The 72089-nt window shown below is 35.0% G+C and overlaps 6 protein-coding genes and 1 non-coding gene across 9 annotated transcripts; 4 read left to right on the top strand and 3 right to left on the bottom strand.

The window, feature by feature from the left end:
• The first annotated feature begins 13565 nt into the window (after nt 1–13565).
• On the top strand, nt 13566–17147 carry LOC141673634 (cytochrome b5). The gene is made up of 3 exons (XM_074480382.1): nt 13566–13856; nt 16578–16644; nt 16741–17147. Exons 1-3 carry the CDS (start codon nt 13770–13772, stop codon nt 16989–16991), a joined length of 405 nt encoding a protein of 134 aa, XP_074336483.1. The 5' UTR covers nt 13566–13769; the 3' UTR covers nt 16992–17147.
• Nucleotides 17148–17302: 155 nt separating this feature from the next.
• On the bottom strand, nt 17303–19654 carry LOC141673612 (rop guanine nucleotide exchange factor 7-like). Its single transcript, XM_074480369.1, has 2 exons — nt 18437–19654; nt 17303–18359 (listed from the first exon to the last, which is right to left on the bottom strand). The coding sequence occupies exons 1-2, from the start codon at nt 19226–19228 to the stop codon at nt 17514–17516; spliced, it is 1638 nt and encodes a 545-aa protein (XP_074336470.1). The 5' UTR covers nt 19229–19654; the 3' UTR covers nt 17303–17513.
• Nucleotides 19655–20055: 401 nt separating this feature from the next.
• Nucleotides 20056–24295, top strand: LOC141673628 (uncharacterized). Its single transcript, XM_074480380.1, has 3 exons — nt 20056–21192; nt 23591–23654; nt 23742–24295. The coding sequence occupies exons 1-3, from the start codon at nt 21064–21066 to the stop codon at nt 24017–24019; spliced, it is 471 nt and encodes a 156-aa protein (XP_074336481.1). The 5' UTR covers nt 20056–21063; the 3' UTR covers nt 24020–24295.
• A 5124-nt stretch (nt 24296–29419) lies between these two features.
• On the top strand, nt 29420–32401 carry LOC141673619 (uncharacterized). The gene is made up of 3 exons (XM_074480376.1): nt 29420–29560; nt 29643–29906; nt 31955–32401. Exons 1-3 carry the CDS (start codon nt 29524–29526, stop codon nt 32161–32163), a joined length of 510 nt encoding a protein of 169 aa, XP_074336477.1. The 5' UTR covers nt 29420–29523; the 3' UTR covers nt 32164–32401.
• A 1324-nt stretch (nt 32402–33725) lies between these two features.
• On the bottom strand, nt 33726–41981 carry LOC141673598 (putative 6-phosphogluconolactonase 1). 3 transcript variants are annotated; one of them, XM_074480353.1, is made up of 4 exons: nt 41824–41981; nt 40932–41114; nt 40711–40846; nt 33726–34379 (listed from the first exon to the last, which is right to left on the bottom strand). In XM_074480353.1, the coding sequence occupies exons 1-4, from the start codon at nt 41955–41957 to the stop codon at nt 33885–33887; spliced, it is 948 nt and encodes a 315-aa protein (XP_074336454.1). In that variant the 5' UTR covers nt 41958–41981; the 3' UTR covers nt 33726–33884. The 3 variants fall into 3 exon arrangements, with proteins under 3 accessions (XP_074336454.1, XP_074336460.1, XP_074336463.1); XM_074480359.1 differs by having other exon boundaries at nt 41820–41943; XM_074480362.1 differs by lacking the exon at nt 41824–41981 and adding an exon at nt 41717–41774.
• Nucleotides 41982–45085: 3104 nt separating this feature from the next.
• Nucleotides 45086–50950, bottom strand: LOC141673592 (cell division control protein 48 homolog B). Its single transcript, XM_074480346.1, has 12 exons — nt 50751–50950; nt 50579–50623; nt 50194–50249; nt 49732–49881; nt 48963–49070; nt 48295–48394; nt 47885–48166; nt 47635–47804; nt 46994–47122; nt 46383–46470; nt 46207–46284; nt 45086–46072 (listed from the first exon to the last, which is right to left on the bottom strand). Exons 1-12 carry the CDS (start codon nt 50883–50885, stop codon nt 45611–45613), a joined length of 1803 nt encoding a protein of 600 aa, XP_074336447.1. The 5' UTR covers nt 50886–50950; the 3' UTR covers nt 45086–45610.
• Nucleotides 50951–51034: 84 nt separating this feature from the next.
• Nucleotides 51035–51106, top strand: TRNAT-CGU (transfer RNA threonine (anticodon CGU)). The gene has a single exon. It is a non-coding gene; the product is annotated as a tRNA-Thr (tRNA).
• The last annotated feature ends 20983 nt before the right edge of the window (nt 51107–72089 follow it).

The following is a 72089-nucleotide window of genomic DNA, read 5'->3' as shown; positions in this document are numbered from 1 at the left end:
GAACTTTTGACATCCATCTGATAGACCTTGAAATTGGCACGAGCTGCATAGGCTAAGAAGATTCTGATGGCTTCAAGTCTTGCAACAGGAGCAAATGTTTCATCAAAATCTATTCCTTCTTGCTGACAATAGCCCTTAGCAACCAATCTAGCTTTGTTCCTGACTACTATGCCATTTTCATCCATCTTGTTTCTGAATACCCATTTGGTATTTATTGGATTCTTTCCTTTAGGCTTGGGCACCAGCTTCAATATATTATTCCTTTCAAATTGGTTTAGCTCCTCCTGCATAGCTAAAATCCAATCAGGATCCAACAAAGCTTCTTCTACCTTCTTTGGTTCTTCCTTGGAAAGAAAGCTGCTGTATAGACATTCTTCCTGAGTTGCTCTTCTTGTTTGAACTCTAGAAGAAACATCACCAATGATAAGCTCAAAGGGGTGATCTTTTGTCCATTTCCTTTGTTGAGGTAGATTAGCTCTAGATGAAGAAACCTCACTGTTGTCTTGATGTGTGATTGAGTTTTGATTGTTAGAAACTCCCCCTGAGTTTGTGGATCTTTGATTTGAGAAAGGGTAACTTTCTATAGGTGATCTATCTTGACTTCCTGATCCTTTTGATAACCCGACGGATGGTGAATTTTGAGTACCGACGGATGAAGCTGGTTGTCTCCCGACGGGTAACACGGATTTCCTCCCGACGGATGAAGCATTATGCAACTCGACAGATGTTGAGTTTTGTGCTTCATTGGTAGTAGATTTATCTGCATTATCCTTAGATACTGTTTCTTGATCACTTTCATCATCACTATCATCACTAACCATCTCCACATTGTCAAATTTGAGGCTCTCATGGTAATCTCCATCTTTCAGTCCTTCAATCTTTTTATCATCAAACACAACATGTATTGATTCCATAATAATGTTGGTTCTTAGATTGTAGACTCTATATGCTTTACCAACAACATATCCAATAAAAATTCCTTCATCTGCTTTATCATCAAACTTTCCATTTTAATCAGTTTGATTTCTCAGAATATAGCACTTGCAGCCAAAGACATGAAGAAAATTTAGAGTTGGCTTCTTGTTCTTGAACAATTGATAGGGAGTCATGCATCTTGCTTAATTAACCAGAGAAATATTCTGAGTGTAGCATGCAGTATTTACATCTTCAGCCCAGAAATATGTTGGCAGTTTAGATTCTTCAAGCATTGTCCTTGCAGCTTCAATAAGTGATATGTTCTTTATTTCCACTACTCCATTCTGTTGTGGAGTCCTTGCTGCTGAAAACTCATGCAGAATCCCATTTTCCTCACAAAATTCTCTCATGACAGAATTCTTGAACTCAGTTCCATTGTCACTCCTGATTCTTCTAACCTTGAAATCAGGATGATTATTGACTTACCTTATGTGATTGATGATGATTTCACTAGCCTCATCTTTATACTTTAGGAAATATGTCCAAGAGAACTTTGAGAAATCATCTACAATTACTAGGAAAAATCTTTTCCTTGAGATGGACAATACATTGACTGGTCCAAACAAATTCATGTGAAACAGTTGCAAAGTCTCTTCAATTGTTGAATCAAGTTTCTTCCTGAATGATGCTTTAATCTGCTTCCCTTTTGGCAGGCATCACACAGTCCATCCTTAGAAAACTCCACTAGAGGAATGCCCCTAACCAGTTCTTTCTTTACTAGCTCATTCATGGTCTTGAAGTTTAAATGGGATAGCTTCTTGTGCCATAGCCAACTTTCATCCTGACTTGCTTTACTGAGAAGACAAGTTACAGATTCTGCATTAGATGAGTTGAAATCAGCTAGGTACACATTTCCTTTTCTCACACCAGTGAGAACCACTTTGTTGCTTCTTTTATTAGTCATAACACAGGCTTCTGAATTAAAGGTTACTGAGTTGCCTTTATCACAAAGTTGGCTGATACTCAACAAGTTGTGTTTGAGACCATCCACTAAGGCAACCTCCTCAATGATGATATTGTCCTTTGAAATCAAGCCATATCCCACAGTATAACCCTTGCTGTCATCTCCGAAAGTAATATTTGGTCCAGCTCTCTCCTTAAACTCTGTGAGCAGGGTAGAATCACCAGCCATGTGTCTTGAACAACCACTATCCAAGTACCAAAGATTCTTTATGTTTCCCTGCACACATCAAAATCAAATCAAGTTGATTTTGGTACCCAAGTTTCCTTGGGTCCTGCCTTGTTAGCTTTCTTTTTCTGTTTCTTAGGATTTATCTCATTTGACTTAGGGATATCAGATTCATCATTGGTTATTTAAGTTTGGCCTTTGAAACCATTCATTACAACAGAATTATCATGCATATTATTATTAACAGGGAATGGCATGCTATTAGTAAATATGTTATTCCAGTATGGCATGCTAAATGGCATTTGTGGCATACTAAATGCATCATAATAAGGATTAGGTGCAAATGGCATGTTAGCAAACTGAGCATTCATATTCTGTGCAGACATAGCATTCATAGGCATGGGAGGCATGGCATTCATGTTAGGAAATTGAGGTTGCACAGACATGGAAGTAGGCATGGCAGATTTGCAATTAACAAACAAATGATTTACACTACCACACTTGACACAGATTTTTCTAGGAGCATATTTATCAGGTGTGTAGTTATTGTGTTTGTTAATCCCTACTTTACCATTCTTATTGTTTTTCTTTTTAGTCTCTGTTTTTACCTCAATCTTTTCAAGTCTGTCACTTAACTGTTTGACAGTCATGTGACCAACATTAGCCTTTTTCCCTTTCTTAACCTGACTCGATTCTCCTGAAATAAAGTTCTTGGAAACAGACCCATACTTCTCATTCAGCTTAACAAGTTTGGATTTACTGATAGGCTTGCTTACAGCCGACGGATGAGGATTTTCATTATTCGACGGATAACACTTTTTGTTATCCGAAGGATGATCCTCATCATCCGTCGTGTCTACATTTGTAAGCACTCCATCTACCAAATTTGGTTCTAGTTTCTCTTTGTTCTTTTTCCAGGCTGCATCACAGAAAGACTCAATTCCTTGAACTTTGGTGATTTGAGCATGGACATCCCTGGATGTTTTTCATGCCTTAATCGCCTTTTGTTCACGTTCGAGCTGCTTCTTTAGAATTTTCTTTTTCTTCAAGGATTCAGTTAATTCCTCCTTGGTAATTTTACACTCAATTCTTAATTTTTCAAAATCAATAAACTGAGACTCAAGCACATTATTTCTCTCACTCAAAAACAAATTGTTTTCTTTGATTTTAGCATTTTCTTTAGTAAGAGACTTAAGTGTAACACGCAAATGATATAACTCTGTAGACATGTCATTTATGGCATCATTACATTCAGCTTTAGATAAATGTGCAAGGTTTGTAGTAATTACCTGATTACTTGAAGAACTTGTTTCTGTCTCATCAGACTTGGCCATTAGAGCTAGATTGACATAGCTGACATCTTCATCTTCATCCAGACCATCTGCTGCCTAGTCATTTTCTTATGTTATGAAAGCCCTTTCCTTTTGTTTGAGCAGCTCAAAGTATTTTTGCTTATAATCCACTGGCTCAAACTTTTTCTTACTGAAATCTGACTTCCTACACTCACTGGCAAAATGCCCTGCCAAGCCACATTTGAAACATTTGAATTTTGATTTATCCACCATGTTTCTATTTGGCTTGGCTGCTTCAAAGTTCTTTTTGAACTTGAGCTTGGCAAATCTCCTGGAAAGAAATGCTAGGTGTTCATCAATGTCTTCCATGTCATCTTGGCTCAAAGAATCTTCACTTTCTACTGCAAGCCCCTTGCCCTTGTTCTCACAGACCCTTGAAGTTGATTTAACAGCTTCCATCTTCACTTCCTTCTCCTTTTCCAACTCAGCAACTAGTGCAATGGATCCTCCTTTCTTCTTTCCTCTCTCCATCCTTTCATCCCGCTCTATTTCAAGCTCATAGGTTTTCAGGATGCCATACAGTCTTTCCAAAGTAAACTCCTTATACTCTTGTGAGTTTTTTAAAAAGACTGTCATTGGTTTCCATTCCTTTGGAAGAGATCTAACGAATTTCAGATTGGAGTCTTTTATCTGATAGACCCTTCCATGCAACTATAGCATTTAGTAGTTTTTGAAACCTACTAAAAATGTCAGTGAGAGACTCACTTTCTTCATTGTGAAAATGCTCACATTGCTAAATCAAGAGCTGCATCTTGTTTTCTCTAACTTGCTCAGTGCCATCACAGATTATCTATATTGTATCCCAAATATCCTTGGCAGTTTTGCAGTTGATAATGTTGTCAAACATATCTCCATCAACTCCATTAAACAGGATGTTCATGGCCTTTTTATCCTTCCTGACTTGTTCAATGTCAGGATCGGACCATTCATGCCTTGGCTTGGGGACTGATGGCTCGTTTCATGTTGCTGCTCTCATTGGAACATGAGGGCCTCTTTCTATGCAGTCAACATAGGCCTCATCTTGAGAAAGCAAATGAAGATGCATTTTTACCTTCCAATGATGGTAATTATCTTTATCCAAAAAAGGGATCTTGACTCCAACATCCTTCTTGTTCATCTTGCTGTATTATTTTGATCTTTAAACTCTTTGTAAATTAAGAGCTTGCTCTGATACCAATTGTTAGTCCCTTAACAATATGACAAGAATTACAGAACGGGGGTTGAATGGAATTCTTGAAACTTTTTCTTGAAATAAAAATGTTCTAACTCGAATATAAATATAAGTGTATTGATTAGCACAATGCGGAATAAAAACTTAAGTGAATCAAAACACAAGTAACTAAAAACAAGAGTCTTTAAAAACTTTCTGGTGGATTTGAATGATTCCACCAGATATATATATTATATATCGAGAGAACCCTGTGTGCAGAAATGCTCACAGCAGCTTACAACAATTGAACTTCTAAGACTACAGAGAAATGCTAAGAATCCTGCTTACAAATGTTTCTCTGCTTTCTTGCTTAGATCGATAGTGTCTTAGTTGCTACTTCTTGGTTTATATATCACCAAGATTACAAAGTAATAAGACAAGATAATAAAACAAAAACTATCTAGTCTATTACAATGCTACTTCATTACTCTATTCCAACATCTTTGAATATCTTCAAAATAGCATGGAAATGGCAATGCTTCTTTGTTCTCGAAAACCCAGTTGAATAGGCTACCACATTCCATTTGCATCTACTCAACGCATGTGACTGTGTTGTCACTGTCAACTGATATTTGAATTCTTTATCCGTCGGGTTCATGATCATCCGTCGGGTTGTCTATTTGATCATCCGTCGACTTCATTGTAGGTTATCCGTCGGGTAGCAAACTGGCACTTGACTTCATTTCATTTATGCAGATTTACAAGACATCATCTATGTACAATTAATCAACCTATTCTGTATATCTAGCTAAAGTCAACATGACTTGAATACTACTTACAGAATCTATATAATGGTGAATGCAGAAATGTGCTACAGACTTATTGTTTCATAAGCTACTCACTCGATGGATAATAAGTCATCATCCGTCGGGACTATAATGATTCATCCGTCGGGACTATAAATCTTATCCGTCGAGTGCTACATTATTTCACTAAGTAAAATCTACTAAGGTATTTTGTTCATGAAATCATTAAGTACAAAACATATACACAACAAAGAGCTAAAAGGAATTTAAGATTAGTATCTTCAAGATCATATTCCTTATCCACCAGTGACAAATCATTCAAGAGTTTGACAAATCTGTCATATAAACCAGTTAATAACTCATCAGGTTTTGAGTCAAAGTGCTCATACTCTTGAGTGAGTATAGTCCTCCTATTCTTCTTAATTGAATCAGTTCCCTAGCATCTTGTTTCCAATGCATCCCATATCTCCTTTGTAGTCTTGCAGTTAATTACCCTGCTTGACTTGACATTATCAATGGCACTATGTAGAAAATGTCTTACCTTTGCATCCTTTGCAATAGATGAGATATCTTCAGCTGTATATTCATTTTTCTCCTTTGGTACAGTCTGTGATGGCTGATCTGCAACTACAACAGAGAGCTTGGTTGGCTTATGTGGTCTTTCATTAATTCTGTCAAGGTATTCTGGATCTGTAGCTTCCAGAAACATAGACATCCTCACCTTCCATATGGGATACTCATAAGGTTTCAGTATGGGAACCCTAATAGTCTCATATCGATTATGGATTTGAGTCTTTGGAGTTTCTTCAGTTTTGGTGGGCTTGGTTGGAGTTTGTGCTTCTTCAGACATGATTGTTTTTGGATATTTACTGTATGTATGTTAACAGATTGCTCTGATACCACTTGTTAGGTCACACACACTGTAAAAGGGGGTTGAAGACAGTGTTTACTACAATCAAATCGAATATAAGAACTTAAGTAACAAAACACAAATTTTATTCAACACAATAAACTTTGTTACAAAGAACTGTTCTCTCTCAGTGATGAACAAATTATCACGAGAGCTGCTAGGGTTACAATAAATAATAAACTCGATTAAGATAACACATATAGTGTAAACCCTATGTCTGTGTTTATATACTACACAGTTACAAGATAATCTTCTAATTGATATCGAATATAATTTTGCTTCCTAATATATATCAACCAGTTATCTTTTCTTCCAAGTATTTTATTCCTTATAGAATTCTTCTCCATGCATATCTCTTCTTATGTTTGTCTTGATCTTCTTTCCTTTCAATCAGCCGCCTTCCTTATCTGAACGCCTCCTTAAGTCCTGATATTATCTCCTGATAAATATCTCCTGATAACTTAAGTTCTGATAACTTAAGTCCTGACTTCAGTATAAGTACTGATTTCCAGTTATGTACTGATTTGTCCTTTTAAGTAAGATCTGAAAACTAAACACAAATCATATTAGACATGACATCACAAATATATCTAACATAGTTCACAGCAAGAACATTGATGATTCTATAATGGAAGCCGAATATATTGATATTTTTGAAACATCCAAATAGACGGTTTAGGTATGTCCTTAGGCGATATCACTTTATTAACGAGATTAATGATCAAGGAGATATAAATGTAAAGTGCACAATAATGATAATGTTGCAGACCCACTGACTAAGGCTTTTTCGTAGCGGAAGCATGATGGTCATACTAGTTCCATGAGTATTAGATACATGGGTGATTGGCTCTAGTGCAAGTGAGAGATTGTTAGTATTTGTGCCCTAAAGACAACACTATGATGTTTTAGTTTAAGACATTTGGATTATTAATATTTATGTTCTATCGATTATTCTTTTTATAATTTATTAATTCTTAATTTACTGCGATATAAATGTTAGATTATAAATTTTCTTGGAATATAATATGAATTATATACCTCTAAGTACGTGACTTAGAAATGAGATTATGAGAATAGTATCAATATTCATAAAGGTCCCTGGTCAAGTATTATTATTAAGGGACAATAATAATGCATTAAGACTGGTGTGTTTGTTGACTGATGATCACATCTCATTGTTCATAGGTATAGTGATACTAAAGTCAAAAACACAAGCAGATGTATATGTACATGGTGCTGGACAGACCCAATGTGAGATTCTACAAGTATGTTGTGTCATAAGTATTTCTCACTGTGATAATGATGTAATGGTCCTTATACTTGAAATCATTATATTTTTATACGAGAATTAATGTACTTTGATTACATTAAAAGTTATCTTTGACCGGGTAATGATAAAAGTGTATTTTAGGTATATTATGAATCGTATGAGAAATATGAATGATCTAGAAAGGATTTAACCCTCCTAATTTTAGGAGTGATATTATTGGCCTCTTGTGTGAGCTAGACTATGAAATGTGTGGTCACGCTCAAATGTTGATTTGATATGATAGTCTACCCATTGATCAAGGAACCCTGGATTAAACATTGATGAGGATGACACATTACATGCCTCTAGTTTAATCTATAATATGTGGTTAAAGGGATTATATTACATTGTATATTTTTCATGAAAGGTTAAATCGATCACCGATTGAATTATTATTACTTGGGTAGCAATGATGTATTACTAGATGTCGCTCATTGTTTACGATTTTAAATTAGATTTAAAATTCGTTGCCAACGTAATAATAACCTATAGGGTCACACACAAAGAATGCTTGAAGGATTATTTAATTTAAACTGGATTTAAATTATATTAATGTAATTCAAATTATTTATAATATTAATTAAGTATGACTTAGTTAATTAGATAAATAATGATATTCGAATTTACTAATATTAATTATAAAATTCAGTTATTAAATAATTAAGTGTGACTTAATTATTATACAAATAGGAATTTTGAATTAATAATAACTCCTAATTAGTTAAGAGTTATAATTCATTTTTCTGCTCTCTATATAATATCTCTTGTGGCTGTTTTTTAAGATAAGACTTTTACCAAAAAACTCTAGCCACCAAGAGAGAAGATGGAGAGAGCAAGAAGAAACGAGTTTGTGCTAGTACACATCCAATCCTTGATTTCAAGCATTCGTGTGGATGCCGATAGAGCGTAGATCGCGAGAGCGGGATGCGTGGTAATTGAACAATCTTTGGATCTCCATTATTCAACCAATTTGTAAAGCTTCTTAAGGTAAATAATCTGATCTACGAATTAAATATATGTTTTTCGCATGGATCTTGCTATGGGTTTCGAAAATTCTAGTTTTTCACGTTTTTATACTATTTTCGTTGCATTTATGTGCTCGAAACCCTTCAATTACAACCCAAAATGATTAGTTAATAAGTTTACAAGTTCCTTGCCATTATCTTACACAAATCATAATTATAAATAAGTTTGATTTCAAAAAGCTGAATGTCTAGTCTACAGGTAGATCTACCTCTGCAGCAATGGCGGCTATGATCTCAGCGGCTAGTCGCGGGGTGTTTCCCACGATCTTGCGTGGGGTGCACTTGAGTCGTGCCATCTTGCTTAGATGTTGTTGTGTGACGAATAAATAAAGCAAGAGTGAGCAACACAACCCAAGAGATAATATATAATTGATCAACAATGCAAAATATCTTTTTCATATAATTTTTCTAAAAATCTTTATCATGCATAATATAAAAATTTCTCATTGTATTTAAAAGATGAAGTTACGAGGTACTTCAATATATATATTTTCGTAATCACTGAAAATCTCAGTTATGCAAGTATAAACAGAGTTTCAAAATATAAACTGTATAATATATGTTACAAAGTGATCTCATATATCTAACCTTGCCTTAATATTTTTCTGAAAATCTTTGTAGTATAAAGTACGAAATCTCAACATATGTAACATATAAATAAATGTTACAAGATAATCCAACTATATTCTTTTTCGTGAAAAACCATTGAGAACCTTTGTTATGCCAAAATATGATTTTGAACGTTCGATCCTGCCAACACTCACCGGTCACCCAGCCGTAGCTTTCTCTCATTGGGGTGCTCTCGATGATGTTACAGAAATATCCAATCTGGATGGTGAACTATTTTTGGAGTTTCACTCGAGCCAAGATGTGCAACTTACGATGATCAGTCGCAGTCGTACAACCCCACTTTATACTTACATGTAGAGGAGAATAATCGGATTTATTTGTCGACCGAACGCTGGACTCCTAAGGAATGAACCGCCTTTCCGGAACTTCCTGGACATTTAGGCCTAATAAATAATGTTGGACCGATGCTACTCGGCGTTTTATGTTAACTCCTAGTTCGATAAAAATCCATGACTCTAAAACGTAGAGTTCGCCTTTTTTTCCCAAGTAGAAACTTGTTAATAGGACTCCACCAAGAAGTCGTATCAGCTTGGAAAGGGGAAACTCACTAATATTTCCCAAACGATGTTTGTTAATGGATTAACTTGTTTCATAACTTACTTCCCAAATATTGGGTAAGTAATCAAAATTTTCTTTCTATATCTTTTTAGCAACTTCGTTGTGAATATAAAATCCATCGTTGAGCAGGATCCCCTATATTTTGAGCGAATATTTAAATCCCCTTCAAAAAGAAAGATTTAAATTTGAAAACGAGTTTTGAGATCCTCTATTTTCTTTTAAAATAATCTTGATAAAGTTCGGAAATATTCTTCAAAAATATTGAAGGTCAAAGATGATTTAACTAATATAAATCATTTTCGAACTCATTTAAAAATATAAAATAAAATTTTTAATATTATTACTTAAATAACTATCGTTTAAATAATATATTTAAATAAAATAATTTGAGTTAAACCCTTAAATTAATATTCATTTAATAAATAATATGCATATTTATAAGTAAAATATTTACTTGAATAATTAAAATAATATTCACCTAATTGTTCGTAAACAAAATCTTGAATGGATATTCAAAATAATATCCACTTATAATTTAAAACTATCGAATAAACTTTATTCGATTATCAGTTTTCGAAAACCATATGTAACATACTCGGGAATATCGTCTCCCGGTTCAAAGTACAATATTTAAATTGTATGTCATGTACTAAGGGTATTCTTAAAACATAGTTTTTCACTAGCATATGTATTATATAGCTCGTAAGCTCAACTTTAAACAATCGTATTTTAATATCGAAATTACATTATTTCAAAACATGCATGCATATATATATCACAAGATTTTAATTTTAAATCATAAATACATATATATCGCATTATACTGCATATACTAGTAATCATCATAACAACAGTAATTAGGATTCGAAATTTGCCTAATTATCCGGGGGTGGTAGTGGGTCTCGGGTTGGTCCGATAATCTATAAACAATAACATAACTCAGGATTAGTTATTGATCGCTTATGAAACTAAGAATTAACTCTCATATATATTAACATTCGTTTTCAAGTCATCGATTAACATTTTTCATTTGCACACTCTCGGCTCCATCATTCTTATAAAATTGAAAAATAATATTTATAACGCGAAACCTTTGTGAGGGCCTTACTAACTTCCTCTAACACTTTACATAAAAGTGTCATGATCCAAAAAGTCTTTTAGGGGTCTCAAAAATAGTTTCAAAGTTACATATAATGTAAGGGTGGTTTCGCGAAATATTGTTACTTAAAAAAATCGTTTCTCCTAAACCGCAAATTCGATTAATGCGACCTATATACCAAAACAAAGATTAAAACATGAACTAACTGATCATGGAAGTGGTGATGTTCAACACAGGGTTTTTCAACTCCAAAATTACACACAAACAGGGGTAGTATAAAATCAGGCATTACGACGGTTATAAAGTAAAGATTTCCAAATTTTTAACTACACCAAAACATCCTTAATCCAACCAACAAATAAAGAACTCATCATCAACAACTTTTATATGTCAAAACCTCTCAAGAATAACAACTTATAACTAGCACATATAATGGATCAACCAACAACAACCATCGTTACACTAACTTAGATAATCATAACCTTAAACATACATTATACTTTCATCCATTAACAATCCTCAAAACATATACTTAAAACTCATTCTACACAAATTGAATACTAAGAGTTTAAGAGTTTTATACCTTCTTGAAGCTTCTTTACACAATATAAGAGCTTGTATAGCCTCTAGGAACCTTGATTTATGCTTAATCAATCTTAAACTTTTATGAAAATCAAAGAAGCAAAAGTTAGTTACTATTCATCATCATTTTTGATGATTTATTTGGAATAGCTAGACGTGAATTTTGATGCTCTAACTTCTAGGATAACTAAGTTATAACATGAAGAAGTCATGATAATTATCTTAGGAATTATGAAGGAACCAAGCTTGAGTTTTGACTTTTCTTTCTTCCTTTTTTCTAAAAAAGCTGAAAACATGAAGAAGAAATGGGGGGGATGCTTTGCTTGGTTGGTGAAGTGATAAAGTGATCAATAATGTGATTACTTGGTAAATATCTCCTGGTTACTTTAATAAAGTGCTTAGGTCATCTTGCTTGCATCATCCTCTTTCCAAGTGTTTGTTAATCAAGTTGGTAATGATGTAATCAAGCTTGATCCTTTGATTTGGTTTCATATTGATGCTCCAAATGTTGCACTCCTTGCTTTTCTAATTGTCACGGGTATTTCTTCCTCATTTGGCTTCCCTTTGTTGCGTTATTCATTCGTCGTTTAATCTCGTTTGATCGTTCGAGGAAACATATATGTGATCTTATTGTTAGGGTTTCCCTAAAACCTTCTAAATATCTTTTATTTCTTTAATCATCCTCTTTTAGAATCCTTGAATTTAATTCCTTCGATCTTAACGCTTTATACTTGATTCCTTCGGTGTTTGGTGGATTTTTAGAAAAAATTAAAGTGCTCTTTCGAATTCTGTCGATGTTTACATATGCTCAATTTATTACTGAACACTAATATGTACTCAAAATTTTCATAAAAGAATTTCTATATATGGTCGCTTGATAATATTTCACAATTAGCAAAATATACTATCATCAGGGTTTCAAATAGTCACAAAAATTTAGGTTTATTACAATTAAAATTACATATGGATTTCAAATTTTTGAATAAAACACTAAACTTCTTGCAATTGTTTGATTTGCTATAAAATTATTTCATGTTCTAATAGAATTATTTCATTTTTTTAAAAAGTAGTTATTTTCATATTTGAAATTAATATATTTTAATAAGACTTTTGTACACACTAAAATATGTGATTTGATTCGATCTATTTATGTTTAAAATAAAAAAAATATTGATCATGTAGATTGTTGTATTATTTCCTTCATAATAAATTTAAATTATTAGAAATTTAAAACTAAAATTTATGAAAATTTTATAAATTTAGAAAGTTTTGGTATGGAAATATAATATTTGAATACCAAATTAATATATGAAAAAAGATTGAAATCATTCACAAAAAATGATAAAAATTAAAATAACGCTACATTAATCTCTATACTATAAAATAAAATATGATCTGATACTAATGCTACCACACATAATGATATATTCTAAATTACATATTTTATGCATAAATATTAGATATGCCTATATTTGTTAACTAAAAACTACCGCAAATAATTTAATAAAATTATACTAACAATTGAACAACACGAGAAATTTGTGATTGGGCAGAGACTTCTTCTATATCGTATGCAACAAGTTTTATAACATATTTAACTCATAAATGACGTACAATCAAAATATTTGTTATCGACATAATCATCGAGATTAAAAAAGGAAGAAGAAGAATTAATGTGAAACAATAAACATTCACTTAAAGTTCTAAATAATTATCGAGTATAAACTAATTCTAATACTACTTTTCGTACACTTTAAACAAATTATTAAAAATTATATATTTTATTTTATTTTCAAAAAATTTGAAATTTTAAAAACTTTTTACATCTCATCGTAATATATTATTTGAAAATAGCATAGAAAACAGCTCATTACCCGCACGGGCTATTAAGATGATTTTTAGAATAAAATAACTCCCTTCTTGCGGGTATTGCATTTTGATACAAATAATCAATGTGAAGTTTATACTTGTGTCAAAGAAAAAAATGATGAAATTAATTTAAATTGTTTCTAAAGGAATTTTGATTAAATTGCACGTCAAGTCTTCAATCGGGACCAAGCTCAATTTGCTTAAAAAGTTTTTGTAAAGTATATTTAGGGTTCAAAAGTTCGTCCTTTGCCTATAAATTCTTTATCCAAAAAATTCAATCAAATCAATTCTGTAATATTCTCAAATTCTTTTTACCCTTTTCTTCAAGAATCTTGGTTCTTGAAGTCTAATCACAAATATTCCCAAAAGCCCAAAATGCCAACTTTAACTAAGCTATATCCAATGCAAGAAGTCTCTCTACATAACTCTCAAGATGATTGTTGGGTCACCATTGATGGCAAGGTCTGTTTTTTTCTTGTATCTATATTGTTTTATATTTGTATTTATCTGTTTTGTGGCTGTATAGTGAATAATTTGACTTGGGTTTATGTTTAACTTGGTAAAAATTTGATCTTTATAGTTCAATCATGTCACCATTGAGACAAGGTCTGTTTTTTTGTGCATCTATACTGTTATAATTATGTATGTATAATTATCTATTTTGTATCTTTTTTAGTGATTTAGTTGACCTGGGTTTGTGTTAAATATGATAAAAATTTGATCTTTATAGCTCAAGTATGTTTTTACATGGTTATTACCTTGTTGAAAATCTTGGTATTGCTAAGATTAACTAAAGAAATTTATACTTAGATGTCGATGCAATTTTTTAAAATGTTTGATATAGTCTGCTATTAGGACGTTGTTAGTGATGTATAGCAGAGTTAGATAATAGATATGGTTGTGAAGTTTAGTTGAGTTTGGTAGAATCTGGCTACTAGAAGTATTTGGTTGCTAAGCTGTGATAATCTAGCTTTCATTTAAACTGAAGATCAGGTGTGTGCTGTTAAGGATTCAAAAAATTTACCTTTTATGAAGTTCTCGAAGAATTGGATGTGAGGACCTGACTAAGTTGCATATTCGATTTGGGTTTCAATTTGGGGATGTGTTTCATGCCTTCGACAGGATTGACTTGGTGATGTCCTTGAACTAGATTAAAATTTTATCAATTAGAATAAGTTAGATGGGTCTATAAATGTACCCGGGCTAAAAGATTAATACTATGTGTTGTGCTTTTACAAATTAGGTACGGGGAATCTAGATAGTTGGTCTTTCCACTGTATTTTAGGCAGACCTGTTGTTCAACTTTCTGGTATCATATCCTCCAACTATTTGGAATCCTTGAAGAATTTTGCATCGTGAAAAAATATGCTTTGGCTTTATTGTTACAGTTTTTTGTTAAACTGCCCGGGCAAGGTATCTTTATCACCCTACACGTGTATTATACAAGTCTTTAGATGCTCATATGTTAGATTAGGTGATAAGGAATTAGAATACGTGCTCTGCAAGGACAATTATCCTGCATGTTTTGTGTGATCCAATCTTTTCTACAAATGGAGTAATTTTATGAAGCAAAGTTACAGGTGAAAAGAAGGATGAGAGTGAGGGAGGAAAACATAGGAGTGTAAAATTCTAGCAAACTTTTGAAGAAAATTGGTGGATGAATAAAATACACAAACACATTTGGAAAGAGATAACCAGGAAATATCTTTTTGTTTTTGTGAGAATTGGAATAAAAAAAAAGAGTGTTCACAACGATTAAATATCAATAAGACGTTGCTTATAAATTCATTCTATGCTCTCCGAGTAGAGGATATGTTATGGAATGATAAGCTGGTATAAGGAAACTGGGGGAAAGGATGTGAAATATTTGCAGGAAGGTATTTCTGCAAGTTATTAATATGTACAAAGCAAGACCTTTCAGATATATAAGTAGCAAACTAGCAGGTTACAAACCGAGTATTCCAAACACACCATGAAGTGGCACTTATATCGTCACTTTAACATGCTCAGCTTCACTTTTCGTAGAATGTTAATATGCGAACTGTGAGGTATTTCTTACTTCTTTCTGAGCTTCATGGTAACACAAAAAATTTGCTCACGAATTTCCTCCATTATATTGTGGTTGTAATTATAGTTTCTTCTTTCCATAAAGTTTTATATCCTCATCACTGTCATCTTTTTTAACCAGTTTTTTGTTCTGCATAAATTATAAGTTAGTAGTGTTGTTATTGCATTGGAATAGTATTTAATATTAATCAGTCATGAAATGATATAGGTTCATAATTTTTTATAATTGTTAGAACCCTTTAAGGGTATTTGTCTAGTCACAGTTTTTGAATATATATGGAGTATATACTTTAATTAGTCATGGACTCATGGGTGAATTAGGTAGATGAATTAATTATTTAAATTGATAAGTAACTAAAAACTATAAATTATCAATGATGAAAAAACTTATAAAGAAACATATAATATAATGGATAAATGCTCTATAGGATTATATGACAATTTAACCTCCAACAACATCAATGCTCAGATCCAAGAGAGCAGCATATAGTGATATAGATAAATTTTATATAATATTATACTAATATCAATATATTATACTTATTTATATCCAGGGAGCGCCCAGACCTGCCCTCGCTTTAAAGTAGGTCCAATTCTGATGACTTTGCAGTACTTTATACAGCATATATGTCTAACTAATAAAACCTTTGTGTAAAACTATAAAAGTCAACAGTAAGCTTATTTTAGTTTGCTATGCGACATTAATCACAAGAATCATGCCTATTATAAACTTTATGTAAGCTGATCAGGATTCCAAAATTCTGTATGGTTCCAGACTGGTGAATGCATATGTTTACTCGGACGACAATAAACAGAGTCAAGTTGTTAAGGAAAACCGCCTACCTTTGTACAATGGAAAATATAGTGCAACTGCTTTACGCCCTCGTGTTCTTATTGGTACTGTTAGTGACTGCTTACGTGCTCGTGTTCCGTATTGTTAATGTTTAGCTTGCGCTGACTCTAAAATATGGTAGATATGTTATTTGTGCAACAATCAGATTTATCCTTGTGGTTAATAAATTTTGTGAAACTGAAATTATGACAGCCTTCTATATTTAATTCTTCAACATGCGCGTATGTCTTGTGTCTGTTTGATTATTGGATTCTGCATAACAGGTGTATGATGTGTCCTCTTATATGGATGAACACCCAGGTGGAGACGACGTCCTGCTCGCTGCAACTGGTAATATTTTGAAAACTTTACTACGATATCAATCTAAGGCATGAGATCAACAAATTATTAAACCCTGTTGTAATATTTTTTACTTTGCTGTTGAAGGGAAAGATGCAACTGACGAATTTGAAGATGCTGGGCACAGCAAGTCTGCAAGGGAGCTCATGGAGAGCTTCTGCATTGGTGAGCTTGAAGTGCCTACCCCACTTATCCCGGAACTTGAGATAGTCTCAAAGAAGCAGCAAAATGACATTGTCGAGAAGATAAGGGATATAAGTAAGCAATACTGGACCCTTCCAGTAGCTGTTGTTGGCATCACTGTTGTAGCGAGCTTCTTGTACTCACGTCGGAATTAATGAAACTCAATTTTCTACTATTTAATGGCAGCTTGGGAAAAACTATTGCCAGTTTGCCACATTCTGAACTATACAAGAGAACCAGAACCAAAGAAAATTGCCTTGTTCACTCGGATTACAAATTATATGATTTGAGACGGTTGTGGATTATATGTATTGAACTATCGCACATTTAAGGGACACTACACATTTAAGGGTCGTATCACATGTAATGTGCTTTCTGTGATCGCATATAGAGGAACAAGGTCAGACACAATACGATGGTTAAATTTGTACAGGATCTATAAGAACAAAACCTAAAATTTCAGAATTGCCATAAGATGTTGGACAAAATAATTTATTTTTTGAAACTCTATACTCGCATAACTAAGAACATTACAAGTTGCTCAGTTTACTAACATGAACAAGTGATAAGTGACTTGTAGCAGTTTCAAATGTACATCAATCTAATCTAGGGAAAAGCATGCGTTACTGTCCTAGCCCAGACTGACAAACTTCGGTTAACTGGATCAAAATTGATTCTCAGCTCTTCCGAGAGCTGACATCTTTCAGGCTCTTAAAGGATCCTACTAGTGTTTGAGATCCTGATGGTTCTCTAACTACATTTGAACACGAATTTGATCTTCTGAGTTGACCACCGTAATTTTCCCCTTCTGTTTCCATGCTAAGATAGTCTGTCAAAACCTTTTTCACCCCAAATCCCCGATGAGGAAGCATGCTCTTATCGAGTAACTGCGATCTATTACCCTTGACGGTGCTAATTGACTGTGTACGTGAAAATTTTGGTGTGTTGGCAGATTTTTTATACGGTGTGCTCGTAATGGACAGTGTGAATGGTAGTACCCCAACACTCTTTTGAGTCATTAAACCAACTTTAGGGATTGGCAATAACTGATCTGAATGCTTTGTCAAGTCATCGACATAGAGGAGGTCATCAATACGTGCTACAAGATTGAATGCGAGGCTCTCAAGAACTCTTGAGTAGCTTTCTAAGATGGATTTTCCAACATCCTTGTTGCATTGGATTTTACCGATGTCCAATGTGGTTTGAGGGAGACCTGGGAACCGTTGCTTTAAGCATAAAAGTAGGCTTTCAGCTCTGTCTGCAAGTAATTCCTTCTTGTCTGAATCAATAACAAGCTCCTTCATCATTGCCCATGATGATCTTGAGTGGGATCTGCTGATGCTGCTTAAAGACTTCGGGTTTGTTCTTCTACGCCAAACATAAACTGATGCCTCCACTCGGTTAGCAATCTCCAGTGCTTGATGTTCTGAAGACAAGCCAATGCACTCTAGCAGACTTTCAGGTGTAAATTGATCAGATGTAATGTATCGATGTATAAGATCGCCCAAGCAAGCTCTCGCATTCTGCAACAAAGTCAAAAGAAAACATATCAACAAGCACATCCAGATATCTAGTTATTAATTACATGTGCAATTTTTACCTTCGGGAGGCCTTCCAAGAAGGAATCCGGTATCTTCATATCAGCTAAAGTGACACTGTTGATAGCCACGGAAGCTTTCAGTATTTGGTTCGTGCAGTCACGTTTGTGCTGCAACTGTTTTCTTGCATTTTCGCTGAGACCATTGGTAGGAACTCTGGGAACTGGCAACCACCATTTCTCCTCTTGGCGTTGAGGTTTACTAAAAGAGGAAGATCCATTAGCTTCGGGAGCCAAAACACCTTGGTCCACATACCAGAACTCAGTAGTTTCAAAGCTGTCTAGTATTTCTAGAAGCATGTTGTCTAATTTGCAGAGAGCTGGCAGATTAATACAAAGATCTGATCTCGGTCTGCTAGTCATTACCTCAAGCTTGCTTCCATCCGCAAACGATTGCCATGAAGGTATCAACTCCACAATGTGGTCACTAACACAAAGAAGCCACTCCATTTCCCTTTTCCACATTGATCTCTTCTCAGGAGGTAGAGGTTCTAATTTCCAAATTTGACCAAAAAGGGTAGCACACAGATTAGTAATTGCATTGGATATCGCCAATGCTGTACAAACCCCATTCCCATAACCAGACATATCTTCCGCAAGCAGCAATTTGGAGAACCTCTCTTTCATCATCTCAATCTCTCTGAATGACGCAGGAGATGAAAACCCGTGAGAGCTACAATTTTTTTCATTCACTGATGCCAAACAATTAGAGCCTGAACTACTTTTTTCACATTCTTCCACAACTCCATCTTTGTTTTCATCAAAAACTTGGCTTTTTTCAGAACTCTCCTCCATAATATTATTATCTCCTCAAGAGAATGTGGGTGCAGAAGAGTTATTTACAGCCACATTTTGAATCTTTGGTTTTAGAGCCCAATTGTGTAAATGGATTGAAGCATCTCATATTTGAAATGAGGGTAATAAAGAAGATTTACAAATTTAAATTTGAGTTTGAAAATGATAAATGTTGGTGATAAATGATCAACACACTTGAAAAGCATGACATGCTGCAGACACACAAGGCCCGGCTTACAATAAATTCACAGAGAGAGAGCCAGTGTCTTTCAGGACCAGGTCTACTCTCTATTCTTAACTCTTTGTTGTTAAATGTGTGTAAACTTAACTTCTATGTATAATGTATCTTAAATTATTCAGAGAGCCAGAACCACAGAAAACTGGATGCTTGTTAAATCCTTAAATTACAAATACATGATTTTAGACAGTCGCAGATTAGATATATTTATGAACTATCGTTGGAAGACAACATTTTTGAATTTGTTGAGATTTGAGCATTGACAATGATAAGTTATATTTGTAGGCTTAGTATGTTCTATTAAGAACATAATCAAGAAATGTTAAGTTACAAAGTGAACTTATGACGATGATAGTAACAAGTAACTATGATTTGATTATCAACATACCCTTAATTTTTCGAAAATTCAGTTTAGTTCAAATGATCAAACCTGCATGACGGATTATCTCAGTGGTAAGAATTTCAATGTGTGCAGACCAGTTTTGGTCTTCCTGAGATGAGTTTATGTGAGCTATGAGACTTCATGCTATGGGGACTGTTGTTAGTACTACTCCAACTCCACCCTTGGTGATGCTAATGTGCTTGCATATTCCTGCACTCACTAAATTAACATCACCAAGGGTGTTGGCTAAGTTCAGCTAAAATGCTACACAATAATAATGATGTAAAACTTGATGACTAGTAAAGTGACATGCTTAGTAAATATATGTTTAAAATTTTGTTAGACCTCCTAATACAAGAAAGTTGGCTATAATTTTAGTTAATAATTTTGTCTGATTGGAATTTCACTATTTATACAAATTATAGTCTCCCACCATCATGAATGCTCTAAGGATGACCTTAACCACACCGGGGACCTATCTTCTTGTTACATTTTAAAAATAAATAAACATGTTTACTTTACTTGCATATCCCTACCCCTATTATGAGTCCCGCGGATATATATAATTCAGAAGAATACGTGAGGGATTCGTACATTCCACATATAATTGAAATTCAAATTTTTGATCAGTATCTTCAATTTTTGGAAACTTATAAAGTTCTTCCGTCAAATTTTACGCATTTGAAAGCGCATAGAACCTTCGATAAATTCTTGTCGGATCATAACCACCCTTACATTCCACGAAATTGTGCACCACAAAATATTTCTAGATTCCAATACAATTTTAATTCCATAATTTATTTAATTGTTATTATCATTTTTCAAAATCACCCCCTTTAAAAGATTTAAAAGCACAAATTTTATCCGAATTTTCTGAGGTGAGAAGTTCGACTGTATATATATATACGTACATAATTAATTAACAAAAAAGAAAATTAAAATGAAAACATCTCATTGCCCAACACCGTTTTCAAATGCAACATGCCTGAGCAATGTTGTTACAAAACAAAAGCAAAAAATAAGCACGTGAGTTTCCCATCAGCTGACACCTGGCGCACATCCGTGCTTCTTGGCTCATTGTGCTTCTTTTGTACTCATATCATTTTGTATTAATTTTCCCATTTTATCTTACATATCAATTGATCATCAATCATCATATTCTCTTTCTTGTTTTAATTTGTGTGTTTTATTTATTACAGTGAAAAGGGTAAGAAGATGGCAGCTAAATTAGAGACATTTCAACAAAAGTTCATAAAAGGGAAAATGCCCATTACTAATATACTTTTAACTCAACGAGGTTTAAGCTCTACCTCTTCAACTGCCAGTCTTGTCTTTCATGGCCAGGTCTGCTCCTCTATTCTTAACTGACTCTATGTTATACAATGTGTATTGTTTAATGTATACTTATCCGTGTTTTGTTTAGTAAATTTTTAAAGCATACTTTGATGTGGACCCAGAATGTTTTTTTCCTAGTTAATTACACACGCACAAAGTCGAAGTTTTGACCTCCCCGATAAGGTAAGAGTTCAATCACCGTATCAGCTCTTTGTTGTTAAGAAAGTTAATTTTCAACATAAGTGGGTTTTGGCCGTTAGTATCACAATTTGGGAGGAAAATGCTCAAAATCTCGCACGCTCTGAAAATGGCCATTTTTATCACACAGAAACGCAAGTAAAAATTGTGTTCTTTTTTTTAACAGACAACGCATGTTTTCTTTGCGTTTTTCTCTGAAATTTAAGATTGGAAACGCATTTAAAATATTCGTTAGACTTAAAACGCATTTAAAGAAAGCGTTACACTGAAAACTTATTATGCAAATTAATTTTATTATTTTAATTCAAAAATCAATTTAGAGGGGTAAACGCAGCAAAAACGCATTTCTAATATACGTTAGGATAAAAAAGCTGATTTTAATTTAGTTTATCCGTGATAGTTTGGGCCATATAACCAACATGTGATATTTTGGGCCATTGCTCGGGCCTTTTTTTACATAAGTTGATGATTGATAATTTATATAAAAAACAAGACAAAATATTATCTGTACTTTTTTTCATTTTTTTAAGTCGGAGTTAACTATCTTTGTTGTTATACATGTATTCCTTGAGTCATAGAATGTTTGTTTGTTATCCCTAACATTGTAGTCTGGCAAATTTTTCTGTTTTTGTTAACAAGAGGATGAGTATAGCGGGGCTGAGTGTGTGAGTTCTATATACCTAAAAATTAGGTAGAATTTTGTTTGCTGACGTCCTGGTTGATCTGGATATAATATGGAACTTGATTTAAGTTTTGTAATTAAAAGAATCCAGGATCGTGGCTGTGTTAATTAACCTGTCATTTAAGGCTCGAACAAGATTGGTGGTGTTGAGAACACGTTTTCGTTGAGTTGTTAGTCTCATATATTGGTCTCAGATGTTTTAACTAGATTGACTTGCTGGAATACTTAAGTTATGAAACTCGAACTTTATTTAAGTCTGAGGTTTACGATATGCAGTTCGTTACTTGGATTTGAAATATACTTGCAGTTAGCACTGGCAGTTGAACTTCTTTTAACTCTCCCCTATTATGGTTTTAGTAAATCGTTTGTTCAGAATTTCTAATATCATATATTCCCTGTCGTGCATTTTTGTTCTTTAGGAGTTGGGAATACATGTCTTGAGGAGAATTATAATCAACTGTTTCTACCATAAAATTTTGTTATTAACTTTTACCATGTGTTACTATGTCACCCAGTTTATGTGTACATGCAATTATAATTTCAGTTCTTGATGGTTATCCTATTAAAACTTGTGAATTGTGATCAAGCGAATAACAAGGCACTTGTAGTTGGTTAGATTCCATTCTTTGCTTGTGAAAGAGGTTGTAAAAGGGAAACTGGTAGAGAAAGAGAACGATGAATGAAACGAGACCTAAAGAATGTTTTAGAAATTTGTCGAATCCATATAAGGGAATCGTGGGAAGATATGCAATCTAAGTTATAAAAAATATATACCACCTATGAGATGTAGTTCATACACAAAGAAAACAAGCATCAACCACATAATTCATGATGAGAAAACCATGTAGTAGTTCTGAAAATGCTGTCACTTAAAATACTCACCTGCACTTCTATTAGAGCGTTAACATGTGAAGGCATTTGAATGAGTCGCTTTGATTTCCTTCCAAGCATTTTAACAATAATAAAAGTTTTCTTGTGTATTATGAAAATATCTTTGTGGTTTAGCATTATTTACAAATTTTATCTGCTTGTATTTATTCTGCCAGTTGTTGCCAGATCCTGGAAACACTGTTATTTGTATAATTGGAAATGTGTCAAATTCCAATAAGTGATATGTAAATAAAATATAGGGATTATATCAGATTGATGCTTAAAATGTTGTGTCATATTTTGTTCTTATTTATCTTCCATTCAATTTCCACAACTTCGAACTAAAGCTCAACCCCACCAATCACAAAATGTACCCTCTCTGAATTCTTCAGTTCTGCTCTCGTTCTTTTCTTACCTCTTTTTTTTGTTTAATTCATATTTTTCATTTCGTCCTCTTCTTCATTCCATTCCTTTCAAGTTCCAACCCAACATAGATGAAGTATAGCTTCTTGATCCACATAATCGTAAATGGGAGAAATTTTGTGCTCAATGCAGTCGAATATATCAGTGTACTACTTAGGTAATATTGATCAATATACATGCATCTACAATTCTACGTATGTTAGATATTAAGTCATTGACCTGTGCATTTGCCAGGACTATGATCTGTCTGCTTACATGAATCAGCAAGGTGGAGGAGACATTAACATTAACATATCAGGTAATAGTTCTTAAGATGAGAAATCACTCCAAGTCCTTGACTACATATTAATCAGTGATTCTCTATTATGCCATTTTTTGTGTGAAGATAAAGGAGTGAGGATAGTCAGCAAGAAGAAGAGGCAATATTTCCACACTGCCTCACTAGCCAAGATGCAGCAGCAGCAGTGTGTTCAGACTGTTCCGGTAGCAGAGGCCGAGGTTGAGCAGCAGCCTTTCCAGACTGATCAGCCAGCTGAGGCCGAGCAGCAGCAGAATCATTTCCAGAATAAGCAAGTGACCAAGAAGCAGCAGCGCTTGTGGACTGTTCCAGTAGCCATTGCAGGCGTGGCCATAGCAAGTTTCTTGTATTTGCGCTGGAAATAACAAAGTTTATCTAGAAGACGACTTGTCAGTTTTTGCAGCATATTTTGGGCTATCAGTAAGTTGCATATGTTTAAACTATGAACCAGAACAATGCACTGTTAGACACTTAGCTTGGAAAAACCAGTGTGCCACATATTTTGAGTAATTAGAAAGTGATACAGCTATGAGCTATGGATTAGAAGTATAATTATGGTTGTAGATTTGGGGAGTTGGATATTAATGAACTACTATGCAGCATGGCAAGAAAGTAGTAGTACTTTTGAATTTGGTGAATCTTGTTAGTGGCATTTCACTTTGTTAGATAGTTGCAAAAAAAAATGTTTAGAAACGCAGTTGCTGTAGCATTTAGCAACTCTCAAATCTGATAATCAACTATAAATTAATTCAACACAAGCATTCGTGTCCTTCATGTATATATATACAAGGGAATGACCAAATACAAACCAAATTTAAAATAAAAACTTAGAACTAATCTCAACCATTAGATTAACCCAATCTAATGGCCCCTTAAAAGCACCCCACTCAACACTCTGCACCATCCCATACCCAATTTCAGTTTTTCCCCTCCGTTTTTAATTTAATTTTTCCCGTCAAACCGTAACTTTTTTTAAAATCTGATTTCACTTTATTTTTCTACATTTCTCAACGATCGATATATATATATGGTAATTGGTAAAGGTAAACCCACTAAAAATTGAGATCGATATATATATATATATATATATATATATATATATATATATATATATGGTAATTGGTAAAGGTAAACCCACTAAAAATTATTTTTTTGTCGCAATTTTTTTTATTTTTAGTATATTTGTTTTATTTAGAATATAAACATTATGCAATTGACAAAGGAAATAAAGTAACTGCTGGTCTAGGTTTCTTTTCCCTAAAAGATTACAGTCAAAATTATTATAAAATAATAATGATTGTCAAAATTTAATTAAGAAAACTCATAAAACTTATCGAGGAAATCTGTCAGAACTAATCGAGGAAGACTTGCACACCTTCTTAGATAAGAAACTTAGTAAGAAAGAATTGCAAAGCTTATTAAGGAAAATTTACGAAACTTACCAGTGAAAAACTACAATACTTATCAAAAAAGATTTAGATAGCTTCCTTAGTAAGACTTGTCAACCAATCTTTATAAATAGGACCTTCAGTTATTGAAATCAGATATACTGAAATATATTAAAATACAATTCCCTCTTTAACTATTATTCTCTCTATACATGCAATTATTAAGTTATTCATAATCAAGTAATTCAAGATTTACTACATGTTATCAGCACGAGTCTTTGTCAGTCAAGCCTAGTCGAGCCTTGTTTTTACAAAAGAGGTACAACTTAATTTTACTCACGAAATCGTGTCAACTCAAGCTTACTCCACAAAAGACGTATGACTTAATTTTACTCATATTTGTACTAAGATATTAATTTTATCGTCTTTACATATTCATTTATATTATTGCTTAAATATTTTAAAGATGGCTATGTCGTCAAGTAACACATTTATAGAGATGGCTCTGTCGTCAAGTAGTACTCAAAAGTTTTATGGCTGACTATGCCGTCGTAAATTTTGTACTAAATTATTATGTATATTATTTAAACTTACTTGCTTAATTATGTGACATATTATACCATATTTTAAATGTTTGTTTTAAACTCAGAATGACAAACCTTGCAAAATTAGAGTTTGTTGCGTTGGATGTGTCTAGGGATAATTATTTGTCTTGGGTGCTCGATGAGTAATTACATTTTAGTGTTAACGGGCTAAAAGACACCATAGAATCTGGAAAGACCTCAACTGTTGAACAAAATACCAAAACTATCATTTTTCTTAGACACCACATCCATGAAAATTTGAAATCTGAATATCTAACTGTGAAAAATCCACTCACCCTTCGGTCCAATCTCAAAGATAGGTTTGATCACCAAAAATTTGTCCTTTTATTTCATGCCTGTTATGATTGAATAAATATAAGGTTGCAAGATTTTAAATCTGTCGCTGAATATAATTCTGCATTGTTCAAAATAAGCTCAAAACTAATTTTTTGTGGTGAAAATATTACTGATGTTGACATGATAGAAAAGACCCTTTCAACCTTTCACCCCAACACTGTGATTCTGGCACAACGGTATAGGGAGCGCAATTTTCGGAAGTATATCGAGCTGATATCTCTTTTTCTTGTCGTTGAAAAGAATAATGAGTTGTTACTGAAAAATTATCAGATACGTCCCTCAGTCTCTGCCCAGTTACCTGAAGTACATAACACGTCATTCCAGAAGAATAAGCGTGGGAAAGGGCATAGAGGAGGATGAGGTTACGGATGAAACCGTGGGCATGAAAACTTTCAAGGTCGGTTTCGAAATCATTATAACTCTAGCTGCCACTTCTGGTCACCCTTGGCATGAAAGACTTGGTCATCCAGGAGTATCCATGATGCGTCGAATTATAGAAAATTCTACGGAAAATCCCCTTAAGAATCAAAAGGTCATGCCACGTGATGAACTTCCTTGCTCAGCATGTTCCTTGGAAAAATTAATTGTTCGACCATCTCTAGTTAAACTTCAAAACAAGTCTCCAGATTTCTTAGAAACAATTCAAGGTGATATATGTGGTCCTATTCATCCATCATCTGAACCATTTAGATATTTCATGGTCCTAATCGATGCTTCAACTAGATGGTCTCATGTTTGTCTACTCTCGACCAGAAATACAGCCTTTGCCAAGCTTCTTGCTCAAATAATCAAATTACGAGCCCAATTTCCTGGTGCAAAAGATATTTTACCACGAAAATGGAAATTGACATGCCCCTGAAGTGGCAAGTGTTCCAGAAAATACCCTAGAAGCGGTATTACCTCCTGAAGAGGTTCGAGCCCCTGAAGTGTCTATATTAAATACCCCAGAAGCAGTATCACCTCCCGAAGAGGTTAAAACCCCTGAAGTGGCTGTGACAAAACCCCCAAAAATTGTATGCCTCCAGAAGAGGATATTGCCCCAGAAGTGGCACATGTTTCAATAGAAGTAAAGGTACCTGAAATTTATGAAATCTCACTGAGTTATGTACATAACAGGAATTATTGGGTCGTGGGAGAATTGAGGTTGATGATGTATATGCTTTTTTTGACATGTGATATTATTATTAACTCTGATCCTGAACCACAAAGTGTGAAAGAATGTCGACAAATAGATGATTGGCCAACATGAAAAATTGCAATACATGAAGAATTGCAATCCTTGCGCAAGAGAAATGTATTTGGACCTGCAATCCAAACCCCAGCTGGAGTGATCCCCATCGGGAATAAATGGGTGTTTGTACGAAAACGAAATGAGAGAAATGAAATTGTGAGATATAAGGCCTGACTGGTATCCAGGGGATTTTCTCAAAGGCCTGGATTTGATTACCAGGAAACTTACTCTCCTGTGGTGGATGGAGTCACTTTTCTTTTTCTGATAGGTATGACTTATATGGAAATATTGGAAACACGTCTCATGGACGTTGTTACAGCACTTGATATTGATATTTATATGAAAATCCCCTGAAGGATTAAAGATAGATGAAACTAAGCCTCGAAATTAATACTCTGTTAAATTACAACGATCATTATATGGTTAAAACAATCTGGTTGTATGTGGTACAACAACCTTAGTGAATATTTATTAAATGATGGGTATGTTAATAATCAAGTGTGTCATCAAGTGTGTCCATGTGTGTTTATCAAAAGGTCATCAATTGATTTTATTATTATTGTTGTGTATGTGGATGATTTGAATATTGTAGGTACTTCCAAAGATATTACTAACATTGCTGCTTATTTGAAAATTGAGTTTGAAATGAAATATCTTTGAAATATAAGATTTTATTTAGGCATACATGTGGAACACTTATCTTTAGGTATACTTGTTCATCAGTCCACTTATACAGAAAAGATTCTTAGTCGGTTCTACATGGACAAAACTCATCCTTTAACGGCACCGACGGTTGTTCGATCACTCGAAATTGAAAAGGATTCATTCTGACCCATAAAAGAAGATAAAAATGCACTTGAACCTGAAATTCCATATCTTAGTGCTATTTGAGCTCTTATGTATCTTACAAATAACACAAGACCCGATATTGCTTTTTCAGTGAACCTGTTGGCAAGATTCAGTTCTAATCTAACTAAAAGGCATTGGGATGGGATCAAACACATATTCAGATATCTTCGTAGGACAATTGATCTCGGGTTATTTTTTCCACATAGTTCAAAGTCACAACTGACTGGATATGCAGATGTTGGACACATGTTGGATCCTCATTTTGGACGATCACAAACATGTTATCTATTCACATATTGTTGCACTACTATCTCTTGGAAGTCTACAAAACAGACTATGACAGCAACTTCATCAAATCACGCAGAGTTGCTTGCAATTCATGAAGAAAGTAGGGAATGCATTTGGCTAAGGTCTGTAATTCAACATATTCGAGAATCGTGTGGATTATCAAGTATTTCAGACAATCCTACAATTTTGTTCGAAGATAATACAACTTGTATAAGACAGTTAAAGGAAGGATATATCAAAGGGGATCGAACCAAACATATTTTACCAAAATTTTTCTATACGCATGAACTACAGGAAAATGGTGATATTGATGTACAACAAGTGCGCTCATGTGATAATCTTGCTGATTTACTTACAAAGTCACTACCAACATCAATATTTAAAAGTTACGGAATAATATCGACATGCGGAGATTGAGAAACTTGCTACAACAAGATGTCAAAGTGTGAGATGTTAATTCAGGGGAGACTGTACTCTTTTTCCTTCGTCAAGGTTTTTATCACACTGGATTTTTCCTTGCAAAGTTTTATCGAGGCAGTTAATCTCTGTAGTAAACTCGCATTTGAAAATCAAGAGGGAGTGTTATAATATAATAATGATTGTCAAAATTTAATCAAGAAGACTCATACAACTTATCGAAAAAGTCTCTCAAAACTTATCGAGTAAGATTTGCATAGCTTCGTAGAGAATAAACTTAATAAGGAAAAATTGTAAAGCTTATTAAGGAAGATTTACGAAACTTACTAGTGAAGAATTACGATACTTATAAAAAAGATGTAGATAGCTTTGTCAACCAAACTCTATTATAAATAGGACCTTCATTTATTAAAATCAGATATACTGAAATATAGTCAAATAATTCTCTCTTCAACTTTTATTCTCTCTATACGTGCAATTATTAAGTCATTCATAATCAAGTAATTCAAGATTTACAACAAAAATATAATTTTCAAATATCATTAAATTATTTTGATTGAATAAAATACTCATACTTAAACCTGAAAATTTTATTCTTGTCACCAGGAAAATATATATATTTTACCCTGTAAAAAGGAAAATACTTTATTTTATTTTTCAAAAAACACTATTTATAGGCCATATAAAGCAGCAGCCAGCTATTTTAATTCTTGAATTCAAAACCACCTTGATTATTCAATCCCCAAAACTGAAGAATGAATCAACAAGTGCAAAAGAACACTCTTTATGTTGGTAAGCAAAAACCCCATTGTATGTATATCTTTAAAGATTGATTCTTGATTAATTAGGTGTTTTAAAACATGATTTTTGACAGGGGGTTTAGCAGAAGAAGTAAATGAGACAATCTTGCACGCAGCATTTATACCCTTTGGAGATATAAAGGATGTGAAAACACCCTTAGATCAAGCAACACAAAAGCACAGGTCTTTTGGGTTTGTAACATTCTTGGAAAGAGAAGATGCTGCTGCTGCTATGGATAATATGGATGGTGCTGAGCTTTATGGCAGAGTTCTTACTGTTAATTATGCTCTTCCTGAGAAGATTAAAGGGGGTGAACAAGGATGGGCTGCTCAACCTAGTATGTTCTTGGTTTTGTCAATCTTGAATGTGTGTGTTTTTGTGGGTATGGCCTAATTTGGGGTTTTTTTGGGATTGGTTGATGATGGTATACATGTTTTGTGTTTATGGTTAATGGGTTAGTGTTAATTGGCTGTTATAGTGAGTTAATTCTTGATCTGGGGTTTAGGGTTTTGGAAATGTATCAAGTTTAGAGCTTTTGTCATTATTTTGCAATACCCTTTGTTTTTCTTGAGCTAGTATGTGGTTGCTGATAGATACATATTTTGTGTTTATGGGCTAATGGGTCGGTGTAATTAGGTTGTTTTGTGTTGATTGGTTGTTATAGTGAGTTAATTCTTGATTTGGGGTTTTGGCTAAATGTATCAAGTTCAGGGCTTTTGTCATTAATTTGGAAAACCCGTATTTTTCTTGGGCTAATATGTGGTTTGGTGATAGATAAAGATTTTGTATGTGTGGGTAAGTTAGTGTGATGAAGTGTGTTTAACTGTTGATTCTTGTTTTGGGGTTTAGGGTCTTGATTTTAGGTACAAAATCTGTATGTATGGGTTAGTATGATTATGTTGGGTTGATTGATTGTTCTAGTGAGTTAACTCTTTCTTCTTCTTTCTTCGGGTTGACTAATTATATTGATTATGACTTTGGGGGTTTAGGGTTGTTGCCTGATTATTTCAGTTTCGGGGCTTTAATATATTTCTTGAATGCCTTTTTTATTTTCCTTAGCTCTGGTATCTTCATTTGTGTTAAAAATTATATATGAAAAGCTTGCTTTACACGCTTTAATTGATGATAGATGCAAATTATGTCTGGGTTAATGTGGTTGTGTTAGTAGATTAAGAATTAATTTTTGTTGAGGTGTTTAGGGTTTTTGACAAAGTATATCAAGTTCAGCATTCTTTTTAAGAACCTTTTTTCAGCTCTGGATGTTTTCCCTGTATTGCTTTGCTGAGTGCATACGCTTCTTTTAATTGGTTTACTTAGATGAATCTTTAGTGTTTTGTTTTTGCTTTGGAGTTCAGTCTACTGTGTAATTTCAGATGATGTTCTTGGTCAAATGGTTATTGAACCTTTCGATAATTTGGAGTTGAACTTTACTATGCTTTTTTTTGGTATCTTGTGGTTAGATGTTTTGGTGCTTCTTGCTTATGCGACATTTTACTTCCAAAATCAGAACTGTAAAAGAAACACCTAAATCTGATTATGGTCCAAAGTGGTGTTGTGACATTTATGAAGACTTGCAAGGTTGAGTTGAAATAACTAGAACTTTTTTAATTTTAGGAGATCAAATATATTAGGATTAGGATGTAACTTTGGTGCTTCTGAATAGCTTTCTCTTCAGCATTTCAAGAGTACACATGTACATTCTTACTTTTAACATACAGTTTACTCTATAGCAAGTCCAAGAGACTAACTACCTCACCTCCCAAGTCCTAAGTTGAAATTTTAAGGAATTTGACATAAAATTGAACTCCAAACAGTCTCCTAAATGGTACCTTAAAAGTTAGGACGCAAATATTATTTTTGAAGAAGCACTAAACATTCCTTATTTTGTTTTCACCGATAAAATATTCATATTCCTCCTTTTCTACATTCTTTTCTACAACTTTTTGTTGGTGGAATTGGAACTTAATATTAATATATTTATTAGGAGCAAATATAAGGAGTAATGTTGAAGTTGACATACAATATAATATCCTAAGTTACTAAAGGTCATATTATTTATAATATTTTTAAGGAACGTACTAGGAGACTGTCGGACTTGCTCTTGGGCAGATAAAATTTTAGTTTATTTGCTTCAATGCAAATTTTTTATTGAACTAGTGAATTGACTGTTCACTTTACCTGAATCCTTAAACCATCTGTTAAAAGTTGTATATATAGAGATCTTCAGTGTAGCTGACTGATCATTTCACTGAATATACGTGATTTAAATATTTTTTGTCATGATGTGATATAGATATTTAAGTTGGTGTGTAGCTGATCTTTTCTTCAGATATTTTGTTATTAATAAAATTGGATGCTGACATATTTGATCCCCCCAATTTTCAGTATGGGCGGATGCCGATACCTGGTTTGAAAGGCAGCAACAGGAAGAGGAAATGCAGCGGATACAGGCTGAAAACAAGGTGGCTATGGAGGCTGCGGAGGAGTTGCACAGGAAGAAAATTGCCGAGGACCGAGACGGGGAAAAAGATGAGGAGACCAAGGATGATCCCATGGCTATGGCTGAAGCTGAGGTGTTGAAACAGACTGCATAATTTGCATTTTCAACTTCATAAGAAAACTGACCGGTGCAAGTTAAAGGATTTTTCTTTATTGCTAGTTCCAAGATACATTGTGTTTATACTGGTGGTAGTGGAGCTGTTGCTAAAAGTTTTTGTAGACTTGTATCGACAAATTTCTCTCAATCTTTACTTGTCCTGTTCGAGCATTCATGTTATGTGAATTTAGATTCAAATTATTTTTTGTGGCTAATATATAAACTGGGTATCAATAGCTTTCTTCTTTCTTAATTTTGACAACCGTATACAGTAATCTGGATTTGGTCATCAGTGAGGCCTTGTTACCCAAGTCTACCAGCTGCTTGTGCTTCATCAAGGTTTTGCCTTTGACAGTCTCCGACTCATGAGTGATATTTTTTAATCTTTGCTATGAAATTGTCCTGCTTGGCCTTTATTTACTGTAAGAAACCTTTTGATGCATGCTTCTTGTTCCCATATTCAATTGATTCATCATGAAGACGCACTCAAGGTTACATCAGGACACTAGTTTTTGGGTTGCATCTGTTTTACTCCGAAGATTCCTAGATTTTGCTAGAAAAACCCTGCTTCATTCCCAAAGCTGGAACCGGAATAGAGATGCCCAAAAGGCCAACCGGGCCGGGCCTTAAAAAGCCCGGGCTTTGACCGGGCCGGACTTTTCGGGCTTTGATTTTGATCGGGCCGGACCGGGCTTTCCGGAAATTTCAAAGCCCGTTTGGGGCCTCGAGGCGGGCCTAACCGGGCTTTTTTTCGGGCCGGACTTTTTTCTAATTTAAATCGGATCTAGTATTATTAGAGATTCCGAAGAATACATGTGTTAGCAACTAGATCATCGTAAAAATGTATTAGTTTACATGGAATATTTTAGGAAAACATTACTTCGTTGAAAACATATAAGTTCGACAAAAAATAAACATGTTTATATGATATATTTTATCATTGTTATGATAACAATGATATCTAAATATTCATGACAATGATATCCAAATATGATATCCAAATATATATAGTATACTTATTATATCTTCTTTCATTATTTATGCAACGAAGTATATAAATAATATTATTAATCACAAATATGTAAATATATATGTGTTTAAAGTATTATTTATATGTATAGTAAATGTGAATTTATAAATATATAAGAAAATATATTAGAATAATCAAATTATAACCGGGTTTTTTCGGGCTTTTAATCGGACCGGGCCGGGCCGGGCCGAAGCCCAGACTTTTAACCGGACCGGACCGGGCCGAGCTTTGCCTAAAAATATAGGGCCCGTCGAGGCCCGAAGCCCGGGCCGGGACTGGGCCGGGCTTAACCGGACTTTGACCGGATCGGGCCGGGCCAGATTTTCGGGCCCGGACTTTTTGTGCATCTCTAAACCGGAATAAGCAAGATAAACCCTGCTTCATTTTAAAAGCTGGAACCGGAATAAGCAGGTTTTGTATAGAAGACTTAAAATTCCTGACTAGGAAAAACAAAATGTCCCTGCTACAACTTCCATGGCTTCTAAGCAACAAATAATTTTTTTTTAAAAATATTAATAAAAGAAAAAGCATAAGCAAGATACAAGACGAAGATTAATCCAACACCAAGAGCAAAGTAAGACTCAAATGAAAGATATATTACAGAAAGGTAAAATTTAGAGATCTCGAAATGGCAGACCTTGGATACTTTCCCTGGCCGAACTGCTTAATTCACTGTCAAGGAAACTGATCTAGACAGAAATTTGTGCAGCCCCACCAAGCTTTGAAGCAGCCGACTTGTCCAAAAACCATAACAACTTCCCGTTAATTGGCTGAATCATCTTCGCAGGCACTGATGGACATTCAGTTCCAACATTGTCGATTGCCAAATGCACCATATCTGCTTTGTTGCTCCCTGTCACAACCACAGCTACATTGGCAGACGACTTGATTACAGGCAGTGTAAATGTGATTCTCTCAGGTGGGGGTTCGGGTGAATCGATAATATAAGTCACCCACTCATTTTCCTCATCAAGCACGGAGTGGTTAGGGAATAGTGATGCAACATGACCATCACTGCCCATTCCAAGAAGGATCAAGTCAAACCTAGGGCAGTCACTGATTTCAGACACTCCAACCAAGCGGGTTCTTACTAGCTGTCTGATGACGAACTCATACTCATTAGCAGCTTCCTCAGCAGTCAATGAGTCATTGATAGAATGCAAATGGCTTGGAAGAAAAGGAATCTTGTAGGATATTAAAAAAAGTTATAGACTAGTGTATAAGAGAAAACATGATCATGAAATGCTTGAATAATTTTATTGATAAAGATAGGCTTATTTATACTGCATAACAGCAGCATTATTGCAGAAAATTATGCTCAACTAATACATTAAAAACAGCAAACAATCAGCAGAATATTCATGGTCCTTAATTATAGCATAATTGATTTTGACTCCTGATTTTCAGCTTCAAGAGTCATATCAATTAACACTCCTCCTTGACTCTGGAGCTGCAAACACCAAGCTTATGCCTCAAGAATTCATATCTACTTTTTGAAAGAGCCTTTGTGAGAATGTCAGCAGTCTGATTTTCTGAACTGCAGTGAATCAGTTGCACTTCCCCTTCACTCTGGACTTCTCTTAAGAAATAAAACTTAATTTTGAAATGTTTTGTCTTGTCATGAAATACTGGCTTATCAGCAATTGAAATTGCAGATTGGTTGTCCACAAATATAATTGTGCCTTCTTGTTGATTCATGTGTAAGTCCATCATGAGTTTCCTTAACCATAAGGCCTGATTTGCAGCAGCAACAGCGGCTATAAACTCTGCTTCAGCTGTGGATTGAGCAGTTATTTCTTGCTTTTTTGAACTCCAAGAGAACATTCCAGAACCAAAGCTAAAACAATAACCTAATGTGCTTTTCATATCATCTTCACATCCAGCTAAGTCGCTATCAGCATAACCATGGAGTCTAAAATTCTCAACTTTGCTAAACTTTACTCCATAATCAATTGTACCTTTAACATATCGTAAAATTCTTTTTCCTGCTTGAAAATGAATTTCACTAGCACAATGCATATATCTTGAGAGGATACTTACAGCATTCATAATATCTGGTCTAGTTATCGTCAGATACATCAAGCATCCAATTAAACTTCTGTAAAGTCCTTCATCAGTTTTAGGAGCACCATCTTTTTCACAAAACTTTTCTTTGTTATTCATTGGGGTTGTAGTAGGCTTGCATTCATCCATGTTAAACTTTTTGAGAATTTCCTTGGCGTATTTCTTTTGACATATGAAAATCTCATTAGTATTTTGCTGCACTTCCATGCCAAGAAAAAAAGTCATTTTTCCGAGATCTGTCATCTCGAACGCAGCCTTCATTTCTTCTTTAAAGTTGTCAATCTGCTTCAAATTGCTGCCTGTTACAAGTAAATCATCAACGTATAACGATACAACAAGAATTTCAAAATCTGATTTCTTGACATAAAGTGTGGCTTCACTTAGACTCTTAACAAAGCCCAAGCTTAACAAATGAGTGTCAATTCTGCTGTACCATGTCCTTGGTGCTTGTCTACAGCCGTATAAAGCTTTTATCAGTCGATATACCTTGTCCTCTTGTCCTTTACAAACAAACCCTTCTGGTTGCTCGACGAAAATTTCTTCCTCTAACACACCATTCAAAAACGCTGATTTGACGTCCATTTGGTGTACTGTCCAACCCTTTTGTGCAGCGAGAGCTAACAACATTCTTATAGTTTCCATCCTCGCAACCGGAGCAAATGTTTCTGAAAAATCCACCCCATAAATCTGAGCATACCCCTTAACAACAAGTCTTGCCTTGTACTTGTTTATAGAACCATCAGGATTAAACTTGGTTCTATAAACCCACTTGACGCCTATAGCTTTCTTGTGTTTAGGCCTATCCACCAATTCCCATGTCTGATTTTTTTCAATCATTTTCAGCTCCTCCTTCATTGCATCTATCCACTTCTGATCAGTTGCAGCTGCTTCGTACCCTGCAGGTTCCATCAAGGCAACATTGCATTTTTGATAAATTTCTGAAAGTAGCCTGGTACCTTTAACAGGTTCATCATCCACATTTTCGTTTTCTTCTTGAATCTCAACCTGCTTTTCATTTTCCCACTTCCAGCTTTCTGACTCAAGAAAATAAACATCTCTGCTGGTGACAATTTTGTTGCTTTGTGGTTGGTAGATCCTGTAGGCATTTGAGGTGTAACCCACAAATATTCCAACATCTGATTTCTTGTCCAATTTGTCTCTTTTAACTTGAGGAATATGAGAGAAACATAAGCAACCAAATGTTTTCAAATTAAGCAACTTGGGTTTGAATTTATACCATACTTCAAACGGAGTCATCTTACTCAAAGCTTTTGTTGGCAGTCTGTTTAGTAAAAAAAACCGCTGTATTCGCAGCCTCAGCCCAAAATTTCTTTGGCAATCCTTTGTCGTGAAGTAAACACCTTGCCATCTCCATAATTGTCCGATTTTTTCTTTCCACGACTCCGTTCTGTTGAGGAGTGTAAGGTGCTGTCAACTGATGCTCAATGCCTGCATCTCTACAAAACTTGTTAAATTTTTCAGAGGTATATTCAGTACCATTATCGGATCTAATCATTATAATTTTGCTGCTAGTTTGAGTCTCAACCCAAGCTTTGAAAGTAGCAAAGATATCGGCAACTTCAGATTTTTGTTTCATGAAATAAATCCAACACATTCTCGAGTAATCATCTATAAATGCAATATAGTACTTACTACCATTTAATGATGGTGTACTCATTGGTCCTGCCACATCTGTGTGTATCAATTGCAGCTTCTCTGTGGCCCTCCAAGCACTATTTTGCTGAAAAGGAAGTCTGCTTTGCTTTCCATACTGACATGCAACACATTTAGGTGGTTCCTCTCCTAGTGCAGGCAATCCTCTCGCCATATTGTTCTTTTCCATAAAGAGTATAGCTGCATGATGAAAGTGCCCCAATCTTTTGTGCCATAACATTGTGTTATCCTCTTTGTGTACAAAAGCCTCCTCTTCATGTACATCAGTCTGTTCTAGTTTTGTCAAATCCAAGGCGAAAGTTTTCCCTTTCATTTGAGCTTTGAATATATCTACACCTTTTGCATCTTTAATAACGCATTGATTGTCATCAAATAACACCTTGTAACCTTTTTCTGTATTACATTGAATTTCAACAGTTCCTTTGCCTTTTACTGCAATATATGCTCCATTCCCAACTCTGACCTTAGAAACAATAGCCTCGTTAAGATCTTTAAAGAGTTCCCGATCATATGTCATGTGGTTTGTACAACCACTATCTATAAGCCATCTTTTTGTGGAATTATGAGCAGAAAAACATGATGCTACAAACAACTGCTCTTCATCCTGATATTGATTTTCAGCAGTCTTAGCTTCCACTTGCTGTGACTTACAAATCTTTTCCATGTGTCCCAGCTGACCGCATTTGTGGCATTTTACATCTGGTCTCCACCAACATCTGTTTGGAGGATGATTAGTTTTTTTGCAGTAAGAGCAAGGTGGAAAAACTTGAGCGTTGTTATTTTGATTGCTTTCAATGCTTGCAAAACCACCAGGTTTGTTCTTATTCTGCCAGTTTCTGTTTTTACCACCATCTTTGCTGAATGATTTGGCTTGATAAGCACCTTCCACAGTTCCTTCTTGCCTCATGAGTCTCCTTTGTTCTTGTGCTTTTAATGCATTCAGCAACTCAGCCAACGTAATGGTTGATAGATCTTTAGAGTTTTCCAATGCTGAAATCGTAACCTCAAACTTCTCGGGAAGTGTGACAAGTATCTTTTGAACAATTCTAGAGTCTGAAAAATCAGTACCAAGGAGTTTAACTTTGTTAGCAATTCCAAGAAGTCTATCAGAATATACCTTGATTGTTTCTGATTCTCTCATTCTTTGCATCTCAAATTCTCTGACCAGATTCAGCACTTGCATTCCTTTAATTCTTTCATCTCCTTCGTATTCGCTTTTGAGAAAATTCCAGATTTCAAATGAGGTCTTCATTGTCATAATCCTTGTGAATATATCTGATGAGACAGCAGAAAACAAAACAGCCCTTGCCTTTGATTTTTTTGTCTTCCTTTCCTTATGATGCTTCATCTGAGCCATGGTTGGATTATTAGCTAAAGCAGGAAGTTCATAATCCTCTTCAACCGGTTCCCATAGATCATTTGCCTCCAGATATGCTTCCATTCTAGCTGCCCAAATATGATAGTTTTCACCATCAAACGTAGGTGGTGTAATGCTGTTAAAGTGCTCAGAATCCATCAGGTTTATTTTTGTGTGTATGTGTTTGAGGGCTGGTCTTTAATCTCACAGGTCCCTTGAGATTAAAGCTCTGATACCACAATGTAGGATATTAAAAAAAGTTATAGACTAGTGTATAAGAGAAAACATGATCATGAAATGCTTGAATAATTTTATTGATAAAGATAGGCTTATTTATACTGCATAACAGCAGCATTATTGCAGAAAATTATGCTCAACTAATACATTAAAAACAGCAAACAATCAGCAGAATATTCATGGTCCTTAATTATAGCATAATTGATTTTGACTCCTGATTTTCAGCTTCAAGAGTCATATCAATTAACAAATCTGATGTCATAAGCATACATTATAATCAGAAATTATAATTACTCTTTTCAGATAATAAATATTGAAAATTCTTTAAATTAGTATAAAGGAAATAACTCACAAATGGAAACAGTTATGGCATCAACTTGCAAAACTAAATATACGTAGAATGCATTGTTATAAGGTACATAAAGAACGAGTATAATATGTCTGCTGTCAAGGAGGTTTATGTCATCTGAAACACCAGGTACTTAGAGGCAAGTTTCCCAGGAAGGAAAAATGTTACACACAGAGCAGGTTATGAGGGTTAGACTAAGAGGAAAGCCTGCGAAGAACATGTATAGGATTCCAAGAAGTGTTGTGAGGGTCATTGTCCTTTTTGGCCTTCTACCATACGTGAGTTTAGATTGTCAGTTACCAACAGGAATCCGAGAACTATATCAATCTGAATATAAGATAAGATGCCACCCACTGACTTTGAGGCAGGCTGTTGATCTCCAAACCCAAGACAATGTGAGTGATAGTGCAGGAACAAAAGGCGAACTATATCCTAGCAAGCTATAATAAAACACTAGATTTTATACCAGAGAACACTTTTAAGGAGTGAAAAGGGAAGCCACTAGCAGTAATAATTATTTTTTGTTTTTGCCAAGTCATTAGCAGCAGTTGATTAAAATATCCTCTCCATGTAATAGTACTATTTTTCTTCCAAATACATAATATAAGCTTTTTGTTTGGCATGGCCTCGAACATTTTTAGAATCTGGTTATGGCCAACCTGGTTAGTCAGCTTTGTTCTTGGATGGTTTTTTGTACAGCTAGCCCAGTACACATACTACTTGCCAGTTCTTTATATGGTGCTGCCAACATATGGAGACCTCAAGAAGGTGAAATTAGTTTATTAATAGGGGGATTGTGATAACAAAAAAGGTAGTAATCAGATATCTGCATTACTGGGGTCTGGAGAAACCCACTATATTCAGTGTTACCCTCATTTTTCATAAAATGTTCCGGGGTCTGAATTTATGACTTGCAGACTTGGTGAATAACAAGTACAGACTTGACTAATGCACAAGAATCTGGCCAAAATGCTATTAAATATAATGAGCAAAGTTGTAATCATGTTGACTATAACACTTAATAATCAGCGTCATTTACCAACTACCAAATACAATAGGGAAAACTTATTTGTGGCTATGGTCCATGTACGTCGCACAGAGATACAAAAAAAAAAGAACAAAGAATCTATTTTATCATTTTACAATACCTAGAAACATGACTTTAACTAAACAATGACAAATTTGTCCGAGGTTAAGCTGCGGTCCTGATTCTTTTGGAGATTTTTTTCTTGTGAACAAATTCTTAGGATGACCAGGATGTGGCCACTGGAACGGCTTTACCATTCTCGATAACAAATTTAAGATTATAACGTATACAGGCCGGTAATGTTGCTTTTGGTGCAACTTATGCAGATGTACATGTTGTAGCTGAGGAATTTGAATAGGCACAATCCACTGAAAACAGTATATGACCCAATTAAGGCCTCCTACAAACACCTTAAGGGTTTGGGAGTGTTGATTAATTAATTAAAGTGAGAGAAGGGTTGAAAGTAATATATAATTCAATTTAGACCACCTAACACCAATACACCATGAGATTTTGAAATATAGTGGCCAAATTATTCCGAAATAATGCAAACCTCCCAATTAGGCAGAAGATTACAAGTCTACAAGGCTGTTACAGTGTTACAAAATACAGAACCACTAATGAGGATGACATCACTTGCGTACGTAGAACTTGTAGACGATTTAAGAAGAGGTTCAAGAATGAATCTATTGATCACATCCAAGACTGACTACTATTGTTAAAAATCAAATGTAACTATTTGATCATTACAAAAATCTAATATATAAACGTTAGTTGATTCAAACGTATGGAAGCATATGTAGATACCTTGGACAAGAAATTATCCTTTGCCAGCTTGTAGTTGCTATCGGGGTGATTTTTAGCCACCACACGTTCATCAGCCCAGAATATATGCCATTTGGCCCAATCAATGGTCTTGATGTACGGTGCTTGACTTAATGTTCTGCTTTCGACCAATATACATTCTCTTCAAGCAACTACTGATGAACAAAAGATAGACAACAGACAGGGAATGATAGGGTATATACCTCATCAAGCTTACCAGAGAACCACCAGATATAGCTATGCAAAAAGAACCCCGTTCTTTAATAGTTTCCTCCGACAAATCTGATATATAATCTGCCAAATCAGTGCTAAGCTCTTCTAAACTTTCATGAATCCTCAACTCCATTCCATCTCTGCAAGCGCCAGAAAGAGCCATTTTGCTTCTACTGTACATACATCAACACAGCAACAATGTCAAGTCTTGCTCAAGTAACAATGCAAGATGTGAAATCAAGATTCCCATTGCCTCTACATACTGAATGAGACTGTAAGTGTACATATATCAACAGCACAACTGTGTCAAGTTAACCGCAACTCACAAATGCAAGACATAAAAATCGAGTCTCATACCCTCAACTTACTTAAAAGAGACTGCAAGAACTAATTCATTGGCATAAGGAAATTTATATCAGATGGACCATATGGTAAATAACTTCATTTTCGAAAAAAACTTTGTTTTAAGTTATAACAATCTAAAAATCTAAATTAAACAAACTTTAAAATTCAACGTCATTTACACAAAACCATATGAGAGGACAATATATATAAACCACTATTTAGTTAAAAATTTAACACAATCCAACTAAAGTAAGTGACTAAGATTATCGAAAATTACCCACATCCGCCCACATGCATCAAGCAAAATATATCATACTGAACATACAAATCCCAGATCAACAACACAAAACAAAAACAAGAAAACCAAAGCCCATTACAGAAAAAATCCCACACAAGTCTAGAACACAAATGCATAAATTAAAAATAATACATTGTTGAAGCAGCAAACTGTAACAAGCAGTAGTAATACACAGGAACACAAATATAATAATACTGCAGTGGAGAGAGAGAGAGAGAGAGAGAGATATGCTTACTTACACAACAACACTAGGAAGAATTAGAAGAGAGATATAGGTGGCAGAAAGGCAGAAATTGACCAAGTTAGAAAGATGGGTATGAACAAATTCTATTTGTGAAATATATAGCATAGATAAAAACAAGAAAACATACATATAAGATATACATGTTCACACACATTAGACATAGATTATCTGAAACAGGGAAGTTAATCTTGTGGGCTTCCACGTGGAACTATTGATTGTGACAAAGCACACACACTCGTACACACGCTCACATACTTGTTCACACACACGACAGGTAAGTCATAAGTGTATGCAAATATCGTTGCAATGCTTATCTGGAACTAGATAAAATTTGTCCAATTCATTAAATTTTCACAATTACTAGTATGTTATTCAGATTGCATGGTTTTTATAATCAATTTATTTGTTATAATTGATATGATCCGACATGAAGATCATATCTGTTTCTTTTTTGTAGTTTTATCTTTAAGTTTATCAGCAATACTTTCATGTTCTTTAGTAGTGACATTGTGGTATTGGCCAACATTGTTCGTATAAAAAATAGGATAAGATAGAAAAATGATAAAAAGTAACTGGTTTTTAAAAAAATTAACAAAAATAAACATTTAAAAGAAATGATAAATTTTAGTTGATCCAATATTCCACAGTAGTATCAGCTGGTGGTTGGGTGTTTTTATATGTGAGATATTTCAATTCCATCAGCAAAAGTTGGTAAACTTTTTAGAAATTGATCATTTTTGTTAATTTTATATAAAAATAAATTAAAATTATTTTCTACCCGATAAAATATGTGTTTTTGAACTTGGATATATTAATATTTTTGGGACCGAATTTTTTTATTCATTGAGATTAAATGTATATTAATTTTATAGAATCAGGATTTATTATGTTAAAATCGGGAAAAAAATTGTTTTGGCATGATTATTTATTTTGTATTATAATGTCTCTTTCCCATTGATATCTATACATTACTTTTCGATACGTTTTTCAATACTCCTTTAAAATATAATTCCATAATTTTTTTTAATTTTTTTTTCTGAATAAAAATTTTATATTTAAAGTTTTATTTAAAAAAATATTATGAAACTATATTTTACAGAAAACTCGAAATATGGAAATAGTAATGTAGAAAACCAGGGTAGACGGAGGTAGTAGCAACTAGCGTAAGCCATTGACAACTCTAGTTGATCAAATAGGTTGTGGTGTTAAATAATATTGATGACCCACCAAAATGATCATTGCATGTAGACTATGCTATAGACTATGTAGGAATAGTACAAAAATTAATAATAATGACCAATGACTATTGGAAGGGACGGATGCTTAGATAAGGGGTTGATTTAGGATGTGATTTGATGCATTATAAATTGTTTTAGCAAACTTAGTGAGGAGATTAGGTGTGCATAATTGATTGGTTTTCTACTTATTGTACTGCCCACCAAATGCTATAATTGACACACTGATATGGCTTGTCATTTTGATCAAATAAGTAATGCTATTCATTTTACATGCTTTGAGTGGTAATCTCCAACTCAAATTTATATACTAAAACACCAACTCTATGGGCATGTTTCCCAATGCTGATCCATGTTCAACGATGATACAAATTTTGTTATGAATAATAAAAAATCTAACATTAAAATGAAGTGCCGATAGAATGACATTAACTCTGAATTCATGTCAAGTTAATTCGTTATAACCCTCAGTTATCAAGACCCGACCCAATTTACGTCATCAGGTTTTGGCTGTTTAAAAAAGTAGAAATGAGGCCATCATTTCTTGAGTTTGTACAACTGACGCCAGCAGAGGGGCTGGAGGAATCTTTGGCCATCAATATCATGAAAAAACAGCACACATCATAATTCCAAGCCTATGAATGAGAGAGAATTGTTCTACTCCACAAGACTCGACCAAAATAAATTTACCATGTCAAGTGATCATTTCATTTATATTCTTTAATTCGTACGCTAGTCACAAATATTACATTTTTTAAATTGATGGCCATAATATAAAATTTGATAAATGCGGTCAAAAATATCGATAAAATATACTTTCGTCGATATAGATAAAATATACTTTCGTCGATTGACTATTTGAAATACGACATTTTAGATTGGGTATTTAACATAAATTTTTATTTTTTTTTAAGTTGAAATACGCTTTCTGAATATATGAAATACGCTTTCTCAGATTAAGTAAATGCCCGAATACCCATTTTCAGACCGGGTATTTCAACCAAATTTTTTTTTTTTGAATATTATTGAAAAAATACATTTTTATTGAAGAAAATACGAAAATAAAATTTTTTGAGATACCCAATCTGAGAATGGGTATTTGATTGGTTAAAATGAGCAAAATATTAAAAATAAATATTTATCAACTAGTCCTAAGAAGGTATTATTTTTATCATTTTTTTCATATTGTGATCGATTTGTGTGTCTACCAACAAACACTTGAAATAATTGAAAAAATGCAGCATTTGCCCTAATGATATAGAGTAAGTTATAGGAGTAAATTTTTTGGCGCTTATTATTCGCAAGACAAAGATGCATAGGCCAGCCCATATATTAGAAATGTGCATATAATTGGTTCACAAGGTGTGGGGACTGGGGGAGAATTACTTTTGATGAGAAATCCGAGTTGAGAAATCACTGCTTGCTAATGCTTAACATCACAATCAAGGCGGTTTCACATGATTATTATATCATTATTCACGTCTTTTGGGGCCACGCATTAGCTCATCCCACCGTCTTATTCACTTCATCATTTGCTTATTCACTTTGTTATCGGTTAAATCTCCATAAATTAATATTTGATAACAAAATAATCATGTTAAATGAATAATTTTTTCTCATCACAGTATAATAAAAACAATACATTTTTAAATTTAATAAATAAATAATCTTATTAAATTAATAAAATTATCAAGTCCCGAGCATATTCATTTATCTAAGGTATAACATTATTACCAACACACCGGAGTTACTTCATACATATTTTATAGGTGTAGTTCGTACACACCGAGTGAAGAAAAAAGATGGGAGATGATAATAATGTACCCCATGGACTATCATCAGGTCCAGGGCCTTAATCTTTTTTATGGCAAGGAATTGGGCCCAAGTCTAAAATAGGTTTATTGCTCATTATTAATCTTCACATCTCAAACAAAGCAAACAAGGACATTGACACCAAAACTCAGCTCACTAAACAAGTTGAGATTAAATATGTAATTTCAAAATTTATTTTTTAAACGACTAGTATCTGATCATAGTAGAGTTTGATTACAATAATTATGAACAGTATTTAATGAACCGGTAATAACTATGTTTCAGCAATATAAATGTTGCTTGGTACTTGATTTACAGTAACAGCATATAGAAAAAACTACAAGACTACAAGCAGAAAGTCATCCACTATACAACATCGTAAAGGGAGGAAAAGGTACAAGGCAAGAAAGTCGAAATAACAATTATACATACTTCTTTCCATGTAGATCCCAAAGTAGTTCCAAGTATATCAGAAAGGTTTTGTGTGGTTTGCAATTTGATGTCTTGTTTTGATTGCAGATCCTGATCAGTGGAATCTCTTCATTGCACCTGCATTATAAATTTACGGGTGTGGATTTTTAAATACCCGAAGTCATATCATATTGGCACTTTAACATCATCCCACCATTTCAGGAAACATCAACGCTTGATATCTTTTGTAGCAATCAGACGAAATGGAAATCACAGAAGGAAGCTGATTTCACCATTCATTTCTCCTGTCTCTCCCCGGCATCTTCAGGTAGTTGCAACTTCAGTAGGTATTATATCAGCATGCTTGAAAATATATTTGAAACCAGCAAATATAACTGAAAGTACGAAGACAACTGTAACAGGAACCGTTGAACCCCTGAAATTCTTGATCTGCTTGGAATTGGATGTAATGGTGCCAGATAAGATAGGAGATGGATTCTTTTTGAAACAAGAATAAGAAATAATATCCTCCCTACTTAGGCTTGGCTTTAGTGAGTTCCTGGCAGTTTTAAAGTGGCGATTACACACGATTTTTGCAGAGATACTTTCTCTTAAAGCTAAAAATCCAGCTTCTCTGCATAGTCCCTCCAACTCAGCTCCATTGAAGAGCTCTGTATCTTTTGCTAATTGTCTTAAATCAACATCAGAAGCTACATTTATATGACGTGTATGTACTCGAAGTATCTCATATCTCGCTTCTAAATCTGGTGGTGGAACATAAAGAACCTACATATTCATCCAAACAGAGTTGTAACCAACTTGTAACTATGAACACTACAATTGTAATGCGTACTTGTCAGTTACCAAGCGAATTAATTAACTCAAAATGTTATAAGACAGGAAAAACATCTCTCTCTTACTAAATCAAAGCGTCCAGGTCGCATAAGTGCAGAATCAATTGCATAAGGACGATTTGTAGCAGCCAAAACAAGAATTCCCTATTAAAGTAACAAAATCATTAAAACGCCTCTATATGTATAATCAGTTTGCTGGGAGAATCGTAGAGGAGATGGGTTAAAGGGTTTTTACTACTCACTTTGGCCTGCTCTAAACCATCCATTTCAGTCAGCAAAGTAGATAGTAGCCTCTCTCCAACTGTGCTGCTGCCACTTGATTTCCCTCCTCTGCATGTAGATATAGATATATACACAAGAAACGGACTAGTTCAGCACATAAATAATAAAAGAAAAAAAAGCTAAGACATAAAAAAAAAAAAATTAAGAAATTAGGATGCCTCTGCTTGCATGTGTATACATTAAAGATTCGGACACTCGCGTGGCGCTTATCCAAACTTATATCAAAATAAGTAGATGTACATGCATTTTTACCAGAATCTTTAGGCACGTATCACTTTTGGAATTAAAAGTATAACCATGAACCACCATACGGAGAATGATACATGAGCCGATATTGCGGCAGAATAAATTTAAGGAAGATACAGAAAAAGAATGCCTACAGACATTTCTCTTTTGCTAAATGACCTATACACAATCTTATATAGCAACATCCTTGCATATAGATGCAGATTTAAAATAGATATACATGATTAAGATAACAAAAACCAAAATAATCATCACATAAATTGGAAATATATTAAGTAGTCAGCCATTCAAACAGAGGCTTCACAGAAAAGTACATCGCAATTACCTCTTTGCAGCAACTATATCAGCCTCGTCAAAGAAAATTATACTTGGTGCTGCAAGGCGAGCTCTTCTAAATGTATTGCGCAACAAAGCTTCACCTTCCCCAACATACATAGAAAATAATTCTGCACCACTGGTTAATATAATTAAACTGTCAAGACCATAGAAGCTGAAAAAGTTGCTAAACTATGATACGAAATGAACAAAAATCTAAGTTAAAATGAAAGTTCACTAAAATTCTACAGATATGAAGGTGATAATATTTTGACAAAAAACTAACTATGTAAGAAACTGATATCAGAAGTTATCATTTTTTGACAAATCAGATATATAAATCATGAAACTTATGAAGCACTAAAGCACCCTAGCCAATAATGTTGAACATTAAGAGCATAATGTATTAGCCTAGTGCAAATAGATCAGAGAATAGTGACACTCTAATCATTTCCAAATTGTATTCTGATTAAACTTGGCAACCCAATTTATGTAAGCTTTCTCTTATTTTTAATGAGTTTAACAAGCTCTGAAGATAACCAAGAACCCATGCGCATAATACCACACAACAACATGTTTCCATGAGAATTGTTGATCTTGAAACATAAAGTGCACAAACTATCCTTGTGAAAGATGGTACAAGATTCTAACCTCAAGGAAAAAAATGAAGCCTGGGCGGCATGAGCCGCAGCTTTGGCAAGGGTAGTTTTTGAGCATCCCGGAGGTCCATGAAGAAGGATCCCACGGACAGGTGATACTCCCAATCTTGAAAAGGCAGAAGAATGTTTTAATGGCCACTCAACAGATTGCTTGAGCTTAACCTGTTCATGTAATTATTAGGTTATAGTCAGTGATCCATTATAGTTTGGTTATGAATGCCTCTTTATAAGTCACTACTAACCTTCAATTCTTTTAACCCCCCAATATCATCCCAAGAGACTTTTGGAATTTCCACTGTAACACCTCTTGTTATGCTTGGACGTACTTTAGACTTAGCATGGATCCAGTCATCCATTGTCAAGTTAAACGCGCCTCCTTGATTTCTATCTGGATGTTCTTTAGCTGCAAACATGGCGGCCTCACGACATAAGGCTTCTAAATCAGCCCCGACATAACCGTTGCAAGATGAAGCTATAAATTGCAAGTCAACACTAGGATCCAAAGGAAGCCTTCTCGTGTAAAGCTGAAATAGTTCAAAACAAACAGTAATGCAAGTTAAACACCTTCATCCATACCTACTAGAAGTATCCAATAGGTAACATTGGTCTTTTGATGTGAATGCTACAAAAGTACATGATATAAACAGCAAACCTTGAGAATATGCAAGCGTTCTTCTTCATTTGGTGTTGTAACATCAATCTCAGAATCAAAACGCCCTGACCTTCTTAATGCAGGATCAATTGCATCCACTCTATAAAAATGAACAGATCTTATATATATATAATTACAGTAAATACAACCTGAAGCTCATTAATCTGAAAATTTATTAAGCATCAAAACTAAAACTTACTTTACTACCTCTGACAGTCCAACTTATATTCAATAGTTTAAGTTAGGGATCAAACGGATTGGGTCAGAGCAGTTAATTACTTATTTCACTAACTGCACCAAATCCCTGCTACTAGGTTAGTGGAATAAAGTCTTGAGGGTCCCCAGTCTTCACAATCTGTTCCTATAGTCTTACTTACAAAATTGTTGATAAACTGCATATCCAATATATTCTAATTTAAATATTGTATTGGCTGTCCTACAGCTGATGCTATTACTACTTAATCTATAGCTGCAAGATAGCAAACCCAGGTGCACTGATAGCATGTTTTTAAGAGTTGTACTCTTTTTTCCTTTTTTTCTAGCAGAGAATCCAGACATCATCAAACAGTTAAAGCAAGGTCAAAGAATTTGAAATAACAGCCTATAGTAATGACTTACTCACGTGTATAGAAGGGAGATATCTTCTGATAAGGAAAGTCAAAACCAACCTGTTCGTTGATGCAACCACCACAACTTTTGGCATAGAAGTTGCCAAGGAATTCTGAGAGTCCATGAGCATAAAAAGCTGAGAAGTCACACGAATTTCTTGCTCACGTCTGCAATTCAAACCATCGGCATACAGGTGAAAACAAGCAAGAACATCTGATTCAAACTACAAATCTGATGGAAGAAACACTATTTTTAAAAATATTGCAACAGAAAGCTCAAGATCAAATACAGAAACAGGTCAAAAGAAAAACAGTTGTAAAGTACCAGACTATACTTCAGAAAAAATCTCTAGATGCAATGTAAAATATGAGCAAACTGTGTGCAGAGCTAACTGCATCACATTACAGTCAACATTTTGAAGTTTAACCACTAACTGCCAAAAGAATCATGCAAATTTTTCATAAGTTAAACCTTAAAATTTAATCAGCCTAAAGTAGCCAAAGAGATTAATAGGAGAAATCAAAACCAATATGTGAAATATTTCTTGAACACTAATTTTGTTATAAATTATTTCTTAAACACTTGTAGATTAAAATATCTGACTGATCTAATTGTATTAATAAACTCATCAACAGCAATATTTCACTATTTATTTCATAATCATCATTGCTCAACGTACTAATTAATAATAAAATTAACGAAAACAATATAATGCATAATAAAAAAAAGTCAGTATACAGTTCCTTTTATCAAAACATGTAGGTCCAACATCAAATTGACCTACGACAAATTTTTCAAGAATTGCAATATCTCTTAAAATTCCCATACCTAGAATCACGGCGAGGGCAGATTGAATCAATTTCATCTATAAAAACAACTGCTGGTTTGCCCAATTTTGCATGTTTTGCTGCTTCAGCAAAAGCCTCTCTTAAAATTTTCTCACTTTCTCCAGCATGTGCACGATTAACCGAATGCGGACTGCAAAATACGCATCATTAAATCAACAAGAAACAATGGAAGAAGAATGAATCACTCAAATTTGGTTTATGACACAGTTGACTATGCTAGAAGTAATCACAAATTTTAAAGCAACTGTACAAGACAAATCTAGGTAATCTAATTATGCAGAATTTACTTCATCACACAACGGGCAACTGCCCACATACACATTTTCACATAGAAATTATACCAAAAATGAAGAGGACTTTTCAAATACTTCACCGCGTATTAGTTTAAGAATAACTTCAATCTTAAAATATTGTTACATATATCTTGGGAAAAATGCAATACCTGATAACAGTCAAATGTGCACCACATTCACGAACAACCGCTCGAACCAAGCTCGTCTAAAAAGAACAACGAAAACTTTACCCAACAGTCTATAAAAATAACAAAATCTTCTCCCAAACTACAATATAAACACCCCCATCTTTTCCAACTACAGAACCAAAACATAACTTAAAAAGACTGAAAATCCAATTACCAGAACGCAACATTTCACGAGTTCCAAATAATTCCTTCTAAATTTCAATACTAGCTATTTTATTTAACAGAACACAACATTTCATCAGCTCAACCAGGATTACTAATTCCACTAATTCCCGATAACTAATCTATAAAAAATCATCTTCCGAAAACAACTAATAAATGAAATCTTTATCGAAAAAGGCCATACCTTTCCAGTACCGGGAGGTCCATGTAGCAACAATCCACTAGGCCACTGAAAAATAACACCAACCCAGATCAAAAAACATCAATACAAACAAATATACACATTAAAAAACAAGAGTACTCAACAAAAAGATTATAAAGATTGCAATTTTACAATTATTCACACATTTATTTACCTTGAGGCCTAGTTTTTGGGCTTCTTGGATGTAAAGATGGGGAAAGATGATGAGTTCTCTTAAAGCTCTAAGTGCCTCTGCATTGCCACCAATCACTTCCTCTGCTTTCCACTTGGTTTCTTTGTTGGTCTCCATAAACGACGTCGTTTGGATGAGTTTTAAGCCCTAATTGCAGTTTTGGAGAAGAAGGGTTTAGGGTTTTAGGGATTTTGTTTATATTGTGTGTGTTTTACCTTTTTGTAGTCGCTCAATAAATACAATAAATAAATAGTTCAATATCAGCTGCCTCTGTAGCATAGTGGTATTGCGTTCGCTTCGTAAGCGAAAGGTCGCGAGTTCGATCCTCGCCGGAGGCTGTTTTATTTGTTTTGAATTTATTACAATAATGACTGATGTGGAATGCTGATCATTTCGCTATATTTTATTTGATATTATTTTATTACGTTTGATTGTTGTCATTAGACTAGTTTAATTCACATTTAATTCATTATCTTAAATCTCGTGCAAAGCACGTTTTCTTTTATCATTTTATTATTTAAATTTTAAATATTTTACTATCTTATGGTGATTCACAGATTTACTTTAATTTTATATGATCTTTTAATTTAATTTGAGATTAACTCTTTTAATATTATATTATTTGTTTGAATTGAATTCGTAGTGCGTTTTAATTTAAAAAATGTAATTCGTTGATTATTGATAATTATAATATTATTAATTTATTTTATTAAATAAAAATGTGCTTAATATTTTTGAAAAAGAATGGGGGTTTAGTTAGAAAAATATAAAAAGTAATGTGTTTTAGGTGAAAATGTAATACGTTGGTTTAATAATAATATTATTATTATTCTATTTTATTAAATAGACTTGTCCGTGATACTTTGGAGAAGTGGATGTTTTAGTTGAAATATATTGAAAAGGTAACGTGCTTTAGTTAAAAAAATAATTTATATTTAGTTGAAAAAAGTAATTTTTTATTTATTATTGTGGATGATATTTTTGAAGAATAATGTGTTTTAGTCTAAGATATTAGAGAAGATAATGTATTTAGTTAAAAAGGGTAACATGTTTATATATTAATTAAGTAAAGTTAATTAAGTAAAAAAATTAAAACTATTAAGTAATGGGAATTAAATAAATTAATGAAGGATTGTAATAACCAAAATTTTAATATTTCGTCTCTAAAAATTTTAGATTCTTTATATTTAACTTATATTTATTTATGTTATTGCAATAATTTCATTTGTTATAATTAATATTATATGTCAAAATATTATTACATATCAACTTAACTAATTGTTTACTCATTTTTTACAACTTAGTTTTTACATTTTAGTGTTCTATTTTTTCTGATTTATTTTTTTATATTATATAATTTAAATATATAATATTACTCTTCTTTTATCAACATTACTCTTCTTTTATCAACTAACTCAGCCTATTAACGGGCTAAATTAACAAATAAAGGCCCGAGTGTAACTATTAATTATAAAAAATCGGGTCCAACCCAACCTTAAATAAATTGACCTAATCTAACCTAATCCATAAATATCTAAAACTAAAACGCACTAAAGCTAATGTTGTGGTATCTCGACTTAAAATTCAATTCTCGATTCTCAATCATATTCAAAGTTAAAAGTTGTAAGTCTCAATTCTTAATCCTTTAGACTATAATCATCTATCATCTTTCTGAAATCTCTCACGATGCACATAAATACAAGTTATATATTATATATACATAGGGTCGCGCTCCAATGAGAACCCTGTAAAATGAGAACTGATGATTATATCATTTATACTGGTGATTTAACTGTTCATCATTGCAATTGTCATAGTACCACCCCTTATATCTCCAACTATCACCTTTGACAACCACCATTTCTGACCATCATTCCGGCCACCACCATAAAATCACCCTCGAAAATATAAAATCATCGCCGCCAAACTAAAAATTACCTCCGAAAAACTAAAAATCACCCCAGAAAAATAATAATCACCAACACAATCACCCCCATTGTAACTCTATCCCGCCATTCTTTGACCACCAAAATAAAAAAAAATTACCACCGTCGTAGAAAAATCACTACAATTAAACACATAATTTACTAAATCAAACTACCATAACCACCACACCACAATCACACATGTTCGTCATTTACGATTAATCATTACAATCAACCAGAAAATCAGAGAATATCAAACTGAATCACCAAGAATCCTCATATCTGAACGGAAAATCAGCAAACTGCCTCTGTTTGGAGCTCAAGTATAGCTTTAATGAAGTCTCGATCGCTACAGGATTCCTGCACATCAATCTCTTTCGTCCCAAACGTTGTCAACAATTTAATTGGAGCATACGATCTTGAATTGATGGAAGTGTTGATGATGGCGGAGGTGACATAGATGTGTCGTTGAAGTTGAAGGTGGTGTAATAGTGATCGATGGCGGTGGAGTTGAAAAAAAAGTACTATATATATATTATATATATATATATTTTATACATACATATATTATTATAGAGTTCAAAGAAATAGTGTTAAATGATCGATTTTGCTGTGTTTTATTGCAGACATGTATAGTAAAATGGCGTCTTCAAGAAAGAAGGGGCATATTTGGTGTTGTAATTTTAAAACTAGAATTACTTTAAGTATTATGAAAAATATGAAAATAATCTAAATATTTTTTGGGCTATTAATTTTGACCGGAGCTCGAGTCGAACATGCAATAGTTCGACTCGAACTCGTTAAGCTTAACGAACACAAATTGTTATTCGAGTTCGAGTTCGAGTTCTTAACGAGCCGGGCTAAACTGAGCTTTTAACGAGTCGAACTTGAACTGTTCACAAACAGCTCGGTTCATTTATAGCCTTATAACTTATACACACGTGTACTTTGGTTTTTTGATTAATTTTGTAAATTTACTGTTATATTCTTTACGATCAGACCACAAAAACCCCCTTACAGTAATTATATATAAAACCTATTTTTATATTTCTAAAGAAGAAGACCAGCATGAGATTAGAGTCGTAGAAATAAAGATGGAATGGGGATTCATTTTATTTCGTATTTCGTGTATGTAAATGTTATATTCAAACATGATGTATACGAACATGAAATGTTCACATATGGATTATATTTTCGTGATAAATTAATATATGTATATACATATAATAAAAATATGATATTTTAAAGTAAAATTTTACTAAATATATTAAATATATATTTAATACATATTTACATACAACATTATATAGCGAACAAATAATAGTACACGTAATTACTATAAAATACATATATAATTGGCCTGGCCCGTTCAGACATGCCTAAACCCACCAAAAAGCCCAAAAGATGTGATTAACCCAACTCTTTAACCGAACCCCACAAGCGGTTTGCCCGAGTGCCAAACATCAGTTGTTAGACACCCTCACATGGGCGACTGACACCCGACACATCACCAGACGTCAACGCCCTATTCCTGAAACTGCCGCCACCTATAATAACTGGCATAACGGCCCTTGCAAATACACATACTGCTCACATGCTCCTATCTCCTATATATACCCAACGAAGCAAAAGAGAAAAGCATTCACATTTTTCTACACACTAATAAGCTCTACCGTCTCTCTAACTTTCTCTCTTTATAATTTGGCCGGAATATTTATTCTTACGCCGGAGGTGTCCCCGGAGACCCTATCTCCACCGGACATTCCGTTTCAGATACTATTGCACTCAAGCTCGGCCCTACCTAGAAAGGAAAGCCCACGAAGATCTAGAGACTTGTCATTTTTGCGCTAGAAGGAAGCCCCTCCTTAAAGCTCTTCCACCTAGCATCTGGCCCTAAACCAGACCTCAACTTCGTGCTGATTAGTACTTAACTGGGCCATGTCTCAGCTAATATCCAATCAGCACCCGAGACCATACCAAAGCATCATGGCGATAACTCGGTCCAACAACACCCTCAACGATGACCGAGAACCGCCGGTAATCGAGCAACTTCCTCCCCCTCCACCGGTTGGTGAAACCACATCATTAAGTTCTATATTGTCAACATTCCTTCGGCCTACAACGCAATACTCGGAAGGCCCGGTATAGGGAAACTACAGGCTAAAACCTCAACTCCCCACCTCAAGCTCAAATTTCCGACCCCCAAGGGAGTTGGAGAACTCAAGGCTGATATCCTAACAACAAAGGCCTGTTACGGGATTGCTTTGGCTCTTGAAGAGACCAATAAAAGCAATAAGAGGAAGGCCTCTAACCGGTAGAAGGAAAACTCTATCATCATCCGGACTTCCAAAAAGACCAAGAAGGTCGAGGCCCATAAAGTCCACATGATGCAACAACACCAGCGCCGACTCTCGAAACAAGTCCATACAATGGAACAATCAGTCAAGTCCACATGATGGAACAATCAGTCAACTCAACCTCAGAAGCTTCAACCTCCGTAAAGCCCTCAACTGGGGACCGGCCGTGACCGCTCCCCGTCGAAACAACTAAAGACATCTCAATCTACCTGAAAAACCCGGACAAGACAATTAGCATATACATCGAGTTAGAACCTGAAACCCGAGAAGGGCTAATAAACCTCCTACAGACCTACTCGGATGTCTTTGCATGGATAACGACAGACATGCCTAGGCTGCCTGAATTAATTATCATCCATTGGCTGGGTGTCGACCCTCGCTGCCATCCCGTCAAGTAAAGATGGTGAAATTTTGCACCAGAAAGACAACATGAGATCAAAATCGAGGTTAACAAACTCCTCATAATGGGGATCATTTATGAGATACAATATCTGGAATGGCTGGCTAATATGGTCATGGTAAAAAAACCCAATGGTAAATGGCGCATATGTATAGATTACACCGATTTGAATAAGGCGTGTCCCAAAGATTTCTACCCCCTGCCGACGATCGACCAGCTGATAGACGTCACGGCCGGACATCTCATGTTTATTTTCATGGACGCCTTCTCCAGATATAACCAAGTACCTATGGCCCTGGAAGATCAGCCGAAGATGGCCTTCATCACACACTGAGCCGTATATGCATACCAGTATATGCCCTTCGGGATGGTCAACGCCGGGGAAACATACCAAAGGATGATGAAAAAATCTTTAGGACCCAGTTGGGTCGCAATATGGAGGTATATATCGATGACATGATCGTCAAATTCATGAAAAAAAGAACACCTCATGGACTTGAAGGAGTGCTTCGACAACCTACGGGAAAGTGACATGAAACTCAACCAGGCCAAATGCACTTTTGGGTTGAGCGCCAAAAAAATCGTGGGCTTCCTTATAAGCAACCAAAGAATAGATGTCAACCCAAACAAGATCCAAGCTGTACTGAACATAAAAGCCGCATGAAACTAGAAGGAAATCTAACGGCTAACGGGCTGCATCGCGGCCCTCGGGACTTTCATTTCCAAGCTAGCCAATAAATGTATCCCATTCTTCCACACCCTGAAGAAAGAAAAGAGCAACAAGTAATTTGAGTGGAATCCAGAATGTCAGGCCGTGTTTGAGGCCCTAAAACACTAACTGATCTCCGCCCCAGTCCTGTCAAAAGTACTACCCGAAAAGCCTCTATACATCTACCTTTCGGCAGGACCGAGGGTAGTAAATGCGGCTCTGGTCCAAGAAGATACTGAAGGACAGAGGTCGATCTACTATGTCAACCAAATATTGAAGAACGCAGAAACCAGATACCCAAACCTCGAGAAGTTCGCATACGCTCTCGTGACAGCCAACAGAAAGCTGATGCACTATTTTCAGGGTAGAGATATATGGTTGTAATCGACCAACCTCTCTGCAAGATCCTGCACAAACCCGAACTTTCGGGAAGGATGGTGAATTGGGTAATGGAGCTCAGCCAATTTCAAATACAGTACATACCCCAAACGGCCATTCGAGGACAAATCCTAACCAATTTCATCATGGAATGCACCTTTTCGGCCGAAATCCAGACAACCATAAACCCTCAAACCAACAAAAAAGACCACCAACTCAATAACTGGGAGCTGTTCGTGGATAGATCCTCCACAGCAGAACGAAGCAGCGCCGACATCATCCTAACATCACCAGATGGTTTCCAGATAGAGCAGGCACTTCACTTCCACTTTAAAGCAACTAACAATCAATCTGAATATGAGGCTCTTTTGGCCGATATTAAACCAGCACGACACTTAAAGGCCAGCAACATCATCGCCCATCATGATTTCCAATTGATCATCGGGAAAATCCAGGGGAGATACCTAGCAAAAGACTTTATTATGCTTAAGTACCAGCAGCTTGCCCAACAGGCCATTCAAAGCTTCTAAACTTTCGAACAAAGAAAAGTAGGTCGTGGGGACAACACGCCAGCCGATGAACTCTCCAAGATTGCTAAATCTGAGCTAGAAAAGTTAAAAGGGCATGTTTTCTCGAGCATCTTGAAAAACCGAGCACTGATCTAGCCGACATAATACAAATATCGGCTGACCCAGGATGGCAAGCCCCATTTCTCTCGTACCTCGGCCAAAGCCTTAAGATACGCCCTCACCGACGGAACGTTCTACCGAAAAAGGTTCCATGACCCCTTAATGAAAAGCCCGGGGCCTGAAGAGGCTGAATACGCCATAGTCGAGGTTCACAAGGGCATGTGTGGTGACCACATGGAGGAAAGTCCCTAGTCCACAAGCTGTTATGCATGGGATATTATTGGCCAACGCTATTTAAAGACTCTATCAACTACGTGCAGAAATGCAAGCAATGTCAGTTCTACAGTAATGTTCTAAAACTGGCCCTTGTACCACCGTCTTCAATCATTTTACCTGTCCCATTTTCCATCTGGGGAATAGACATCATGAGGCCATTCCCCAATCACACTCGGTCGCCTTAAGTACATCATTCTCGACATTGAATACATGACCAAATGGGCAGATGCCAAACCACTGGCATATATTACCGATATAGATTGTCACAGATTCTTCTATAAAATATCATCCTACAGTTCGGAATCCCGATCACGCTCATCTTAGATAAGGGAACCCAGTTCATAAGTAGTCTATTTTTAGAGTTCCTCCAAAGCTTTCACATCACACATGTCGGTCGACAGTGGCAAACCCTCAATCCAACGGGCAAGTTGAGGTCACCAATAGAAGCCTCATAAGAGGCATGGAAAAATGCCTCACCGAGGCCAAAGGGAAGTGGGATGAAGAACTACCCAAAGATTAATGGTCATATCGAACCACGCCCTGAAAAATAACGAGAGAAACCCCGTACAAACTGTGCTATGGAGCTAAAGCCATCATCCCGGTCAAGATCGGCGAGCCCACCTTCAGGCTCATCAACTTCAGCAAACTAACCAACGCACAAGGATTGGAGATGAATTTTGAGTTGCTTGACGAATGCTGAGACCAGGATGTCATCCAGATGGCCGCCTACAAACAATAGACTATGGCCTACTTCAGAAAGAGGATCAAGCCTCGATAATATATCGAGGGTGATCTCGTCCTCCGGGCGATGGAAGTCTCCGACCCAACCCATCAAGGCAAGCTCTCACCCAACTGGGAAGGACCGCACAAGGTCGTCAAAGTTATCCGCCCCAGCTCATACCGCATCACAGATGGGCTCCGACTACGGAAATTCTTTACTTAAGTATGTATGAAAGAAGATCCATGCAATCGTATTCGGTCATGACCGACTTATTTTATAAAAGCCGAGGTCACGTTTATTTATCAGAAAATGTACTCTATGCTCTATGAACGTCAAAAGAAAATAAGTAAACAAAAATCAAAATGGGGTTCAATAGAAAATTCAAATAGCTATCCAACTAAAGTAGCGAAATCCTTAATCGATCATTAAAACTGGAAAATAGGGGAATCATAGTCAACTATTCAATAACATAGCAGAAATCCTTAACAAACTATGCAACATAAGAGTAAACAAACTAAGGACCATCTTCGGCTTCCTCCTATGTCGCCTCCTCAAGCTCGGTTAAATGATTCTCATATTCAGCCGGAGCACTAGGGCCGGCCTCTTTCTCCGCTCCAGCATCTCCATCTACATTATCACACTTCTCCAATTCGGCTTGTATATACGCTTAATAGGTGTGAACCTTTGGGTCGTACATAGTGCCCGCCCCCAAAAAGTTCCCAAAATCATTGATGCCCATCTTGTACGAGGGAGCCTCCTTCCGGGTCACCAACTGGGCATAAGACCTGGTCTTCAGAAACCCCTTTACGCTCTCCACATACCCTTCGGCTGGCCTTCGCGTTTTCAATTCCTCATTCTCCTTCCTTAAGGCCTCCAACTCAGCCTTCTTCGCCTCTCACCTTAATTTTTCCTTCAATAGCTCACTGACAGCTCCCTGAAGGTTGATGATTTCCAGATTCCTCCTCCCAACATCAACACCGAACTCGTTAGCCCTTCCTTCCCAGAGTTTATCCAAGTCTTGAGCCAATTTTACCTGAAAATCAGCTAAAGTACCATCGAACTTGACTTTCTTTCTCTTCCGCTGCTCCGTCTCAACCTCCCTGCGGTACCCTACTAGCCGGCTAGAAGTGGCCATCACCACAGCCCCCGGCTGAAAAGAAACCAAACATGCATTAAATAAGCATTAAGAACACTTGTATAAATGAAATCATACGAACCAAGCTCACAAGAAGTGCATACCTCTCCCATCTTCACACGAAGTATCCGGTCAAGTTCCCTTACACCAAGGCCATTGTAGTATTTGGTGTCCACCGGTATCTGAAGGGCATTCAAAGTATTATATGGGTAAGGAGGATGTGACATCATCCAGCCCTTGTACATCCGCATATCAAGGGTCGATCAACCCATATCACCCTTGGGCTCAGTCATCTTCTTAATCGGCTCCCGATAACCCCAGACAATGGATTTCACCCCCGGAAAAACCTCCTCTTCAACCTCCTGCTTCTCCCCTTCCTCACCTCCCATTTCTCCCCTTCCTCACCTCCTTGACCTTGGATTTGCCAACATCCCGCTTTGGGGGACTGATCCCCTCGTCAGAATGGGTATATCCTCCACCTCAGACACAAAAACCGCCCTAGTACGGTCCAAAGCATGTTGGAGGTAAGGCTCCATAGTACGTTGCCTCTTGACCAGGTTCCCTGTAGCCATCTCACTCGCGTGAGATGAAATGCCAGTATCACCATTAGCACCAGCAGCCGGTTTCCGCTTCGTCACACCCTTCTTCAGACGGTCAATTGATTTCTCTTTAAAAACCTTGAGCATAGCCCTCTTGTTCAACATTTTCAGATATGTAATAACACGATGGAGAACTATAAGACAAATAAAGAAAAGAAAACCCGGTCAAATATATCGATCATGGTAACCATAAATAATCAGCAAAAAGTCATTATAAGAGATGTATTGCACAACAAAACATTATTACAGGATGCAGGTATGTATAAAAAAAGGAGGGAGAGGGATAAAGGGAGAAAGAAAGTTGTTTTACTATTATACATCACCAAGAAAGACCTGTCTTGGATCAGCTCCAAGATCCATTCACCATCCGACTCGCAATGGGGAAACCTATGGATATAACGTAACTCATCCTCAGACACTGCAAACGGCTCAAGGGGGATGTCAATTTTCATATCCCAACCCAGCATCCATGCCAAATCCCTGCCACAAATAAAGACAAACTCAAAATGCCACGTCTTGTTTGACGAAAGCATGTGATACCACTTTTTTCCAAACTTCTTGTTGCTCCTCTAATGGAGATCATAAATAGGAGCACTACTCGTGACTTGGATACGGAATAGCGTGAAAAATAGTCGAGTAGTCAGCTTCAAGCCCATCTCACCACACAGAGCAATGGAGTAGGCAATGTTTCGCATGCTATTAGGGGTGAACTGCCTAAAATCGCACTTTAAGATATTAGCGAACAAATGGCGGACAAAGCGATGCAGCCCAAGCCGAAATCCAACCCTAAAGATTCTACATGGATAACAACCCAACCTCCATCCGGCCGATGGTAGGGCCTTTCATCATCTTCCAGTACCTCTATTCATACACATCGGGAATGTCAAGTCCATACTTAAAGAACTCCTCATGCTCCTCGAGTATACCGGCTCCTAACGTTCCCATACTCCATACCCCCAAAAGCATCATCCAATATCTTCCTGTCAAACTGAGGGCGAGCAACACCGTCCTTCAATAGCTCCTTCTCATAGGTCCTGAAGTACTGATCCCGAATCAATATAAAGTTCTTGGTAGCCGGATAACTTATCCTCCTAGTGTATAACCACCCGTAGGCATCCCCGTGAAGTGGCTGGTCAAGCCTGGCATACATCGACTTCCCTTAACATTCAAGCCTAGGATTGAACTTCCACCAGGCTCAACACCAGCCACAATCTCAACCACCCTTTTCACAAGGATGAAAATCGGCACAACGGTACCTGAACTATCTCCACCACCTTCAACAACAGTCAACACAGCCGACTGCTGTCGCCTGGGATACCTCAAGGAGCCAACACCATCTCCGCCGACTCCAGTGTCAAGCGGATTCAACCTCCCAGATATCGTCTCATCCGAACCCCAACCACCAATCTCACTACCACTACCCGTCGTAACCTTTCTCTCACCATCCTGCGAGCCCAAAAAAAGTGGCTCACCCACACTCTAAATCATAACATACTCACGTGGGGCGTCGACCGCCGTGCTTGGGTATCGCAATTTGACCGAGCTGACCATCTCGCTCCACACTAAAAAATAACCTAAACAAACAGAAATATTTGCTCAGAATCAACCAAATAAAATATGTTCTATAAACCTATACACACACATTCACACAAACAGAGATGAACATTAATCTCGATGTTCATCGCACAAACCCAGATCATTAAACTCCCGCAATAACATCCCAGAAAATACAAAAAGTGAATGAAAAATAACACAAACAAAACTCCGAAGTTTTGAAACCAACGAGAGCATGCTTCCAATAAAAGGGAAAAAAATGCTTACCTCTCTACAGTTCCAAAAAAAAGCAAGAACAAGAATGATGCACAACAATACTTTCATGAATGGCTAAAATAGAAATGCCAAAAGCAATGCATAAAGAAGATGGGCTAACCTTGAAGAAGAAGAAGACTACAACAATCATCTGTCAATGATTGCCAATTGGAACTCCGAACACCCTGATTGTAAAACTCAACTGCCTCCCTCTCTCACTATGCTTTGTAGCTTCTAAAAACACAAGAAAAAAAGACAAAGGTGGGCTTTTTATACACGAAATTCAAATAAAACCACCAGGGCCACGTGGAAGCACATTGTTGGTGATCAAGAAACCCACAAACAACGGTTTAGCTTCCCACGCGCTCATGCTCCTAATTTTAAGCATAACTGCTCCACGTCTCCAACCCGTGCATGATGACATATCACTGATAGCCATCAATGCACATTCCCAAAAAACCCTTTTTGTTCTTTTCAAAACTTTTCAAAATTAAATCCCCCACCTTTTCACTTTAAAAGATATCAGAAAAATCAGCATAACTTTTTACCTGCACCAACTCAACTTTGAATCAAAAGCCAACCCAAACTGGCAAACGGTCTCAACCGCCTTCCATTGGGGGGCACCAACTTAACTTCAAATCAAAAGCCACTCCGAACTGGCACACGGTATGAACCACCTTCCATTGGAGAGTATCAACTTAACTTCGAATCAAAAGCCACCCCAAATTGGTAGACGGTCTCAACCGCCTTCCATTTGGGGGCACAAACTCAACTTCGAATCAAAAGCCACCCCAAACTGGCAGACGGTCTGAACCGCCTTCCATTGGGGAGCATCAACTCAACTTCGAATTAAAAGCCACCCCCGAACTGGAAGATGGTCTCAACTGCCTTCCATTGGGAGCACAAACTCCACTTCGAATCAAAATCCACCCCAAACTGATAGAGGGTCTCAACCACATTCCATTAGGGGGAACCAACTCAACTTCGAATCAAAAGCCACCCCAAACTATCAGGCAGTCTCAACCGCCTTCCATTGGGAGGCACCAACTCAAGTTCGAATCAAAAGCCACCATACACTGACAAACGGTCGCAATCACCCCCAGCTTCAAACTCAAATACGATTTACTCCCCCATGCAACTACAAGTTGCATAGGAGAGTGGGGGCAAATGTAGCCCGACCAGTTCGACCAGGCCCAAACCCACCAAAAAACCCAAAATATGGCCCAACTCTACTCTTTAACCGAACACCACATGCGGTCAGCCCACCCACCGAACGACAACCTCTGCTGACATCCCTTATGGGCGATTGACACCCACGTCGGATACACTCGAAACATCACCAGACGTCAATGCCTTACGCCTGACACCGCAGCTTCCTACGATAGCTGACATGACAGCCCCTGTAAACACACATGCCGCTCACATGCTCCCATCTCCCATGAATACCCAATGAAACAAAAGAGAAAATGACTCATATTTTTCTACACACTAGTAAGCTCTACCTTCTCTCTAGCTTTCTCTCTCTAGAATTTGGTCGGAACACTTACTCTTATGCCGGAGGTATCCTCGGAGACCCCATCACCACTGGACATTTCGTTTCATGTAATATTACATTCAAGCTCGGCCTAACCTAGAAGAAAGGAAAGTCCACGGAGATTTAGAGACTTATCAATATATATTTATCATTAATGTAAATTTTTTAATCTAAATATGTCTATGTCATACATTTCATCCACATCGACGTGATAGTCCAACTGCATTGACACGTACAAGTCGTGTATTTTTGTGTTCATATAGTATTGGGGCTTATGTACTAAATTAGTATCCTAAAATCAAAACATGGTTCAATTCTGCAAAAATACTGAGTAATGAGCATTCAGAGTACTCGAAGAGAACGCAGTTCAAAAATTGAACATGATAAATACTAGTATATGATTTTAATATTTTGTAAAAAATATATAACATAATTAATTACATTTAATTAGGATTATCTTGAACAAGAACTTGTTATGAATCGCATGTATTTTTGATGATAAACAAAATATATATCATAATATTTCATTAAGTATGAAGTAGTTATCAACGGCTAAATTATCATTGTCTGATAGGCGTTGGTAGAGTAATTTATCTGTGATAAGAATTTATAGCATTTTTTATGTAGATCCCAATTAACAGTCATTGTTGTAATTGTTCATTTCATAGTCATCACTGACTTAATGGACAAATAGAATAGTATGGCTAATTGTAAATACTCGATGCCATATAATTCAAATTAAATGAAGTGCGTCATCAATGGCTAAGGAGAACAGACATTCAGTGACTAATGGATCAACCAATCAATGGCTAAGAAGATTACAATGTCAATGGCTAATGTAGCAAGTAGCAATTGATAGTGACTTAACAGAACACATATATCAAATCTGACAGAGCACATGGGCTTATAAAAGATCCCGATTTCAAAAATGGGAGCCCGGATAAAATATGGATGTGACCTTGGATAGTGAAGAAAAAGAAACATTCCATTTTTATGCATGACAAATTGGAGAAATATTCAAAGTAATATACCAAGATACAATCTAGCCTCATTTGTAAAGCTTCACGGGAAAAAAATAAAGAAGCAATTTTGATGGACCTCGAAGACTTTGTTATTTATTGTCTAGAAGGTATTATAACATGGTGAGTTTATAAAACAAGTAGCAGCATTGTATTCTCTAATAAATAAGAATATAGAGTTTTCAATAGAGTTAAGGCGAGAGTATAACTCTTAGAAAAATACTTGTGAAATTCTTGTAATTTGCACATATTATTCTTCAATATATAACTCAGGTGGAAAGTCAAAAAACACACCTAAAATTTTTATGCCATGTGTTGTTACTTTAGTTTAGAAATTGGTCAAGTTGAAAAGGTTGAAATTTTTTAATTTGTATTCAACCCCCTACAAATTACTCATATATTGATTGTTTCTATATATCAGAACTCAATATATAAATCGAACATACTAAAATATTAACTTTTAAATTTATTATGTATTTTATTTTAAACATTTTGTAATAATATACACAGTAATTAATTAGGGTTTGATACTCCTAAATACCTACCTACCTAACTTCTTTTATTTTACCAAATGGATAAATATATAAAAAGAGAAAAGAAATACAAGCAACTTGATGACAAGCTACAAACTATTTATGGTCAATCTTTGGCTATAAATTGAAAACAGAGAGAAGCATACTCAAGACCAAAAATAGGACAAGAGTAAGTGTGACGTCCTTCAAACTCGGGTCAGAAGTTTGGGATTCACAACACACATACAATATATAAACCTGTATATAAAATAATATAAGCAATGACCATTCCTTACACAACCACAGATCGCAACAAGTTAAAGTATGAACACAAGCCACAACCTTAACTTTATTACATCATACCAAATCAAAACTATCCAAGGCACACATTGGCCTAGTTCGACCATGAATCTGGTCTTACCACGAATCTGGTCCACATAAAGAAAACTATCCAATTCTAAAATAATTAAATATGATAAACATTGTAATTCAATAAAACGGAATCATGATTAACATTGATAAAACATTTATCTCGGAGTATAAAGCAATTCATGAGTATCACCAGGGTTTATTAAGGTATATATATAAAGAACGGCTTCAAGCCAATTGAAGAATCAGGTATAAGATGAACAATGGTCCAATTATTATACAAGGTGTGGATCTTTGATGTCATAAGGTATTATAGGATATAAAAATTTCTATATGTTCAAGTAATTCCATTTCAGTGTTTGGTATATGGTGTATATATATTTGTGGGGTGGTATCTTATTTTTATGGTTTAATCTCTGGGAAATCAACGATCGATGGTTTATAAAGAATAAGGCTTACAGATCAAAGATCAAATGTTGTGATCAGATTCAAAGTTGAATGTATCAAAGCACTTGCAATATAAAACAAAATTATTTTATATACTAGCAACATGTTATGAGAAGGTTCAGAAATACTTGAAATATATCTCGAGAAAGTTTCAGAATTACTTGTCTTATCACAATTGATTCCAACTTCACTTGTATTTGTCTAATGATTCTATTCAACAACACATTGTCTACTTTTTCTATGCCTCGCTTCTATTCACTAATCACTTGCTTTCTTTTCTACGCATCGATTCTATATTCTGATCACCTGCTTTCTTTTTCTATGCCTCGCTTACTCTTCTAGGCATCATAAGTATCTATCAATATTCAATCTCATATTATTTTAATCATCATATAGACGTCATAAGGTTTTATCTACCCTTCGTTTCACCCAAATCCGATTTACGGATTGAAAGTTATGACTAAAACAGTCAAACAATAAATACATAGCCATATAACACATTAATCAGATAGCACATAGCACGCAAGGTATTCGATAAAAATAATTTTTCAGAGAAGGTTCGGGGTTAAAATGATTTTTATGGTATTTATACGAAATTTTGGACATTTTTCGAAATTAAAACGGGTACCAGAATCATTTTATAAATAAATAACAGGGTTTAAATACCCGAATTTGACTTTAAAATCATTTAATAATAATTATCGAGTCTTGAACATAATTTAGAAAAAATATTTTAAGGCTCGAAACTATTTTTCAGAATTTTAAATAAAAAGAAATAATTAAATCTAATTAAATAATCAATTAAAATTAATTAATAAATAATTAAATTAAATAATCAATTAATATTTCAATTAATTAATTAATTAATTAATTAAATACTAAAATGAATTAAATAAATAATTCATATTTATTTCTGAATTTCTAAATAATTAAAATAAATTTTAAAAATAAAAAATTGAATTTTAGAAATTGAAAATATAATATTTGAATTATTTTTAAAATTAAATCTGCACAAACAGATTTTTAAAATTGGAATTTGGGATTTAAAGATCAAAAGCGGGTCAACTACCGGGCCAGGAAACAGGTTAATGGATCAGGAAACGGGTCGGGTCAAACGAAGAACACACCGCCGAGTGTTCCCAGATTCCGGCGAACAAGCAATTCCCGGCCAGTCAAATTCATGGCCAAAACCGAATCGTTTGATACAATTCCTTACACCAATCAATTCCTCTTCCCTGTAGCAACTCAGAAAGGACCTTGTCGTATATCCATAACCCCCAGACCCTGTTCTCCGACCAAATGGTCATTAACTTCGGCGAAGAGCTTCTCCGGCCAGACGAATTCGACCTCCATCAATACATACAATTACAGAAAATGATTCCCCTGGACAAGCCCAACAACTCGAGAACCTTATAATCTAACCAGAATCAATAGAAATAAAACCCCTAAATCTAATCAAGAACATTCATACGCATGGAACTCTAATTTCTGCAATTCGAAAATCAAACACCATTTTCTCTATGTTATTGAACTCAAAATTCAACATATGATATACCAGATTGACCAGAATTTCATGATCTACAGCATGCAATCATCAAAACACATAAACAACTTCAAAATCAAAAAGTCATAAAATAAATAAAATAAATAAAAAATTATTTGATGTTTCTGCAGTGGTATGGATTGTAGAACTTGATTGTCCTCGTCAATGTTAGGATATGAATAACACACAAAGGGGGGGGGGTGAATGGGTTTTACTGTTTTTAAGCTTTTCTTGAATCTTTTATGGTTGAACAAAGTAAATTAAATCCTGTAGTGAAAGTTTGTTCATGCAGAAATTAAACTTGAAAGAATACAGAACACAGATCTTCAAAACTCACTTAATTTTATATTAAAATTAAAAATGTTTTCCTACAAAATTTCTAGGCTCTTTGTTGATAAAGAGCTTAGCTTCTTCTTGAAAGTGTTACAAGATTTTCTATCTAAATGGTTACAACTGACAAAAGACCAGTGTTAACTTTATAACTCAGTTAACTACTAGTTTACACAGTGTACAATAAGACATGCTATTAACCTTTACTAAACTATCACTTGTCATTTCCATTTTAGGAAAAGTGAATCTTCTATTTCTGGCTTAACATATCTTTAGCATCCTGTGATTATCTTGATCTTCCTTTGTCAGTTAATCTTCACCATTGATCTTGCACATCCTTCAAGCTGCTTTTTGTAGACTTGTCAATCCAGCTGGTTGGATTGTTTGTTGATTGTATATCTTGGATATTGAACTGGTCTGTATTTTGTACTTTGAGAATTTACCTCGAGATCTCCAGTTAGGCATATAGAGATCTTGACATCTCGATAAGTATATTGACTTATCGAGATCTCTAATACTCTATAGTGAATTTGACTTATAGAGGTATCTGAGTTCTCGAATGAGACTTTGGCTTGTCGAGATCTCTCAGCTACATGTCTTCACTTTTACTTGTCAACAACTTAGATTTCTCTAGTGAATTTTGACTTATCGATAACTCTGAGTTCTCTAGTGGACTTTGACTTATCGATAACTCAGAGTTCACTAATGAATGTAGACTTGTCGATAACTCTGTGTTCTCTAGTGAAGAAATGACTTGTCGATATCTCCAAACTTCATGTCTTCAATTGAATTGTCGATATCTCTGTGAGTTCTCTAGTAGCTTTCCTGACTTCTCGATAAGTCATTTGGAGTTCTCGAATGACTTCTCTATAACACTAAATCAGTGACTTGTAGAGATATTGACTTAGAGTATTTTTATCCAAACAGATTTATTCAACTCCAAGCTTCTTCAAAATTCTTTTGAGGCATGATCATCTTGATCTTCTTCCAGATAGAATCCTTAGGCTTGATACTGTTTAAGGAAAAAACTCCAGTCTGCACCTTTGACATTTTTACAGACTTTAACTGTTACAAGTACAAAATACAAATTAAGATAACAATATAACTTACTTAGGGTTGACAAATTGTCCTAGTCTTGTTAAAGTACATGCATGTCTTGCACAACAGTCAAGAGCTTCGATTTGACTACTTGCACGCCCAAATCGGAGTTCGATAACGCCTTCGAATCCTCATTTGATTATGAAGAATGCGATAAATTCTAGGGTTTTTCTCTGGAAATTATATAATTTTACTGTTTGGTTATGATTATCTGTACAAAATACAATACTATATTGGCTATTTATATTTACGGAATATTGGTACCCGTTGGATCATATCAGATATAAAAATAGAATACTTAATAGCTAAGTGTTAACAAAACTGATACAATTCGGTACCGGTTTTAGGATAATTATCAAAACCGGACTTTTGTACATAAAGTCTTGGTCTCAGTGCTTTGGTTACATGAAGTACGAGAAGATAATATAATAGTTTAATCAAATTATTCCGTTTCTCAAAAATACGGATTTTATTGATTTACCGAAATGAATATTGTATCAAAAATTTTGCGCCGGGACCCGCACGGGTAAAACCGTACTCCGGATCAAAAAAGTTAAAACACAGAAAATACTCGGAATATTCAAATTAGGTTAGAAAGGAGTTTTTCCGAGACTTACAGGTTGTAAAAACGTAAAAAATGGTTGAAGTCAGACAATTCCCGTTTATACAAAATAATTTATAACTACTTAGAAAAATAATTTATTAAATCCATAAATCCTTTATAAAATCATATAACAACATAATAATTAAAATACTCAAATTTTATCATATTTAAACATCTAAACACAATTACCAATCAACAGATAATTTACCAAAATTCACATAATAATCACAGAATATTTATTTATTGATAAAAATAATTACACGTTATATCCCGGATATTACAGTAAGCCAAGCTTGAATAAACCATCTAGCAATAATAGGTATTTTACCTAAATGAGTAAAAAATCAATTGCAATTGTAAACACTGAGCTCTAAGATTAGCCTTCATTCATTTCGTCAAATTGAAAGGAAGTAATGAATCCTTTCCTTGAGCTCTAGCTTTACGCTCTAGCCAAATAAAGTAATCAAAGGTCTGAAAAAATAAAAAAAATGTTGTCTTTTTAAAACATGTTGAATCCTCACAGCCAAAAACCACCAACTCAGTCCAGGAGCTGTAAAAGTCTAAGCTCATGGACTAGTTGGTGATTTCGGCTGTGATGATTCAACATGTCTTAAAGAGACAATTGGTTCTTTTATTTCTCCAGACATTTACTTACTTTATTTTTCGACAGCGTAACACTAGATGGGAACAACTTTTATGTGAATGCACCAGGCGTCCTTTGATAATTATAAAATTATTTAATAAAATATTACGTCATTAAAGTATAATATGTACTCGATTAACTCCCTTAAATACGTACTTAAGGACATTTTTCTCAATTATTAATGCTTTAAATTTTTGATAGTTTTTCTAATTATCATTCCAACATTAAAAATTATCTTTTCTACAAAAAAACTAGTACTCACTTTGAGGTTTTTTTTAAGAACATTACTTATTTTTCACAACCAAATAGACAATAATTTAAATATAAATATCGGAGGTGGGAAGTCCAGGTGAAATTCATTAATATGTTCATTTATCGGAGTAATATGGTTGAAGATATTCGACGCAGTTCTTAGGGTTAGTGTGAAGATGTCAAGGGTTTAAGTGAAGTTGATTGAAGATTATAAAATACTTAACAATACAATGATAATATTATAATACGAAGTCCTGAGAGCAGAATTAGTCGCCTGTGAACCAGCCCATTGCACTAGGCGTCAGTGATCCGTAAAAGAAATCTAAGTATTTTCTCTAGGAAGATTGTTAAGTGATGATTTTTGTTGAAGAATAATATCATATGAATAGTATGAAGACTGGAAGATTTGAAGATTAGAAGAGAAACATCTTATAATACTACGAAGATTAAGGTTAAGGGTTCAAGTACAAGAAGGTCTTAGTTGATCACAATTACAAGAACATTCCTAATGATTCTTGTTCGCTACAAGACTTAAATTGAAAATTAAACTCTTTCTTATAGATGTTTATACCTCGTTCACCATCAAGAACTCAAGTAATATTAGTCAAAATGTCATGTCGCCATGATTCTTGTGTCATGTCGCCATGTGGCTGCACCTGTGGCTCCAAAACCATTTGTACTAGATCTTGTTGGATCCAAGACCTAAAATGCAAAGTGAACTCTTGCTTGAATATGTTAACACCTCGGCCACTGTCAAGATCTCAAGTAATTCAATTTTAAATGCCCAGTCTTCATGGTTTTGGTTCATGTCGAGTCCTAGCTTCCTTTTTTGATTCTTGTTGACACATGGCCTAAAAAAATGAAATATTTCCAAGGCAACAAGGCATATGTCGACATATTAGATGAAAAGTGTCGCCACATACCTTGTGGAACTCAATTTGATCGACACTTAGTCAAATTAATGGAACATGTCGACACTTAGAATGGTAAGTGTTGACTTGTACCTTCATGGGGTCCCTAGGTCGACACCTCCATATGATTGGTTGATTTCTAGTCCCTATAATGCACATGTCAAAACTTGCATCATGTCGGTCGAAACTTAGCAATAGAAAGAGCAGAAATTGGCCGATGCATTCTTTTCAAAGATCATTGACAATTTAAATGAATGGACCAGAAGCTGTTTCCCCTCCCCCAAGCTACATTTCAGATCTACATGCCTATATAATGAATAAAATTATCACTTCTCTCAGCTCCTTTTGATCCGTTTTTGTTAATTTAACAAGGAGAAGTGTCATCCAATTTTCTACACAACATAAAGACTTACAAAGATACAAGCATTAGTTATATAACTTTGATTTGATAGCTTATTTGATAAGTTGAATAGCTTTTTAGAGTGATAAGAATAATCCCAGATTTGATAGTTCATTGTATTAGTTTTCTTGTATTTGTTGCTTTGAATCTTTTGTATTCAAAGTTGTAAGCAAAATCTCGTGACTTATTTTCTATAAAAATAATTGAACTCCGAAACCATGTGTGTTTAATTGTTTTTTTATTTCCGCTGGTTAAACTTTGATAAACACGATTAACGTACATTCACCCCCTTCCGTATGTAAACTTTGGGCCTAACGGACGTAGCTACTAATTCTTCATCACTAGTCATACCTACTAGACAATCACCAATGGATAAAAATCATCATTCTTATCTCATATACTATGTTTGTAATACTGGCCTTTCTAAATCCACCTCTCACTAGTGTAATTTAATTTCACAAGATAGTTTACCTCAATCTTACTTCAAATATTCTAGCTAATCAGAATATTATTAAAGAACATTCATGTTATAAGGATGCATCTACCCAACCTCTTTGGATTAAATCTATGTCAAAAGTAATAAAGGTTTTGGAAGCCAATCAGACTTGGGAGTTAGAGCCACTTCATAAAGGTAAAAAAATTCATTGGTTGCAAATGTATATATAAATGTAAACAAATAAAGATGAGTCTTTGGAGAGATGTAAGGCTCTTTTAGTAGAAA

This window comes from Apium graveolens, chromosome 1, assembly GCF_009905375.1.
Source record: "Apium graveolens cultivar Ventura chromosome 1, ASM990537v1, whole genome shotgun sequence".
Taxonomy (NCBI): Eukaryota; Viridiplantae; Streptophyta; class Magnoliopsida; order Apiales; family Apiaceae; genus Apium; species Apium graveolens.
Note: the sequence above shows the minus strand (reverse complement) of the source record. Positions and strands in the feature narration are given on the sequence as shown.

What these genes read in the sequence shown, in the direction of transcription:
- LOC141673592 (XM_074480346.1), bottom strand. Translation starts at nt 50,885, where the DNA reads ATGGAGACCAACAAAGAAACCAAGTGGAAAGCAGAGGAAGTGATTGGT. An exon ending in GCACATTTGACTGTTATCAG is followed by an intron (nt 49,882 to 50,193) that starts GTATTGCATTTT and finishes CGTATTTTGCAG; the next exon opens with TCCGCATTCGGTTAATCGTG. An exon ending in GCTTCATTTTTTTCCTTGAG is followed by an intron (nt 47,123 to 47,634) that starts GTTAGAATCTTG and finishes TATATTAACCAG; the next exon opens with TGGTGCAGAATTATTTTCTA.
- LOC141673619 (XM_074480376.1), top strand. Translation starts at nt 29,524, where the DNA reads ATGAATCAACAAGTGCAAAAGAACACTCTTTATGTTG. An exon ending in AAAGAACACTCTTTATGTTG is followed by an intron (nt 29,561 to 29,642) that starts GTAAGCAAAAAC and finishes GATTTTTGACAG; the next exon opens with GGGGTTTAGCAGAAGAAGTA. An exon ending in AGGATGGGCTGCTCAACCTA is followed by an intron (nt 29,907 to 31,954) that starts GTATGTTCTTGG and finishes CCCAATTTTCAG; the next exon opens with TATGGGCGGATGCCGATACC.
- LOC141673612 (XM_074480369.1), bottom strand. Translation starts at nt 19,228, where the DNA reads ATGGAGGAGAGTTCTGAAAAAAGCCAAGTTTTTGATGAAAACAAAGAT. An exon ending in TCTTGGAAGGCCTCCCGAAG is followed by an intron (nt 18,360 to 18,436) that starts GTAAAAATTGCA and finishes ACTTTGTTGCAG; the next exon opens with AATGCGAGAGCTTGCTTGGG.
- LOC141673634 (XM_074480382.1), top strand. Translation starts at nt 13,770, where the DNA reads ATGCCAACTTTAACTAAGCTATATCCAATGCAAGAAGTCTCTCTACAT. An exon ending in GGGTCACCATTGATGGCAAG is followed by an intron (nt 13,857 to 16,577) that starts GTCTGTTTTTTT and finishes TCTGCATAACAG; the next exon opens with GTGTATGATGTGTCCTCTTA. An exon ending in CGTCCTGCTCGCTGCAACTG is followed by an intron (nt 16,645 to 16,740) that starts GTAATATTTTGA and finishes TTGCTGTTGAAG; the next exon opens with GGAAAGATGCAACTGACGAA.
- LOC141673628 (XM_074480380.1), top strand. Translation starts at nt 21,064, where the DNA reads ATGGCAGCTAAATTAGAGACATTTCAACAAAAGTTCATAAAAGGGAAA. An exon ending in GTCTTGTCTTTCATGGCCAG is followed by an intron (nt 21,193 to 23,590) that starts GTCTGCTCCTCT and finishes TGCATTTGCCAG; the next exon opens with GACTATGATCTGTCTGCTTA. An exon ending in CATTAACATTAACATATCAG is followed by an intron (nt 23,655 to 23,741) that starts GTAATAGTTCTT and finishes TTTTGTGTGAAG; the next exon opens with ATAAAGGAGTGAGGATAGTC.
- LOC141673598 (XM_074480353.1), bottom strand. Translation starts at nt 41,957, where the DNA reads ATGTATGTTTTCTTGTTTTTATCTATGCTATATATTTCACAAATAGAA. An exon ending in TCTCTGGTAAGCTTGATGAG is followed by an intron (nt 40,847 to 40,931) that starts GTATATACCCTA and finishes GGTCGAAAGCAG; the next exon opens with AACATTAAGTCAAGCACCGT. An exon ending in AGGATAATTTCTTGTCCAAG is followed by an intron (nt 34,380 to 40,710) that starts GTATCTACATAT and finishes ATATCCTACAAG; the next exon opens with ATTCCTTTTCTTCCAAGCCA.